At 41.8% G+C, this 72,089-nt stretch overlaps 1 non-coding gene across 1 annotated transcript; it reads left to right on the top strand.

Moving 5' to 3' along the window:
• The first annotated feature begins 58,775 nt into the window (after positions 1–58,775).
• On the top strand, positions 58,776–58,882 carry LOC131217702 (small nucleolar RNA R71). Its single transcript, XR_009157294.1, has one exon. It is a non-coding gene; the product is annotated as a small nucleolar RNA R71 (small nucleolar RNA).
• The last annotated feature ends 13,207 nt before the right edge of the window (positions 58,883–72,089 follow it).

Here is a 72,089-nt window from a genome sequence, read left to right as displayed (position 1 = left end):
TATGCACGCCCGCAAGTGGTGTGGACAAAGCAAGGCGGTATGCTACCGCTCCCACTCGATCCAGAATTTGAAATGGACCAATAAATCTCGGCGTGAGCTTTCCCTTCTTACCGAACCGCAGAACTCCCTTCATAGGGAAAATCTTAAGAAATACATGGTCTCCAACCTCAAACTCAAGCGGTCGCCGCCTCGTATCAGCGTAACTCTTCTGCCTACTCTGGGCTGTCAGAAGCTGACGTCGAATAATGTCAACTTTCTTTAAAGTCGCCTGCACCAACTCCGGGCCAATCAAACTACGCTCGCCAACTTCTGCCCAGCAATGCGGTGCTCTGCACGGGTGACCATACAATACCTCGTAGGGAGCCATGCCAATACTCGCCTGGAAACTATTATTATACGCGAACTCTGCATAAGGGAGACAATCGTCCCAACTGTCCTTGAAATCCAAAACACAAGCTCGCAACATGTCTTCCAGAATCTGACTCACACGTTCCGTCTGCCCATCTGTCTGCGAATGAAATTCGGTGCTGAACTTCAATTTCACACCCATCGCTTCCTGGATACGAGTCCAAAAGATAGATGTGAAACGCGTGTCTCTGTCAGACACAATCTCCAAGGGAACTCCGTGCAGACGTACAATCTCCTTGATGTACAACCTAGCCAACTTGTCTGCAGAGTTTACAACTCTGATCGGTAAGAAGTGAGCCGACTTCGTCAATCAGTCGACGATCACCTAAATAGAGTCATGTCCCTTCCTCGTTCTCGGTAACCCTGAAATAAAATCCATAGAGATGAAGTCCCACTTCCATTCTGCTATGGGCATGGGCTGAAGCAGCCCAGGAGGTCGGCGATGCTCTGCCTTGACCTGCTGGCACGTGAGACAACGGTCTGGTTATCTTCGAGAAGTCTCGTATGAAGCGACGATAATAGCCTGCTAGACCTAGAAAGCTTCTTACCTCAGTAACTGAACTAGGATGCTTCCAGTCCTGAACTGCAGCTACCTTAGCAAGATCGATAGCTATCCCTTCCTTGGACACCACATGTCCCAGGAACTTGACTTCCTCTTTCCAGAAATCGCATTTCTTGAACTGCGCAAAAAGCTGATTCTTCCTAAGAGTATCCAAGACCGCTCTTAAGTGCATTAGTGATGTTTTGAAACTCGGGAGCTGAGTTATGCTCGACCCCCGAATTTCAAGACGTTACAATCCTCTTGAGATTTTTTCTGATTTAATGGATTAAAATTTGATGGAAAAGCTTCTAGAGGATCTCTTTGTATTAACGGTTTGCCCATTCCTCCAGCTGAAGTTGGGATGGTTCTCCCTGTTTATACTCATTTCGGCTGTAACATGCCTCGACCAAGCAGGGTCAATTACGTGTGATCTGTACGAATACATATGGTGTACCAAAGGATTTCCAGTCGATATGTACGGTGAATCCTCGAAAAGTGAAATTATAATGTATCAATTGTCACCTAACGTTATTAGAGCGATCAAGAAGAGAAACAGCCGAGCTTAGATTATTGCATGATATAAGAGAAATCGAGTTCGTACGGTTGCATAACAGGTGGCTAAAGGAGAAATAATGGAAGTAGAACGTGGGAAGCATCCAAAAGCCAAGTAGTGGAAAATGGTTATGAGAACCATCAGAATGTGGGAATGATCTAGAATAACTTGATTAAAGCTGTAAATAAAGGAAGATTGCAGTGAGGAATATTGTCTCATCCCAAACCAAACAAACCCAACATTATCTTTCTATTGTCCCGTCAATTTATGTTTCTTAGTGTAATCCTTTACTTGCTTTATTAAGCAAATTACATTCCTTAGCGTAATCATTTACTTTTCAATCTTTTGATTTACATTTTGTAGTGTAATGCATAGTGATAATCAAGTAGTTGATAATCTTAAGTATAACTGGAGTCTATGCTTATATGCTGGATTTAATTCTACATCGGAGAGGCATCCTTCAGTAGTTTATTGCGATTGACTATAAGGATTTCTTTCTCATTTCAATTAATTTGTATTGAAAAGTCATTTTGTGTGGAAGGTAAAGGAGTAAACCATCATTAGAGGATGAACCCCACCCTTTCAATATTATCTTATTCAATTTACACATTGAACGGGTGGCCGAATAGGCGACCGATCTCTGTCGTACACTACGTGTCTGCCTATCTTGTTGCGCGAGGTCATTGTTGTTCAGTTTGAATTGAAGTTGCAAATACAATTCTGGCATGCTATCACACTGTGTGAGAAAACAATGACAAACAATTTTCTGGTACGCTCGGTGAGACCTTATTTATTAACTACCGGTTTGAACTTTGTTGAAAATGCAAAGAAGAAGTGCCTGAATTGCTGGGGCCAAACCCTCAATGCTAACCATGCCATCTCTAGGGGAGGACATGCCAGTCCATATGCCTCCCGAGGCTTCGAATCCAAATACTAACCCAACCGGGAATCATGTTGGACCATCTACGTCTCGAGCCATACTCCCAGATGAGGTATCAGTGGTGCTTCGAGATGTTTAGATGAGCATCCATATGGTATAGAAGAGCCCATGCTGAATAATTCTAGATCCATGATGAAACTACCAATCTTTATATGGCCAATCAGACTGAGGCCATGTAATATTTGTTAGCTAATGGAACGAACACCGTTGTCACCACAACACACTATCAATGGAACCTTGATTGGCAATGTGGCTCCATTGCCACATATGCCACCTTCGCAATGCAATCCATTGCCGATTCCTCCTCCGAATGTTAGGAATAGGTCACCTCCTATGGAAGTCAGGAAGCCTAAATGGGAGGTTAGGAATTTCACACCTGATAATAGGAATCATGGACTGCCAACTTGATTTAAGCCACAACAGGGCCTCAGATTTCCTAACAATCTTAACCGACTTGGTCCGGATCATCCACCAGCTGTGGAACCTCAGCGGGTTGATCGGGACCAGTTAGTACAACTTGTTTAAGAGGTTACTGACCAAGTACTTGGCCATAACACCATTCCTGTGTATCACAAGCCCTACCTTGAATGGGTAGATAGGAAATATCCCTTGCAAAGAAATTATCAACTTAAGTTTGCCCTGTTCTTGGGAGAACCTGGTCAATCGACCATTGAGCATGTCGGTCGTTTCACGATACAATGTGGTGAATTAGCTAACAATGATTACCGTAAATTACAACTGTTCAGTCACTCATCGACTGCTGCGGCCTTCACCTGGTATTCAAACCTACAACCAGATTCAGTACACACATGGCAGGAAATGGAAGAGAAATTCTATGCTCAATTTTTCTCCAGAAATTGGGAGATAACTATGACTAATCTTGCATGATTCTGACAATTGCCAGAGGAATCATGCGAGAATTATATTATACGATTCAAAAGGGCAAAGAATCATTGTAAAGTGGTCATGATCGAGACCAAATTTGTGCAACTTGTACAAGACGGACAGGAATATAAGCTTCATAAAAATTTCATAGGCACGGAGTTTATCGATTTATATGACTTGAAATTGCGGTTTGCACCGCACTAGTAGAAGTATGGAACTGTCCTTATAGCCCTAGAGGGGGGTGAATAGGACTTTTTCAAATGATTGTACTAAATAAAAACTTTTATTGCCTAACTTAAATGATTTACAAATAAACTTAACAAGGCAATATAACTTTAATGGCTTCCAAGCTAGTTAGAGGGTCCAATCACATAGGCAGCTTAAGATATACTAATGGAGCAACTAGCATATATCATAGTGAGCTTGTGCATGGGAAGTGCTTCTTATTAATCAAATAACATTTATTCAATCATGTATACAAATTTAAACATTCAAGCATATATAAGCATGATTAATTAGATGTACAAATGACAATCCCAAACACAAGCATATATAGTGGTTCAGCCACGTGCCTACTCTACTCTCAGCATCCACACTCAATCCCAGAGTGCACCAGATTTCACTATTGATGGTTTCAAATTAGGTTCACAAATAACCTTTACAGTCCTACACTAAGGACACCAATTTATGCTCTTCGCAAGAGTAAAGGTCCTACACCTAGAACCTATGTTTAGGTCCACCGGCCAAGGTCCCACACAAGGCACCCACTATTTAGGTCCACCAGCCAAGGTCCCACACAAGGCACTCACTGTTTAGGCCCACTGGCTAAGGTCCCACACAAGGCACCTAAGTTTAGGCTCACCGACCAAGGTCCCACATATGGAACCAAAACGAGGCTGTTGATAACAAACTCTTAGCTTCAATCCTACATGAAGAAAGAGACTAAACTTTTTAACTCTTAAAATGACATTTACTTATTGGATTGGGGTATCTTTTGTAGCTCGTCTTGGGATACTTGATCTTTCTGCTTTCGTGCTTGAATCAACTTCCCGATGCTCCCCCTATCGTGTCACTTAGATTTACCTGTTGGCTTAGCTTCACGATCTAGAAAAACCTTGCATATGATATACCTATAAAGGTGACCAAGGTTATGGGAGTTGGTTAAATCTCTAATGAAGGTGATGAGTGGATTTCTTAAGAGATTCAATTGATGGATACACCAGAGTATGATTGAGATTAAGGATATACCTATAAGTTTGGTCTCAATACTCTAGCGAATGCTTGAGATCATGTTCTTCATAAGTTCGAGCTTTGAATGCTCTTAAGATGATGAATCACAATGAAGAGAACATGAATCTTATATGGATAGAGTCTAGGTAAGCTTGGATAATCATGAGTTGCACTAGGGACTCTTAATAGCCTTAATCCATACTTTTTACAAGTTCCTAAAGCCATTTTTATAGATAAAAGCTTGCAATGGATAGAAAACGGCTATAAAACTGCTAGTTTCTGGTGCTACTGAAGTGACCTTCGGTACCACCAAACTTGCTCGGTAGTACCGAATTATCTGTCGGTAGTACCAAATTAAATTCCCAAGTTGCTGATTGAAAACAGTATCTTTTAGTGGCATCGAACTTTGTTCGTCAGTGGCAGTCGGTGTCACCAAAATATCTAGTCGGTGACACCGAATTATCATTGTAAACTTGCTAGACTATTTTGAGCCCCTTCGGTAACACTGAAGGTATCTTCAGTGGTACTGAAGGTGCTTTTCAGTGGCACCTTCGTCTTACCGACAATGGATAAATTTTCCTATTTTTCCTGTTTTTCCTATTTTGTCCAATAAATCTTTCACCAACTTAGGACTTGCTTAAAGCAAGACTATAGGATATAAAATATGGACTAGAGATTGGCTTAGAATAGATTACCTAGGTGAGTTTTCTTATTTGGGTTGGGATCATCTATTTGCAAGGTTTAAGATCATAAAAGCAATCATTTGTCTTCAATGTGGCTTTGATGCTTCTGATCTAGTTGCATTGCTGGTATTTATTTGTTTAGAACTCATTCAACTTCAAGACACAATGAGTCATCTAATTGACAAACATGAGTGCAAATAAGTGCACTAACAATCTCCCCCTTTGTCAATTACGTGACAAAAACAACCTAACCTACAACCATGTCATGGTCCATACTAATGACATACCAAAACAATAAAGATTACATATCAAAAATAAAATTTACAACTTCAGACTTAACATGTAATACAGAATCTGATGCTCCCCCTTAGTGTTTACCAAAACTAACCTGCAATAAGGGAAATAAACAATTTCTGTAAGAGACAAACATTGTTTTGGTGGGTAGGTTTCTTCTCCCCCATTTTGTTAGTTATTGGCAAAAAGTTAATCAAGAAATATTCCAATAACATGTGAGAATGGATAAAATAGAGGGTAAGAGAACATATAATGATATAAGCATAAAGATCATCATCCAGGCAAGGAATATATCATCATAAGCAGGCAACTCATATGTTAGATAGAAAAGATAACAATATAGAGAGTATCTAATATGAGCAGAAAAGATAATACAAAAACTTCATCAAAATTACTACCCCAAGATTGGGTAGATTAAGCCATTATCCAAAAACCAACAAAGAGCCCTTAAGGGCATAAATATCCAAAAACAAATGTACTATGATTGAGCAATAACGTAGTAAAGATCATCAGGACGATTCACCCTCATATAGAGGGATATAAGAATGGCGAGTCAGAGGCAATTCAATGATGTGCTCCGCAGTATGTTGAAGAGCGTTAAGATGTAGTTCAATCCCAGGATCGGAATCTGGTGTATATATACGCACTAGGAGTTGAAAATGGGGTACTGTGGAGGCTGTCGGCACCGGATTCAGCGATCAAAAATTTTGTGAGCTCGGTTTCTAGGTTTAGGGCATAATAAATGGCTTCCAAGCTAGTTAGAGGTTCCAATTGCATAGGCAACTTAAGATATACGAATGGAGCAACTAACCTATATCATAGTGAGCTTGTGTGTGGGAAGTGCTTCTTATTAAGCAAATAGCATTCATTTAATCATGTATATGAATTTAAACATTCAAGCATATATAAGCATAATTAATTAGATGCGCAAATGATAATCCTAAATACAAGCATATATAGTGGTTTAGCTACGTGCCTACTCCACTGCCGGCATCTACACTCAATCCCATAGTGCATCAGATTTCACTATTAATGGTTTTAAATAAGATTCACCAATAACCTTTACAGTCTTACACTAAGGACACCAATTTATGCTCTCTGTAAGAGCAAAGGTCCTACACCTAGAACCCACGTTTAGGTCTACCAACTAAGGTCCCACACAAGGCACCCACTGTTTAGGCCCACTGGCCAAGGTCCCACACAAGGCACTCACTGTTTAGGTCCACCGACCAAGGTCCCACACAAGGCACCTAATTATAGGCTCACCGGCCAAGGTCCTACATAAGGAACCTAAACGAGTTTATTGATAGCAAACTCTTAACTTCAATCTTATATGAGGAAAGAAACTAAACTTTTGAACTTTTAAAATAACACTTACTTGTTAGATTGAGGTATCTTTTGTAGCTCATCTTGGGATGCTTGATCTTTCCGCTTTCGTGCTTGAATCAGCTTACCGGTGCTCCCCCGATCATGTCGCTTAGATTTACCTGTTGGCTCAGCTTTATGATATAAAAAAACCTTGCATATGATATACTTATAAGGTGACCAAGGTTATGAGAGTTGGTTGAATCTCTAACGAAGGTGATGAGTGGGTTTCTTAAGAGATTGAATTGATGGATACACTAAAGTATGATTGAGATCAAGGATATACTTATAGGTTTGGTCTCAATACTCTAGTGAATGCTTGAGATCATGTTCTTCATAAGTTCGAGCTTTGAATGCTCTTAAGATGATGAATCACAATGAAGAGAACATGAATCTCATACGAATAGAGTCTAGGTAGGTTAGGATAAGAATGAGTTACACTAGGGACTCTTAATAGCCTTAATCCATACTTTTTGCAAGTTTCTAAAGCCAATTTTGTAGATAAAAGCTTGCAATGGATAGAAAACGACTATAAAACCGCTAGTTTACGGTGCTACGAAAGTGACCTTCGGTACCACCGAACTTACTTTGGTAGTATCAAATTATCTATCGGTAGTACCTAATTAAATTCCCAAGTTGCTGATTGAAAACAGTCTCTTTTGGTGGCACCGAACTTGTTTGTTGGTGGCAGTTGGTGTCACCGAAATATCCAGTCGGTGACACCGAATTATTGATGTAAGCTTACTAGACTGTTTTGAGCCCTTTCAGTAACACCAAAGGTATCTTCAGTGGTACTGAAGGTGCTTTTCGGTGGCACCTTTGTCCTACCAACAATGGACAAATTTTCCAGTTTTTCTTGTTTTGTCCAATAAATCTTTCACTAACTTGGGACTTGCTTAAGCCAAGACTATATGATATAAAATATGGACTAGGGATTGGCTTAGAATAGATGACTTAGGTGGGTTTTCCTATTTGGGTTGGGATCATCTATTTGCAAGGTTTAAGATCATATAAGTAATCATTTGTCTTCAATGTGGCTATGATGCTTCTGATGCAGTTGCATCGCCAGTCTTCATTTGTTTAGAAGTACTCATCCGACTTCAAGACACAACAAGTCACGAAATTAACAAACATGAGTGCAATTAAGTGCACTAACAGACCTAACTAAGAAGGTTTCTCGTTATAAAGAACTCCTACAAGAAGGGGCTAGGCGAACGAATTCAACATTGGGGACGTATTACAATGATGTTAATTACGAAATTGTGATTACCAAAGTAGTTGCTAAGAAGCCATTGGTATGTGCAGCATTGGTAAAAGCAGAATCGACTACTTCCACCACGTAAAAGGCTCAGAAGGTGTATACCTTTGATATTACCTGAGCCAAGGAAATATTTAATATCATGTTGGCTAAAAAATTTATTAAAGTCCCTATCAACCACAAAGTGCCTCTGGCTGATGAATTACAGAGGATCGAGTACTGCAAATGGCATGGATCTCGATCCCACTCAACTAACAAATATGTTATTTTTAGGAACGTCATTTAGGACCATATTGACCGTGGGCTGTTAAAGTTCCTAGAAAAGGATAAGGAAGCAATACTAATTGACACTGATCCATTTTCAGCTAATATGGAGGTGAACATGGTCACTGCCAATCTGAGGGACCATTTGAACCCGAAGATTGATCTCAGCTCCAATTATCCACGGAGAATGTTTGGTTGACTTGTACAAGGACGTTGCTAGATTCCTTGTCTTCAAGATGATTGGTCAGTCACAGTCTGAAGAAGACACCAAGGTCCTTGAATCTGTGACTGATGTGCTAAGAAAATTGTATCACAACAAAGGGATTATAATGACGGTTTCGACTGTTATCGGCTGACACATTCATCCCTCGGTCATTGTTCGCGATGAGGACCTCCTTTGTCATGGATGGTTAAACCTCCTAGTATAAATATGGAAATGGATCATTCACCTAAAGTTCTCGATGATATCGAAAGCTTTGACTAAGACCCAAAAATGTCGGTGGCAAAGACAAAGGGCTACTGCGAGGAGAGAAGTGAAAGGGAAAGAAACACTCCTTTGATTGGAGGATAAATTGCCCCATCTATTTTGGAAGGTTCCTACTCTCGATGAGCAACTGGCAGTAAATACGGTCGAGGCTGTGCTACTAGTTGTAACACAAGAAGACCCAAATACCCTTGATAGCATGACTCGGTTAAAGGACTTCAAAGAGGAAGTTAGTTACAATAATTTATCAGATCATCTCAGCAAAGATTGTTTTCTGACAAAGGAATGGCTAGCCAACGAACTCTCGTTGACCACATACATCCTGGAAGGTTCCTCACATGTGTACCATTTGGCCGAACCCGTGGCTAATGAATACCCTAGTCAGATCGAAGAAATTGGATCTAAAACACTAGGGGGGAAACTTCGAGTGGTAAAATTGTGTTTGGTTCATTGCCGTCAGTAATGTTTCATTATAATATGGTGTTCACGTTGCCTTTTAGCTTTCAGGGAAGGCCCACTCAACCAAACACAATGCCTGGAGATGTGGTGGAATATGCTCCTCCACTAATCATACAACACGCTTCTTTTCTGTTGGAAGAAGGTAAGAAAGATGAAATCGGGATGAATAAGGCATCACATGCCGACATGGTCACCTTCACGATTGGGAGTGCATCCAAAAGGGTGATTATTGACAAACCCACTAGTGACATGACACAACACGTTAAACCATTATACATATTGGCCCACCTGGATGGGTGCCCTGTTACTAGAATTTTGGTTGATAATGGGGCTGTAGTGAATTTGTTACCAAAGATAATGATGGGCAAGTTGGAAAAGACCACGACTAATCTGATTCTGTTTGGAGTGACCACCAACAATTTCCCTGGCCATGTCACAAATACACACGGTGTCTTAATGGTTGATTTGACCATGGCTACCAAGACAGTTCTGGCACCATTTTTTTTTTGTGGTAGACACTTCATCGAGCTATAATGCATTATTAGGAAGGGATTGGATCCATTCTTTTGCATGCATCCCATCATCTCTCCATCAGTTCGTGATTTTTTGGAATCAGAACAAGGTTGAGCTAGTCTTAGCCATCAATAAACCTTTCTTGTCTACATCGAATACTAATGAAGCTTATTACTATGACAAGGAGGTAGGGCCTACTAGATTTACCGCGAGAAATATTACAAGGATCACATTAAAAAAAAAAAAAAAGAAGATAGCATTGTGCAAGCTATCCTAGAAGTCACCCGAGCCAATGATGCTCGGTCGAAGGATATTATCCTCTATCGACCGGCCTCTCACTGTGTTATCAAAGAGGTCCCATAATCAAGACACTAAAGATCAAGGTATGTGGGGCCAACTTCAAGGCCAAAATAAAAGGGCTTGAAGAAAGCCTGAAGGAAGCCTATGAGAGTTGTTTTGTGAATTTGGTCGAATTACAAGAATTGGTCGAGGAAGACAGTTTTGGGTTTGAAGAACTCTCAGAAGAAAAAGAAGATGTTCGACCATAGATCCAGGATTCGCTAGTCAAAATCAACTTGGGGATGGATCATGATCCGAAACCAACGTTCATAAGCAACTTGTTACGACCACTCGAAAAGGAGAAGTTGACGAATTTACTTTTAGAGTTCGCCAACTACTTCACATGGGATTACCATGAAATGTGAGGACTTGATAGATCCCTAGTCGAGCATAGATTTCCTACGAAAGAAGGTTATTGACTGTATAAGCAGCCGCTTAGGCGGATGATGGCTGAAGTCACTCTCAAGATCAAAGAGGAGATTGAGCGACTCCTAAAGGCCAGTTTCATCTGACCAATAAAATATGTTGAATGGATGTCAAATGTGGTCCTAGTGATGAAAAAGAATGATAAGTAAAGGGTCTGCATCGATTTCAGAAACTTAATGTTAGCTATGCCAAAAGACGAATATTCCATGTCGATGGCCGATAAACTTATCGATCAAGCTGCTGGACACAGGATTGTATCCTTCTTAGATGGGCATTCTGGGTATAATCAAATCTATATATCCTTAGATGATATGTCAAAAACAACAATTAGATGTCCAGGGCGTTTAAGAACATATTGCTGGGTAGTAATGCCCTTCGGGTTGAAGAATTCAGGGGCCACATACCAAAGGGCAATGAATGCCATTTTCCAAGATATGATCGGCAACTTTATTGAGGTTTATGTGGATGATGTGGTAGTGAAGTCAACCAATACAGATGTGCATCTGGTCCACTTGTACAAGTCCTTTGAATGGATGAGGCACCATAAATTAAAGATGAACCCTTTGAAATGCACCTTTGAGGTTTTGATCAGTAATTTCTTATGATTCTTGGTATATCAAAGAGGGATTGAAATCAATCAGAACAAGGCTCAGGCAGTGATTAATGCATGACTGCCAAGAAACAAGATTGAATTACAAAAGTTCTTGGGATTTGTCAATTTCTTGAGGCGGTTTATATCCAACTGTGCAGTTTAAAGTAACATCTTTTCTCCATTATTGAAATTGAAATAGGGAACCGAATTTGTGTGGGAAGTGGAACACCAGATGACTTTTAATAGAATCAAGGAATATTTAATGAAGCCACCTGTGTTGATGCCCCATATCCAAAATTGACTGCTTAGGCTATACGTCACAGCCTCAACAGAGTCGATCAGAGCTCTCTTTGCACAAGATGATGACATGAGGAAGGAGCGGGTGGTTTACTTTTTGAATCGGATGTTACTCGATGCCGAAAGATGATATTCGACCATGAAAAAATTATGCTTGTCATTGTACTCTGCGACTACTAAATTGAGACATTATTTGTTGGTTAAAAGAGTAAATGTAATAGCAGTTACTGATTTAGTGAAATATATGTTAAACCGGCCGATTTTAAGCAGATGAATCAGTAAATGGGTGTTGGCTTTATCTGAGTTTGATTTGCATTATGTGCCGCAGAAGGTAGTGAAAGGACGAGCCATAGCTAATTTTTTGGCCTACCATCCTTTAGATATAGAGGAACAAAATCCCCAGAGTATCCTGGATGTGCATTGTGTACAACTCACGCCATGAAAATTGATCTTTGATGGATAAAAGACGCATGATATGTTGGGGGCTGGAGTCATTTTGGTCGCCTCGAATGGGAATCAATAGGAAATTTCTTTCCAATTAGAATTCGATTGTACTAACAATCAGGTCGAGTGTGAAGCTATGATAATTGGCTTAGAATTGTTATTGGAATTACGAGTAATTTTTTTTTAATCATTATTAGAGATTCACAATTGGTACTAAATCAGATGACATGATTGTTTAAATGCATCAGTCCATCCTGATTGCCATATTATGCCTTAGCAGTCCATTTACTCGACCAATTTGAAGATATCGAATTGATGCATGTTACCAGGGAACATAACATTATTTTTTAACACACGCACACACCACCACACACTCACACCATAGTGGGATTTCACCACCTATGGGTACTCGAACCTTTGACCGGGGAACATAACATGGATGCCAACAAGATGGCATAGTTGGCCACGAGACTTGAGGTCTTGAGGGGATTAGTTGGTTGGTCAATTACTGTCTAGAGAAATCCTTGCCCTTTATTTTTTATAGGGAGGATGCAATGGAAATTTGCCAAATAGAAGTTGAGGAGGATGACTGAAGGGCTTCTCTTATGGGCTATTTACAAAGCCTACATACCAAAACCGATAGGAATGTATGGAGGTCAACCACAAATTACGTGATGGTTGATAATGAACTGTATTGGAAAAGAATCAATTGAGTTTTACTTCGGTGTTTATCAAAGAAAGAAGCTATGTTAGTCATGGAGGGGATCCACAAGGGGATTTTTGGGCCCATTTGGTTGGGAGAAAGATGAAGCTGACACTCAGATGCTACAGCTATTTTGGCCGAAGATGATGGATGATTGCATTCAATATGCGAAAGGCTATGAGGCATGCTAAAGAAATGGACCAGTCCAGCATGTACCTGCAACTGAAATTCATCCCATAATAAAGCCATGGCCATTCTGAGGTTAGGCGATCGATTTGATCGACCAGATCCACCCACCCTAAACTCGTATGGATTCATTCATCATCATAGCGACTGATTACTTCACCAAATGGGTATATGCAAGGCCCATGAGGAAAGTCGGTCATGTAGAAATTATCGAGTTCATAGAAACAAACATTATCCATCATTTTGGAATACCGGAGTCCATTACCATGGACCAGGTTGCGGCTATTTCTGCCAAGGAAGTGTGAGAAATGGCCGATAAATATGACGTCAAAATTCTACATTTGACCCCTTGCTATGCTTAGGCTAACGGTCAAGCCGAGGCTAGTAACAAGATGATCAAGAATATCCTGAGGAAAATGATTTGAGAGAATTTTCAAGAATGGCACGCCAAACTGTCTGAGGCTTTGCAGGCTTACAAAATATCGCCTCGTACTAGCACTGGGGTCAGTTCATTTGTATTGACCTATGGACACGATGCAGTCCTACCTATGGAAATTATTGTTCCCTCATTGTGAACTACATATCAAGCTCAGCTGACCCCTACAGAGTTCACAGAGGTAATGTTGCCCGAACTCGAGGAGTTGGACAAGGTTCGTATTAGAGCCTTGGACTCGATCGTGGCCAACAAAGCAGCTGTAGCATGAACATACAATAAAAGGGTTAAAGAGAAGTCTTTCGAAGTAGGTGATATGGTATGGAAGATGGTGCTGCCTATCGGTTATAAGGATTAAGCATTAGGCAAGTGTTGAGGCATAAAAATGATCAGAAGAAAATAAAAGAATCATAAGAAAAGAAGGTGAACTCTTCCCTGATTGAGTTGTGCGGCGCACAAAGGAAGAATGCTAGGAGGAAAGTACTATTTTACGCACAATAAAGATCACAATGAGAGTGGAATTGTGCGGTGCACAATGAAGATTGCTCAGAAAGGAGAGTTATACGGCGCACAAAGACAAGGACCGCACAACAAGTGTGGCCACACAAATAGTGGGACTGCATAAAGGATCAGCGCACAACAAAGCCAGAGGAGTGTTGACACGTGCGAGAGGCTATAAATACCCTACTATCCCTATGAAGGATTCATTGGAGTAATACCAAGACAGCAGTGAGAGATCCAGACCTTGAAGAAATTAAGGTACTGGAGGGAGTCCTTATGCAGCGGACAACCCCTTGGGCGCACAAACCCCATGGGCACACAACCCCTTGGTCGCACAAACCCTTGAGCGCACAAACCCCTTGGGCGCACAACAATTCAGTTCTCCATCAGATTAAATCATCATTCCTTTACTTTAAATCATGTAATTACTTTACTTTGGAATCAAAGGAGACAAATGATGTAAACGAATTCAGATTAAATCAATATAGTGATTATTCTCTCTATTCTCCTTTTGTTAGCCATTGAGTAACCGAATTCGCCCAAATTGAAAGCATTTGTTTCTTATCGAAACAATAAGAAATGGTCGCCCACTTGGGAAGGACCATATGTCATCGAGCAAGTCCTTATGGGAGGGGCCTATCTCCTGAGAGATATAAACAAAAATATTGCAAGAGCTCCTATAAAAGACCATTTCTTAAAGCAACACTTCCCTTCATTATGGGAAGTCATTAGGAATCAGGCCAAGCCAAGTCAGTCAAATTGATATTTTATTTTGAATAAAGCCCTAAGAAGGGCCTATTAGTTACAAGATATGAGATAAAAGGTCCATTAGTTACAAAACAGTCACAAAAGATAAAGATGAAGAAGAAGAAGGGCATGATGAGAGCTATAGGTAGGTTGACTTGATATCTTCAAATCTTTTAGTAGCCTCAGCTTTTGCCTCCCTCTTTAGCCCTTGCCTCTGAGTCCACGAGGCATGTTAACTCACGAGCTCTGTGGAGGTGCACTCGACATAAGCGAGATGCTGGTTGATAACCACCTGCTCCAACTCGGTTGATCTCTTTTCAGCTTCGTTGGATTTAACAAGGTCCTGATAAAGAGCGATCTAGGACTCGATGAATGCGACCAACTTGGTATTCTCCAACCGATCATGGTTCGGATAAAGCCGATTGGTCTCGACCAAGTCGGCAGAGAGATTGTTGTGTGCACACTACAACGTCCGCAATATCTTCTTGTTGAAATCATGGTCGTGAGTCTAATGTAGTCTGTTCTTCCTGGCGGGCCGGCAAGGTCAAACACTCAGCACTAAGGCCTGACAGATGCAACAGAGCGGTAGAGCACTGCTCAATCTCACTGTTCACCTTGGAGAAATCATCTCCAAGTTGTTGGAATTATGAGATAATTTTCAGAATTTCTTAGGAAGGTCCTTCATCTTCAAGAAGATCACCAATATCCTTGAGGAAAGGGAAAGGATTTCCCAGAAAGGAGGGGCGCGATAATGATTCAATTCCTTCTTCAAATATCTACTCCATGATCTTGATTGACAAAGCGAAGTAATCCATGAGGGCTAGAGTTGTGGTGATAGAGACTCTAGTTCGAATGATGTGTGGTGCATTCTAAAATTTAAGGGCTGCTTTTATAAATTAAGAGTTCAATATTCAATGCACGTGGGGTGTGATGTGACTATTAGTTACTCGAGGTTGGGTGAACCATTTTTCGAGATCATGGGGAACTCAGCAAAATGAATGTGATTTCTTAAAAAAGAATGTGACGTTATTACTGTGGCCAAGGTATGGCATGCACATATGAGAAAAGGCTTACTGCATGTCCGTACGATAATACTTAGGCCAAGCCAACAACTAAAGTACTAAAACACCATCATAGTCAAGGAACAGGGCCAAAAGGGAGATACGTCCTATCCCTTAAGTGTTTATTTAATATTAGGATTTATTTATCGCCTTGTTGGTCATCTACCCCATTACATAGGGGAAAAATATAAACGAAAAGCATAAAAGTGATCAGATGACCTAGATTTTCATCCCTTCAAACTCTTTAAGGATGGCCTGCATCTTTGCTGCATCTTTCTTCTTGAGTTCGGCCTAGGTCACTCCTTTGATGACAAGTGGGTAGAGATGGAGTAGTTGGTCAAAACGAAGCCCGGTTGAAGAGACATCGCCCTCGGTCACTTTCTTAGCACTAAGACTTGCCTTCAATCACTTTTAATACAGAGCGATATGTTCGTCCACAAATGACAAATCTGCTAGAATGACCATCTCCTTAGCATGGAAAGAGTTATCTCGCTCGTCTAACTCTCTTTTATCAGTTTAGCTTGGTAGGATTGCAATTTTCGTAGCATGGTTCGATTGACTTGGTACATTGCAATCGCTCATACCAAGCCAATTTGTTCTTGCCACTCATCTTAGTAGAATCTTCCTTGGCCGCATCTTGTTGACATAGGTAGGCCGAATTCACTTGGTGAGAAAAGGTCAGATTGTAGTAGCTTGTTCCCATGGCATACAGATGTTTTAATTTTTGAATAAGCCCACGGATGAAGCACCTAAAGCGAAGCTATTGGCATCAAATAATAAGCTGGAAAGGGAATAATCCTTCAGGCCAGATTCAAGAATTTCCTTCAAATAGGACTCAGCACCTGCGATAAGGGAAGATGAGTTAGAAGCCATTGAGACAAAATAAGATCACAAGTGATGATGCGGGAATGATAATTTGGGGCTAACACCCACGATTTGGCATATTGTGCCGATCATGATGTCACGCGTTCCTATTTATTAGAGATATGAGGCAGTTGGAGCATCGAATTAAAAAAAAAACCCACGGTCCATCGAATTTTCAGGGATAAGTCAGTAACCGGTCATACACAGTAACACACAACAATAGTAAAGGAAAGCGGATGGGTGACAAGTAGGGAAAATGTCTCAATGGCTACATATATATTCAAAAGAAGTACCTGACTATAATTCAAAAATTGGAAGATAAACAGTGTTGTAACACTTCTTTTGTCGCCCTCAATTGATTCTTTGATGTCTATAATGCAGACGCCTTCTTGGCGGCCGACCAAGAAAGTCGACTAACAATTAGTGTTTAGGAATGAACAGTATACGCCAGTTGGATAACTTTCTCCTTGGGTTGAAGATGCTCTATATGTTCACTTGCAAAATCCTGCTTCAACATAGTCAATTCTGCTTCCAGAGTCATTATTCGAATTTTAAGGCTATCCAGTTTTGCTCGAGAGGCCGTTAGTTGGGTATGTCGGTCTTAAGTACCCGAGCAATGACGTCTGCAGAGTTTCTCTTGGACTCGGACACAGTTTGTTCTGTTCCAAGATGGTTTACAATAACATTGATTTGAAAACAAGATTTGAGAGTCCCTGGAGCTCCTATATAATAGGTACATTACAGACAAGGGTCGGGTCTGACCTGGAAAAAAAGCAATAAGCCTCAACCAAGCGGTTGAGTCTTTCGATCGATTCAGCGTCTAGAGAACCTTTTATACCCTTCTACAGCAAAATTTGAAGTTTAGCTCTTACATCTTGCAAGCTACCGCAAGAAGAAGGAGATTCGGCCACTGGGGTCTTTCCAGTTAGAGCCCTCTAAAAGGAAGAGAAGATATCCATCACTGGAGGAAGGCTTTTGATGATGGAGGCAGGAGTAGTCTCGGTCGTAGGAAGCTCAGTCGGAACTACCTCAGTAGTCTTCGTTGTGACAATCTTAGCTGAAACCGTCTCAACAATCTCAACCACAGCATATCATGTAGCTTCAGCCGAAACTGTCTCATCGACTTCGACCAAGGTGGCAGCAGTATATTTAGCCTTGATTGTGTTTGGTTTGTTGATCTCAGTCGGAGCTAGCTCAATGGCCTCTACTGAAGCACGTGCAATCATATCTTACTTAATTATAGTCTTCTCAGTCTTGCCTGTTTCCTTGACCACCTTTGTTGCGACTATAACCTCAGGTTCGGTCAAAGCCGTAGCCTTCTCGATCGGTGCGGATGGTGGAAGGACTAACAATGTGGGAGAAAATTCCACAACGACAGGCTGAGAGAGAGGCATTGCGGTCATGCTAGGAGCAACCGGTGTAGGGATTGGAGGAGTTTGTGGCATGCATTCTGAGTCGGCAGGAAGGTTGCTGACTTCAGAAGTGCTATTGGAATGGATACCCTCTGCACTGATCGTTGTTTCTAAATCAATGGTCATGAGCTCGATAATCATAGGGTTAGGAGCTTCTGGAGCTGCTGAAGTTGCTTAAGCTTTCGAGCTTGTTGTTATTATTGCTACTGATATTACCGAAGTTCATGCTAAGGGGATTACCGATATCGGGATTGTTGCAATGGCTATTGTTGGCTGTTGTTGTTGTTGTGGTTGGACCACAACCATCTGTCTCTCGGCCGATGTCAAGTAACTACAAGAAAATAGAGAAGGGTTAATAGATGTATAAGCAAAAGAGTCAATAAGGATAAATATACGAGCGAGAGATCTCCACCCAAGTCAGACCGAATGATGTAAACAATGGGCCCATCTCTAATGGCCTGAGGGTTTTTTATTATGGTTGCTAACGGTCGAGTGGAAGTGGGGAATGGTGGCGGATTAGGATGATAAGATGGATAATACTTCTCATCAAAAGGAAGATCAGGGTTGTTCAATTTCTCTCTATTCCGCCGCCATTTATTCCAGCATTTATTGAAATATTCTTCTTTATGCTGATTCAAGCCTTCTTCGATCTCTTTTAAATGGTCAACAATGGTAAGACCAGGCCAATACTTTGTTTTGAAATATGTTTCGAAGGCAGATATGGCCTCAGCCAAAGATGTACTTAACGGCTGATGGGGCCTAACAAATGCCAGCAACGGTTGAGCCTTTGTTTGTCGAGATGGTTTGAGAGGGCTGACATGCTGAAATGAAAGAACAAGGGCTTTGGGGGGCTGGCTCGAAATGTCTCCTAGGTCCGAGATTTTCTTCGGAGCCATTGTTTGCTACGGAGTAGGCGTTGAAGCAACCAGATCTTCCTCTACAACTTCTTGGCTAGCTGAGATAGCAACCTCAATTGGGGGGTTGGAACGGGAGAAGTAGAGGCCAAACTTGTCTTAAGCCATGTTGTTGTCCTCTTGGTAGTAGGAACAGGAGGAGGAGCAACGCTTCTTTTTCCTCTTCACCTCTAATTGGGAGGTGAATTGCTTGATAAGTTCAAGCTCACTCTTGGAACCCAGCAGCTTGTCATAGTGAAATTCCCACCATGAAAGAAAGCTTTCCATTACCATTGAGGAGTTGGGATATTTGGGTATGACTAGGGCGAGTGCCTATTTGTGATATGAGTTGCGAAGAGACATATAAAGCCCTAAATTGGTCACTATAATGCGGTCGTAAGGAGGTTGGTTGCAAGATTGTGGGTGAGAGGACATGTAATGCATTGGACAAGGCCAAATTACGGAGCGAATAGTGATGGGTAGTATTACTCGACTCCAGCTTTAGCGTTGTTACCTAATTCAATCGTCCCTCTATAGGCAATGTGCATATAACTGGCCCAGGCTTGGTGTGATCGACTAGCCGAATGTGCGTCCTCTGACTCGAATTGTCCATTGAGCCATGCTGGTCCATATGTCTCTCCCTTAGATAAAGGCACGAAGGACTAGTCTTCTTTTTGTTTGCTGAGAAGGAAGAAGCCTTGGAGACATTGCTCGGTGGTAAGATTTTCTGATTGGGTATGGAGGAGTCGGTTGGCAAAGGAAGAGTATGGTTTCCCTTGGTGCATGATATGATGGAAGAGGTTAGGACAAAAATATGCATAGAACCACATCTGCAAAACCCACAGCGGCCCTCTTGCAGAATGTAGTCCCTTGCAGGTAGTCTTATAGAGACCCTAATAAAAGAGGCTAAGAACATAGGGTGTGAATGCTATCTTGTGGCCTTGAGCAAGTTACTCGACCAGAGCAACATATTCTGTGGTGACATGCTGGGCATTCACACACAGAAGATGATGATAGATCCAGAGAAGTAGGAATGCCACATGTTTATCATCACTGATCGGACACTCCAACTTGCGGTAAATCTTTATGAAGGTGGTATAGGCTTTATGTGCCTTGATCAGGAAGTCCTTGCACTGTTTGGAAACAACACCTGCATAGTATGTTATACCAAAAGGTAGTATTTCGGTCAGGTGGCATGTCCTTGATGGTGGGGCTCATTGGACCAAAGCTACAAAGGAAGGTCTTGGTTGAAGTGCTCCATAATGATGAGAAAGTAAGAAGAATAGCTAGTTCAGCCGCATACTCTCGAACAGAAAGGCTTATACAGGCCACCTGGATAAACCATTTGTCACAATCTTGGAGAGGCTTCGGCCATGTTTGAGGAGTCTTCAGGGCATTTGCAACATCAGGTATAGATCCATATCGGATTAAAATCTCTTCTTCGGGAAAGATCATAAAAAAAGGGATTCAAAGTTTGAACCTCATCAGCCACAACTTCTGTGGAAAATGTTGGACCTAGCAGAGGATCTCATTGCCTAGAGGCAATTTGAAGATCGTATCTTCAGTATATTTCTTCATTAAAAGTTCCATGACGCCCATGATATCGCGTTGATCAAATGTAGGAGCAGAGGAAGAAGGCGCAGCCATTGCAGAAAGGTAAGTAAGGAGCGAAGATTTTGGGTAGAAAATCGCAAGTAGGAAGGAAAATTGAAAAGCTTAAAAGGAAAATGTTTGAAATAGCGTTTATATTGGCCGAAGAGAGAAAGCATTTATTGAAGCATCATTGTTGTTTTAGCACGATAACTAGAGTGGACACGTGTAAGCATCGGGTTCACTCGATATCTTGATTCGACAAGACCGATGCCGAGGAAAACAGTCGAAGATGGTTCGCATTCGAGTGGCATGTGTGTGCATTTATTATGGCATTAATGAAGACTCAAACATCGTTGTCACTTTTACCAAAAGGATAACGATGAGGGGGGCAATGTTCATACTTGTCTTGTTCGTAACCTGCCTTGGCCAGTCAAGGTCAATTACATGTGATATGTATGGATACACGTGGTGTACTAGAGGATTTCCTACGAATATATACGGTGAATCCTCTAAAAGTGGAATTATAACATATTAATTCTCGCCGAACATTATTAGAGCATTTAAGACGAGAAACGGTCGAGCTTAGATTATTGCATGACTAAGAGCGATCGAGTTCAAACGGTTGTATAACAGATGGCTAAAGGAGAAACAATAGAAGCAGAATATGGGAAGCATCCATAAGTCAAGTAGTGGGAAATAGTTATGATAACCGTCGAAATATGGGGAGGATCCATAATAGCTTGATTAAAGCTTTAAATAAAGGAAGATTACAGCAAGGAAAATCATCTCATACCAAACCAAACAAACCCAACATTATCTTTCAATTATCCTATCGATTTATGTTTCGTAGTGTAATCCTTTACTTGATTTGTTAAGAAAATTACATTCCTTAGCGTAATCATTTACTTTTCAATCTGTTGATTTAAATTCCATAGTGTAATCCATAGTGATAATCAAGTAGTTGATAATCTTAGCTGTAATCGGAGTCTATACTTATACGTTGGATTCAGTTTTACATCGGAGAGGCATCCTTCAATAGTTTATAGCGACCAACTGTAAGGATTTCTTTCTCATTTCATTCAATTCATATCGAAAAGTCATGTTCTACAGAGGCAAATGAGTAACCCATCATCATATGATAAACCTCACTCTCTGAATATCGCCTGATTCAATTTACACATTGAACAAGTGGCCAAATAAGCGACCGATCTCGGTCATATAATATGTGTCTACCTATCTTGGCGCTCAGGGTCATTGTTGTTCGGTTAGAATTGAAGCCACAAATCTAATTCTGGTACACTTGCACACTATGTGAGAAAACAATGACGAACACCTCCGACCTTGAAATCCACGTTTCCTGCATTGTGTGGAAACACCATGCAGGAAGGTGTACTCACCCTCACTGGTTGTAAGTAGTTACATAGAGTTTTAGGAGGAGGAACATTATGTAAATCGTGCTCATCTTGTTGCTCTTCAGAGGGACGATGAGGTTGATTCGTACGCATATTTTCTGTTAACTCGGAAAATCTCAAGGTGTGTCTAATCTGGTGATGGATAGGCAAACCTTTGACCAATCCTCCTTCACTCAAGAGACAGAGTGTTGTCATGTACCCATTTCGGTATGAAACACTTTAATAATTAACAAGTTGGATGGAAAATAAACATTACAGTGGGCTCTAGGAAGTTTTTAGTAGTCGGCATTCCATCACCATGGTTTTCTTGTTGTGTGGCCCACTTGAGATATGGATCTACCTCATTTTTGGGATCAAGCTCTTAAATGATCTCGAAGAATAGATGGATGGCACGAATGAAATACATATTTCATGGTGGGACCCATGTAGCACTGTCCGTTAGCGAGGTGGCTATCAGTAGTTTCCGTCGGCATACCGGGGGAAGCCGATTTCGCGCAAAAGCCTTTTGCAGGAATTCCTGGTCTGAGAAGTTAGGTTGATCCGACCATGATATCTGTAAGTAATCCTCCCCATCCATCTATTTTCCAAGATAATTTTAGAACATGTGACAAAAAAAGAGCTAGATCGAAGATTCAAGTCGAACACACGAGTGGGAAAACTAAGAAAAGAACTTGTACCGTTGAAACCTTCTTGGGCTCCATCTTGATGTTTATATGCCATCCAAACCGTTTATTAGGTCAATCCTACTGGGATGAACTGAAAACACAAAAAACTTATTCTGATATAAAACTTTTGTGGTTAGATAAATATTTCAATGGTGGTCATTCAATCCCCATTCTTTCCTCTTGTGTGGCCCACTTAAGTCTTGGATGAACTTGCAAAACGGATGAACGGGATGGATTTCTCACAAAGATCACGATGGACCCCACCTAGCTTTCCTGCACAAGAAAGCCTTTCCTAGGAAATCCGCACTGGCTGTTCTGCTCTCACGACCAAATGGCGCTCCTCCAGCACCACATTCCCATCTGGGGTTTCAAAAGTTGTGGCCCGATCATGATGTATATGGTGCATTTACATTGTCCGTCCATTTTGCAAGGTAATATCAGGGCATGGGCCTAAACATGAGCAAATCCAAATCTTAAGTGGATGCCCCTTAATTTAGGTCCCGCATCACCTCATGATTGGGTTGGATGGCAAAATAAAAGAATTAAAGGGGGCCTTAACTTTAAAAAAATTAAAATAAAATAAAATTTAACGATAAGATGTAATTGTCATTGTTAACTATTGTGGATGCACCTGAAATTTGAACCTTTTCATTTTTCGGCTCATGCCCTCAAATCATGATTTACGAAGGATGGATGGCATGGATTAAATAAACACATTATTGTGAAGCCCACGGCATAGTCCATTGTAAGATTGGATTCGGCTACTTTTGGGCTGAAAAAAAAATGGTAAAAAAGGACAATCATTTTTTTAAGATAAAATAGATGGAATAACGTAATAACCATTAGTCAAAGTCAAAATAAGTGATTTTTAATTATCATGTTTTAAGAAAGAGTTCAAAAAGCATGTTTTCTCAAAATATAGATATCTATGCAGCATTGTCTCAATGCGCGCGCGCGCGTCTATATATATATATAACATTTGGATAACCTGTTGAGAGAGAGAAGGATGGTCCACCCAGGGGTAAGTAAAATCTGAGATGTTTCCAACAGCTGAAAGGCAATAACTCACTTGCAGCTTGTAACTCAGCGGTAAAACCTCACTGGCTAAACAGTACTACCTGTAATTGAGTTATTTTAAAACCCTTTACAACTCATAATAGTCATAGCCATTCAAAAGGGCCCTTAAACAACGTTGTTTACTCACTGGCTAATTGGTGGACGGCTAAATGAGTAGTCAAAGGTCAAGATTCAACAAACAAATCTAATAAATCTGATTTCTATTATGACCAACTAAAGTGGGTCACACGATCCAGACGGTTTGGTTTGCCTTAATTTGACTTTATGACGTGTACAATTCAACTGATTGCATGCGTTTGACGTACACTCTCCGAAGTTATCTAAATGAGTCCCCTTCGTAGCGTTGAATAGGGTAGAATCTGTACAGGGAGGGGCTATGTGGGGCCCATCGTGACGTATACGTTTTATCCACGCTGTTCATCCATTTTTCTAGATTATTTTATACTATGAAAACAAAAATAATAGAGTTCGAAGGCTTAGCTGAACCACAAAGCGTGGATTGAATTTCCACCATTAAAACTTTTTGGAGGCCATGTAAGTTTTGGATTGAGATCAAATATCTGTTTTCCCTTCATCCAGGTATACGTGACTTTATGAATTGTTTGGATGGAAAATAAATATCACGGTGGGAGTTGGGAATTTCAACGTTGGGCGTTATTATCACCACTGCTTCCTGTGGTGTGGTCCACTTGAGAGTGGATTCTACCTTATTTTTGGGCTCATAAGCTAAAACGAACTATAAAAATGGATGAATGGCGTGGATAAAATCAGTACATCACAGTGGGGCCCACAGATGCCCTGCCTGGACCAATTTCTATCCAGCGGGGCAGGACGCAATCCACTTCCGAATAGGAGAGCGGCTTTCGTGTTAAAGGGAATGCATGACGTGAAAGTAACATAAATATACTCCTTCCATCCACCTCTCTCTCTCTCTCTCTCTCTCTCTCTCTCAAACTAAAGTAAGCAAGCTAAAGCTTGTCTTCAAAGAGATGAGAAGGCACTTTTACTTTTCTTTTCTTTTTTTTTTTTTTCTTTTTTCCTTCTCCGAAGACTACGGCTGTGAAATGGAAACCGAAGGTGGTTTTACAAGCACTTGAATGTGGCTAAAGATGGGTCTGTTTTTTTGTTTTTTTCCTTTTCTATTGCTTCTTAGTTGGGCTAATCATCATTCTCCTAGACCAACTGGTAGGGATCCGCACCTGCCATTTTCGCACATATGTGTGAAGTGGAATGTTCATTTGATGGGACACATGTGGATATGTCATTGTCCCGAAATCAAGCCCGGTCATCATGTTGGTCCTCCTGGTCATCAGCTGTGGATGAATTTTGTTGGAATATTTAGTTGAATTAAATAGACTATTAAAAATCGAGAACCAAAAAAGGAAAATAATTTTGAGAAAGAAGAACTTATTGAATGAGTCGAGGCGTGACTGAGTCACTCGGCTTGAAATCGAATTTGCTCCCCTTGGACAGCGTCCCAAGTGCAACAGGTTTCCAGAGCAATCGACCTCCATGATACAACGACTATGACCCGGTCCCAGCGGTGCACTCACTGTACACGGGCTCGAACCACTTGCAGTTTAATCCGAAAGTGCTGAGTTGACTCAGCGATGAACTCAGCAGAAAATGCTTAAAACCGAATATCAGAGAGTGTTTTATAAGAGAAGGATTTTTCATATATTTGAAACTGGAATCGGATGTCTTTTTATAGACTCCGAAGTGGTGCATAAGCACCCTTTTCAAAAGGTTAGGTCCGTTGGGTTTAAACCCAACCGAGGCGACCAACCGGAAGGGACGCATCTCTCTGGTTTAAAACGAAAAGGCGCAAGTGCGAGTACACTCCCGCATATACAGTCCTGCGAGTACCCATACACACACCCACGCGAGTACACACACACCGCACCCACACCCGCACCCGCGCCCGCCCCCAGCCCAGCCCAGCCCGTCCCGTCGCGTCCCGTCGCGTCGCGTCGCGTCGCGCACGCGCACACGGACACGGACACGGACACGGACTCGGCTCGGCTCGGCTCGGCACGGCACGGCTCGGCTCGGCTCGGCTCGGCGCGCGCGCGCGTGTGTGGTCAATGGCATAGATTAGAGCTATTGGCATAGCCCCCCCACAGGACCAAATTCACATGCCCCCTGAAAGGGGCTCAAGCCCTAGGCAAAAAGACTATCTTATAAACAAGATAGTTTACCTTTTCAAATCCGATGTGGGACAAAACCCACAACACAAAAGTACTTCAACTTTTCAAAATTGGAGGGAAATTACCGAAAATTTGAAAATTCAAATTTTAATGCTATTTTAAAACAAAATACAACAATCCCCCACATGTTTTAAAATAAAACCCTTTCGGATTAAAGCGTAATAGTTGTGCAATGGTGCCGGTGTCACCATAGACTTGAACCGACATTAGAGTAAGCAAGACAGGTCTACAGGAATCAGGTGACACCATAGTCTTGAACCTGAATCCTTTTAATGTAGATCGCAAGTACATGCCACTCACACAACTCTTCCTCTGCAAGTGATTCTGCGGTTCGGTGCGTTTCGGCCATACACCATTACCTGGATTTCATGAGTGCTCTAGAGAATTCGCCTAGATTCTCATAGGAAGCGGCCTCCACCTCCACACCCATATAGGTGAATTCCATCAAGTGTATGCAGCAACTATATACACCACCAAATATATGGCTATGGATTCATTAAGAGTTCTAACAACTCATCCTTCTCCATTGCTGCTCGCACTGTACACCATAGAAGGGGCTCATACAACTCAGTGCAATCGTCTACCTCGTGTCTTGTTGTTTACCCATTGAACCTATCTCATGGGATTTCCACTTGTATAGGTTGGGTTGACGACAGCTCATATATTAGGCTCAGCCCCATTCCTTTCGATGTATCATTGACTAACCTTTTAGATAGTCCTTTGGTCAGAGGATCTGCTAGATTCTTTTCTGACCTCACAAAGTCAATAGATATGACTCCATCACACAACATATGTTTCACTATGTTGTGTCTGAGTCTAATATGCCTGCTCTTTCCATTATATATTTTACTCTTTGCTTTCGCTATAGCTGCTTGACAGTCACAATGAATAGATACGGCCGATACAGGCTTTGGCCACAATGGTATATCAGCTAAGAGATTTCTAAGCCACTCGGCTTCTGATCCAGCCTTTTCTAAGGCAATAAACTCGGATTCCATAGTAGACCGAGCGATACATGTCTGCTTGGTAGACTTCCAAGAGACTGCTCCTCCACCTAAAGTGAAGACATATCCACTCGTGGATTTTGTCTCATCTGAATCACTAATCCAATTAGCATCACTGTATCCTTCTAATACAGCAGGAAAACCATTATAATGTAAACCATAGGCTATACTGCCTTTTAGGTATCTCAAAATCCTAGACAAAGCATTCCAATGCTCTTTTCCAGGGTTATGTGTATATCTACTTAGCCTACCTACTGCAAAAGCAATGTCTGGTCTAGTGCAGTTTGTTAGATACATAAGGCTACCAATTATTCTGGAATACTCCAATTGAGACACACTATTTTCTGTATTCTTCATGAGAGTCACACTATAATCATAAGGAGTACTGACAGGTAAACAGTCAAAATGGTTAAACTTTCTCAATATCTTCTCAATATAATGAGATTGAGATAATATAATAACATCATTTTTCCTGGTTACTTCAATACCCAAGATTACACTAGCCTCTCCTAAGTCTTTCATATCAAACTTAGATGACAAGAATTTCTTAGTTGTATTAACTAATTTAATATTAGTTCCAAAAATAAGCATGTCATCAACATAAAGGCATATAATAACATAATCATTTCCAGAAATTTTACTATATACACATCTATCTACATCATTTATATGATAACCATTTGATTTTAAAACACCATCAAATTTTTCATGCCATTGTTTAGGAGCCTGTTTTAAACCATATAATGATTTAATTAGTCTACATACTTTATTTTCTTTTCCTGATATCTTATAACCCTCAGGTTGTTTCATATATATTTCTTCTTCTAAGTTTCCATTTAGAAAAGCTGTCTTAACGTCCATCTGGTGTACGACCAGTTTATATATGGAAGCTATCGCTATTAAGACCCCGATAGTTGTAATTCTAGTTTATATATGGAAGCTATCGCTATTAAGACCCTGATAGTTGTAATTCTAGTTACAGGAGAGTATGTATCAAAGTAATCTATTCCTTCTTTTTGTTTAAAGCCTTTTGCTACCAACCTAGCCTTAAACTTATCAATAGTCCCATCTGGTTTTAGTTTCTTTCTAAACACCCATTTACAACCTATTGGTTTATTTCCAGGAGGTAGGTCTACAATTTTCCAAGTGTTATTAGATATAATAGATTCTAATTCATCATTTATTGCTTCCTTCCAAAAGGTTGCATCTGGAGAGTTAATTGCTTCTATATAGGTTGTAGGATCATCTTCTACTAAGAAAGTGAAAAAACCATCTCCTAGGTTAGTTTCTCTTCTAACCCTAGTACTTTTTCTTGGTTGTATCTCTTCTACTACTTTCTTGTATGCATTTTTACTAGTAGATGCATTATCTGATTCACTGACTTCCTCTATTCCTATAGATTTAGATTTCATAGGGAATATGTTCTCAAAGAACTCTGCATCCCTAGCTTCTATAATTGTATTAGGATCTAGAATATTATCCTTAGTTTTTAAAACTAAAAACCTATAGGCTGCACTATTTTGTGCGTAACCTATAAATACACAGTCGGTCGTTTTAGGACCTAACTTTCTTTTCTTAATTTCAGGTAATCCTACTTTAGCAAGACACCCCCACACTTTAATATATTTGTAACTAGGAACATGATTCTTCCATAGTTCATATGGTGTTTGTTCAGAAGATTTAGAAGGAATCCTATTTAGAATATAACAAGCAGATAGAATTGCTTCTCCCCACATATTTGAGGGTAAGCCTGAACTATTTAACATAGCATTCATCATCTCTTTTAGAGTTCTATTTTTACGTTCTGCTATTCCATTCTGTTCTGGTGTATAAGAAGTTGTAGTTTCGTGAACTATTCCATTCTTTTCACATAATTCTTTAAATTGAGAAGATTCATATTCACCTCCTCTATCTGTTCTAAGTCTTTTAATTTTTATATTTAACTCTGATTTTCAACTTCAATTTTGTATTTAGAAAAAGCATCTAAAGCTTCGTCTTTGTTCCTTAACAGATAGACTCTAGTGAACCTAGAGTAATCATCTACAAAAGTTATGTAATATCTTTTTCCACCTCTAGACATGTGATTTCTAAAATCACCTAAGTCACTGTGTATTAACTCTAATAGAACAGATGATCTTTCTATTTGTTTAAAGGGTTTTCTAATGAATTTTGATTCGACACATGTTTCACATTTGTCAAATTCTTCATTAAATATATTAGGTAATAAACCTAATCTTTTCATTTTCTTCAAAGATGCTATATTCACATGACCTAATCTACTATGCCATAGATAAAAAGGTTCAACGATATAAACAGAACTGAATGTCTTTTTATTATTATCATTGGATACATTTATAATGAATAAACCATCGCTACAGTACCCCTTACCAACAAAAGTTCCATTCTTAGTCATTACAAGCTTATCTGAATCAAAAACTAACTTAACACCAGCCTTATTGAGGAGTGAACCAGAGACCAAGTTTCTTCTAATGTCGGGCACATGTAGGACATCATTCAACATCAGAGTCTTTCCAGAAGTGAGTTTCAGAAGTACTTTCCCTTTCCCTACAACTGGAGACGTTCTAGCATTACCCATGAACACCTGTTCATCATCTCCTGATACTTGGTAGGAGGTAAACATGCTACGATCCTTGCACACGTGCCTAGTTGCACCAGTGTCTAGTACCCACTCCAAGTTGTTTACAAGGAAGACTTCTGACACCACAGCTACTATCATGTCAGACTCATTGCCTGTTTCTGTAAGGTTAGCTTGCGGCTTATCTTTGTTTTTCTTGAGCCTACAGGTTTTGATATGATGCCCAGGCTTTCCACAGTTGTAGCAGTTTCCTTTTTTCTTGAATTGACTGTTTGCATTCTTCTTTTTGAGCCTGCATTCATTTGCATAATGTCCAGGTTTGCCACAGTTATGACAGTTGCCCTTTTTCTTATTATTTGCCCGACTTGATTCCACAAGATTCGCCTTTGAATCTATCTCATTTTTATTTTCTTTTTGGTCTCTGATTCTATTGGCCTCCTCTATTCGTATGTGTACGATAGTGGTTTCCAAAGAAACACCGTTCTTTTTATGTTTCATTCTATTCTTATATTCTTTCCAGAAGGGCGGTAACTTTTCTATTAATGCTCCTGACAGAAACACTTCATCCAACTTAATTCCTTCTGTTGATAGTTCATGAACTAGACTTTGAAAATCATGAATCTGATTTGTGACAGGTATATCGTCTGTCATTTCATAATGAAGGAAATTGGCAATTGCATGTTTCTTAGCGCCTGCATCTTCTAATATGTATTTCTTTTCCAAAGCAGTCCATATGTCTTTAGCAGACACGTAAGAAGCATACACGTCATATAGTTCGTTGGATAAAGAGTTTAGAATATAATTTTTACAATTCTTTTCATCTCATTACTTGATTTGATTTTTGGATCTATAGTAAATGATTCGGATAAAATGTATGAAACTTTCGGGGTGGTCAGAGCGAACATCAGTTTCTGTTTCCACCGTTTAAATGATTGTCCAGCGAACGGTTCGATTTTGGCTAACTCAGTAGAAGCATTTACTGTTACTGTAGCCATAGTCTATGTAATTCAACAATTTCGATTTCAAGATTGTTGGAATATTTAGTTGAATTAAATAGACTATTAAAAATCGAGAACCAAAAAAGGAAAATAATTTTGAGAAAGAAGAACTTATTGAATGAGTCGAGGCGTGACTGAGTCACTCGGCTTGAAATCGAATTTGCTCCCCTTGGACTGCGTCCCAAGAGTTTCCAGAGCAATCGACCTCCAGGATACAACGACTATGACCCGGTCCCAGCGGTGCACTCACTGTACACGGGCTCGAACCACTTGCAGTTTAATCCGAAAGTGCTGAGTTGACTCAGCGATGAACTCAGCAGTAAATGCTTAAAACCGAATATCAGAGAGTGTTTTATAAGAGAAGGATTTTTCATATATTTGAAAATGGAATCGGATGTCTTTTTATAGACTCCGAAGTGGTGCATAAGCACCCTTTTCAAAAGGTTAGGTCCGTTGGGTTTAAACCCAACCGAGGCGACCAACCGGAAGGGACGCATCTCTCTGGTTTAAAACGAAAAGGCGCAAGTGCGAGTACACTCCCGCATATACAGTCCTGCGAGTACCCATACACACACCCACGCGAGTACACACACACCGCACCCACACCCGCACCCGCACCCGCGCCCAGCCCAGCCCGTCCCGTCGCGTCGCGTCGCGCACGCGCACACGGACTCGGACACGGACTCGGCTCGGCTCGGCTCGGCGCGCGCGTGTGTGGTCAATGGCATAGATTAGAGCTATTGGCATAGCCCCCCCACAGGACCAAATTCACATGCCCCCTGAAAGGGGCTCAAGCCCTAGGCAAAAAGACTATCTTATAAACAAGATAGTTTACCTTTTCAAATCCGATGTGGGACAAAACCCACAACACAAAAGTACTTCAACTTTTCAAAATTGGAGGGAAATTACCGAAAATTTGAAAATTCAAATTTTAATGCTATTTTAAAACAAAATACAACATATTTTTGGCCATGTAACATGCATGTAGTGCCCACGTGGTGATGAATAATTCGCATCTAAAAACATCCCATGTTGGCACGTGTGAAGAATTGGATCTCAAGTCCCTGTGCTGGGATAACTCGTACATAACGACCCCAATATGCGTGTGTATAAGGTAGTTATTCTATGCACCACACATGGGCCAGCAAGGCAGATAGGTACAAGATCCAAGCCGTCCTTTTTTGGTATTACTTTGTAGGAGACATGGCCCAAGAAATAAGTTCACCATTGTTGTGTTGAGAAAATTACATAAATAATGATTTTCTTTAAAATATGAAAACCAAATGACCAAATCAATTTGACAATAAGGACAGGTTGAAGCACGTTTGGAATGCTGTCCTTAAAGCGTTATTTGCCCCTACTCAAGTAAATTGATTATGTTGAAAAGGTTATAGGCAAATTGTTTCTAGGATACGACGAGCCTGGTGTGGGTCTGCGTTCAGCAAACACGAAGGCTCACCATTGGAACTCTGTTACACAGTATCTGACAGAAATGAAAGAAAAAATCCCAGTAAAGAAAGAAAAAGAAGAAACATGATTTATACCACTGCATTGGTCTGTTCTTCAGCTAGTGGTTCAGATGAACCGTTCTAGACCACACTGCTGGTCTAATCTTAAGGCAATGGTTCTATTGAACCTTGCTGGTATGAAGGAGTGATTGGATATGGTTCGTATGGGTTCTATTGGAGTATGTTGAGATGGATTGAAAACCGATCCAGACCCTCTTTATATAAGTTATGGTGGCTGGGGGTTATGGTTTAGGGAAGTAAATCCTATTGATTATTTTTCTAGCTGTTGAAGAAACTAGCCGTTGTTGGCAGTTTTTAACTATTGTGCATGACCCATAACAGCTTGCTGCATGCTAACTGTTGTGAGACAGTACAGCCACACTGCCTCACGTGCCCATGCCATTGCACTGAGCCCGTGCCCGAGCCCGAGCGCGAGTATGCGCACGCAAGTTCCATACTCTTTGGACCATGTGGGTAAATATTATAATACTCCACTCTCCATATTTAAACAAAAAATTCTTCTCCTGCTTTTCCAATGTGGAACTATTCCCAAAACCCATGAAAAAGGTATTTTGCAAACCCTTTTTGTATATATTATATAATATTTTTATTATTAAAATATATTTAAAATCAATATATTACAACATGTTGTGGGCCCACTCTTAACTTAGCAGCATTCCTGTGGTCAATCCAATGGTTGGGAGTACACCAAGGGCCAAATAGCCAAATTTTCACACAAACACAAGTCTTTAGAAAGTAAACACAGGGGCCTATTTGTTAAATCTGAAGTCCGTTTGAATATGAGGTCGGAAAATTAATAGTGAATCTAGAACAACCAGTTTGTTAACTAACTTTTGAAATATTTAAAATATGCTAATTTAACATGTTTATCCATATAAAATAATCATAATTGAATCCCTATCATTAAAAACTTCATAGATTCCACTGTAATGTTTATTTGCTATCTAACCTGTTGATAATGTAAAAAGATCAGGATGAAATGACCACATAAATTAATATCATCTTAATCCAAAGCCTTTATTGCCCACAATAAATTTTTAATGTATGTGTTTTATCCATGGTGTTTATTTATTTTTTCCAAATCATTTTAAGGAATGATTCCAAAAATGAGGATGATCCAAATCTCATGTGGCCCAGAACTTTTATGGCCCATTAATGGTCAATCACCACCGTTTCCTATGGTATGGTCCAGTTAATGATTGGATTTGCTTCATTTTTTGAATCATGCTCTAAAATGAGCTTTCAATACAGATGGACGGTGTGGATGTAGTCACATAAATCACAGTGGCCTCCACAGTCAGGGTCTCACGCACTCACCTCGATGGAGCCAGGGTCTCACCTAATCTGCTCCCCTAAATCAGAGAGGGAATTGCGTTCTACCCCCAACAACTGGAAGCGGATTGGCTGGTGTACCACACGCCACCTATTTGGCTGATGTGTTAACGTCAGCAAGTTATGTGGGTCCCATCAAGAGGTATGTGTTATATCCCAACCGTCCTTTCATTTGGAGAGCTTGTCTTAAGGCTTACACCGAAAAATAAGACAGATCCAAAGATTCCAAAGATTAAGTGGACCACACTGCAAAAAGCTGTGGGGGATTGAACATGTACCATTGAAAACCTTTTGGTGGTCACAGAAGTTTTGAATCAATATGATATTTGTTTTTCCTCTTCATCCAGTTCCGTGTGACCTTATGGATAGATTGGATGAGAAATAAAAGCTATGGTGGGGCTTACCAATGTTTTAATGGTGAGAATCATTGTCCCACTGCTATTTATGGTGTGGTCCACTTAAGATTTGGATATGAATAATTTTTGTTATCATGCTCTAAAATGATCTCAAAAAATAGATGAACGGAGTGGATGGAATAAGTATATCATTTTGGAGCACATGTAACTTTGACATCCTTTGAACCGTTCGTACAACTCGGAGCGGCAGCCCTCGTCTTCCCACGACACGTACCCCAGCCAATCTGCTTCAACGAATGGAGCTAGAGATGGACAGCTGGGCTTTGTGGGGCTTATCCTAATGTATATGTTTCATCCACACCATCCATCTAATGTTTTTTCATATCATTTTAGAAAATAACATAAAAAATAAGGCAAATCTAAAGCTCAAGTGGGCCACAATACAAGAAACAATGGAAATTGGGTGCATACCATTGAAAACTTATTGTGGCCATGGAAGACTCTAATCAAGCTGATTTTTGTATTATCCATTCATTCATGTCTGTGTGACCTTACAAAGAAGTTAGATGGCAAATAAGCTTCATGTTGGAACTCAGGATGGTTTTAACAGTTGGTTCCATTCCCACTACATTCTTGATTGTGGTCAACTTAAGCTTTGGATGTGACTATTTTTTGGGATCATGCTATAGAATGATATAAAAAAAGCTGATGGACGGTGTGGATCTAACACATAAATCATGGTTGGCCTAGAGAAGTGCGACAAGTTAAAAGTTGGGTTGTGTATCATGTAAAAGAGAAAATCTCAAGCCGATGGCAATTTTAGATTTTTTTTTTTATATAAATTTCGCGGAGTGCATTCTTGATTCACCATTAAGCTAGAACTCAGTCACCTAGAAAATTCGGCACAAAATTATGGAGCACTTTCCACATTCAATGTTAATAAACACCACTAAACACCAAGCACTTTCCAAATTCTGCATTAAGTAAAAATTTTAAGTGTTAACAAAGAGGCCCTTAGGCAGCTATGTCATATCGGTGGCATTAAATTCATAAATGAAAGGTCATAATCTTCTTCTCATAAATGAAAGGTCATAATCTTCTTCTAAGTATCATATATAATTTTATTATTATTATTGTTGTTGTTGTTGTTGTTGTTGTTGTTGTCTCTCGTTTCCAAATTTGGTCACACGGTTTGAGCGCGTGCTAGAATCAAACATGCAACTGAATTCAAACTTAACAAGTAAGACCTCGAGCCAGAAGATAGGTAGATATGTTTGGATCACTTCTATATGACCAAGATCGAATAAGATGGATATCCTATTCAGCCACTTGCCACTTGCAAGGCATTATTTAAGTTGATTTGGTGATATCATCGAAAGGTAGGATTTGTCCTCATATGATGGGTTGCACATTTGACTTTTGTATGAAAGGACTTTGTTGATAGATGTCTTAAATCTGTAATTCATCTATTTGTCAATGATAGGTTTGATGTCATTGAGTAGGTTTCGATGTCATTGAAGTTAGCTTGATGCCAACGAGATTTTTTGGAATGAATCAATTTTGTTGATGGACAGTTTGGTGCCCTTTACGATGCCATCGAAGACTGTTCGATGTCATCGAATGTTGTTTGATACTATCGAAGGCCCAGTCAATGTCATTAGTAATATCTGGATTTTCATGTTTGGTCGCCAGAACATTTCGGTATTATTTCAATGCCATCGAAGGTTAAGTTTTGAGCTCATCGAACGATTTCATGCAGATTTCCGTACATTTACGAATTTGCGAGTTTTTTTTTTTCTTTTCAATTTTGATTGGGATTCTCCTAGAGGTTATATATTTGGGTGTAATTGGGATTCGGATGAATCTAAGGCTTTCTAATTTATTCCTAAGGTTTTAAGGGCTTGTAAAGGAAGTTCGAGGCTTGTTCGAATCGAGTATTCTCTCATTCTCTTGTAATTTCTGCTTTCATAGTGCTTTCTATTGCTTTATTCCGTGGTTTTTTTCTCATAAGGATTTTTCCACGTTAAATTTGGAGTTTTTGCATTGTTCTTACTTGGTGTGATTGGATTCCTTCACTTGATTCATCTCTATGTGCTTCCGCGATACCCTAACAAGTTGTATCAGAGCAAAACATTGGAGCGAAGGCTTGAATCTGAAAGTAAGTGACAATGACTACCAATCCTAAGTTCGATGTTGAGAAATACTCCGGAAAAAATAATTTTGAATTATGGAAGGTCAAGATGATTGGCCTATTGATTCAACAAGGATTGGATGAGGTCCTTGAGAAGCGACCAGAATCTGTGGAAGAAGATGAATGGAAGAAACTGGATAAGAAAGCGAAATCTTCAATCCAATTATACTTAACGGATGAGGTTCTTTATAATGTCTTGAGGGAGAAAATCAGAATAAATTTGTGAGTGAAGTTAGAGGACATCTACATGAAAAAGTCCCTTAAAAATTGCCTACACTTAAAGCCGCAGCTGTTCAACTTCAAGATGATGGAGGGAGGAGATGTTGAGGCTCACATTATAAATTTTAATAAGATGATATGCAAATTACTGGATGTGGAGTAGTGGTCGACGATGAAGATCAAGCATGTATCTTGTTGAATTCATTCTCTACTTCGTAGAAGTCTTTTAAAGACACCTTGTGCACCGGTAACATGACCCTTAATGTAGATATTGTCATCCTAACCCTTCAAGAAAATACGATGAGAAAGAAAAACGACAACATAGGAGTCTCCACTGATGCATTGTTTATGAGGGGTCAGAATTTCGAGCCAGACATAGGATCTTCTCGATCGAGATCCAAATCCAAAGGCAAGGGCAAGGGCAAGTTAAAGTGATAAAATTATGGGATGACAGAACACATGAAGAAAGATTGTACAAATCCTAAAACAAAGAAATAGAACTCAGAGGCTTCTTCCAAGGAGGCCAACACTGCCACATCTTATATATGAAGAAACAAATGAAAGTAATGTGTTGTTAGTGTTTATGATCGAACACTTATACAATGATCGTAGGGATGAATGGATCTTGGACACGGGCTTTATATCACATGACTCTTCATTGGAGTTGGTTCGCCAGCTACAGGGAATGCGATGATGGATAGGTATTTACAGGCAATGATAATGCCTGTAATGTTGTGGCTATTGGTACTATCCGTATCAAGATGTTTAATGGGATGGAGCGTACCTTGATGTTCACAACCTCAAGTGTAGGGTCACGATGTAATAATAATCTTAGTGAGACTGAGGTCGAATCCACATGGACTAATCTCGTGTGTATTCTGAAAGTAACTAGAACTAGAAGTAGAAGTAGATGTGAATCTAAATCTGAATTAATTGAGAGAGTAATTATGATTAAAGTGATTAAAACTAACAAATTCAAAGGTGGTAACTAGGGTTTCCAAGGATCCACTTGTAGAGATCAGGGAGATCTATGCTGGATTCAAGGACAACTGGAATCAGAGTCCCATCTTATCCAATTGGAAGATATTTCATTAAAACCAAATCTGAACTTCCTTTGACATAATTCTCAATGGATGAGAGGTGTGAGAACTGGAAGTGATTCTATCACAAAACCATGCCCAGGAGACAAGGCAAACAATAGGATTTACTAATCTCACAACCAATCATAAGAGAATTGGAAAGATTAGGTGGGATTCCATTACCCAACCATGCCCATGGGACGATGGTGAACAACAGGATTGCCTAATTTCACAATCTCAATACATGAAAAGAACATACTCAAAGTTATCGTAAATCTATTGTAATTTGAGTCACAACAAACCATTAAAAACTGAAAGTATTTCTTAAATATCAAACTGGAATCAAAGATAGTTCAACCTAAATATGAATCAAAGCAATAGAAAACATTCCATCACACTACAAGCTTCACCTCTTAGCCTTAGCTAAGGGGTTTAGTCAACCATAGACATGATTAAACTAAAATCTCTTAAGAAAAACATAAAAACAACGAAGGAAAGGGAAGAAAAACTCTTGGCGACGGCTTCTCTACGCTTTTATTCTACTCTTCAAACCCTAGAAGATGACTAGGGATGCCCCGGGCACTCCTATTTATAGTTGTGCATCACTTCCTTTTGCACCGACTTGGAAAATTTCAGAAACTGCCTCAAATTTACGTAATCCGCACAACATCTGCATAACCCTTGACTAGTCGAGGACAACATTTGACTGGTCGAGGGTCTCCTTTGAATGGTCGAGGATGACGGGATTTTAAAGGATTTTGTCACTGGAGTTCGAGTTGAAGAATCTTCGATTAGTCAAGAAGGGGCCTTGGACTGGTCGAAGATAGGTGTAAACTAGTAGAAGGTTGCAGATTTTTTAGGGTTCTTTTTCTTCACTTCAAGTCTTCAATGTTCTTCATTCCTCACTTGGTTTTCTTGGATATTTGGTAAGTGAATTCTTCATTCTTGATCTCATAAGATCCATTCTTGGCTTTGGTGATTTGTAAACGTTAAATCCATGCTTTTAGCATCCTTTTCAATTCAAGCTCTTAAATTCACCTTGCAACACAAACATGACTAAAATAGAACATTAAGCATTATCATGTTCATAAAACCAAGTAATAAATGGGGGATAATATGTAATATTTGACCCTCAATACAATCTCCAACCAGCATTTTGCTTGTTCTGAGCAAAGTATGCGAAAAATGAAATTTAATGCGCAATGTTCAAACCTTTTTAAGAAAATAATCTTTTGTGTAATCAAGTATGAATGAGTAGACTTAAGATGAGAAAGTGTGATTTTGAAAACCTAGAACCGAATCACATAAGTTAATCAATCAAATAAGTTCTTTATCCATTAAGTCAGAGCATAGTTCGCGTATCAAGTTTTTCAGTGTTCAGTGGAAATCAACTTACTTCTCATAAAAATACTATCTTTTCATAATATTACCCATGTTCATCACTTCAAGATTAGTTGAAAATTCAAGTACTAATTCCGAACTTATCTCATTTTCCTTCTTTCTCCAGTTTTTTATTTTATATCGACGGTCAGTTTTTATTCATTCTTTTTATTTTTGCATTCTTTTCCAGACGTTTCATTCTTTTTCATGACTTTTCTATCAATCTCCTATTTTTTAACTGGTTCTTTTCTTCTTTTAAGGTGGATAAAATTCTCCAGACTTGATTCTCGTCATCTATCAATGATTCACATACTAACAATCAGACCTTCTAGTATAACTTACAGAAGACAAATTTAATTTGTTTTGTGATTTAACATGATATTCAAACTTCCTCTTAATCAATTAAGCGCAAGTACTTAGGTAATAAATTACTTAGATGACTAGACTTCAGTAATTCAAAATTCAATCTTTATCTTATCATACTCAAAGCATTCTTAAATACACAATTCATCACTTCTCAAATAGATTTCAACTTAAAACATTAAAAAATTTCAAAATTTTTGCTCAAAACTGAGAAAACGCTGATTAGTTTACCTAATCCCCCATCCCCAACCTAAATTCTACATTATCCTCAATGTAAAAGAAATAAATATGATTTGCAAAAGAGACAACGTAATTGAAGGTGACATGATGGAAAGATAGTACCTAATGAATGAATTTTGAAGCTTTTTCCAAAGGATCTCAACGTGAAGGTGGGTTAGCACAAGAATTAAACAGCCAAAAAGCAAACTATCTTAAACAAACAGAAAGCAAACTATCCTAAAACAGCAGAAGCAAACTATCCTCGTCCTAAATTCTATGAAAGCAATAAACTTAACCATACCTCCATCAGACTAGGAGGTCAATCCTAGTAAACAGGATCAATCAGAGGTATGGACATGTCCTCTGAATCAAATTTCTCAACAAATGGCTTCAACTGATATCCATTTACTTTAAAAGCATTACCATTGTTTGGATTCTTTATCTCGACGGCCCCATGATGATAGACATTGGTAATAGTGAAAGGACCGGTCCAATAAGATTGGAGTTTATCCGAAAAAAGATATAACCGAGAATTGTACAAAAGAATTTTTTGACCAACTAAGAATGATTTTTAAAGGATGTTCCTTTCATGGAAAACCTTCATCGTGTCCTTATAAATTCTCGAGTTCTTGTATGCATCATTCTGAATCTCCTCAAGTTCATTCAATTGTAGTTTGTGCAGTGAGCCATCGTTGTCTAGATTGAAATTCAAATTTTTGATCGCCAAGTATGTGAGGCCCGCATCTAGTATCCATTCTATTCTATTAGGTCCCGTGATCCTCCCGATCGAATTCCGGTGACCCACGACTTGTAGATTATATTTGCGATCATCCTTAAGTTTTGTCTTGTAAACTCGATCTGATCTGACCCGAAACTTTCGCCATAGAGACCGCATCGCCGCCGCGGTTCCAACGCCACGTCTTGTGATGCAATCCGACGTGTGGATCAAAAGATGTACCATTTGCAATATTTGGCCTTTGATTGATGTGGGACCCACTTTAGTGGGGTATGCATGAATCTTGAGGTGGCATGACCCACCCTAGAATCCCATCATTACCTAGCCTAACTTACAAGCTACCACCCTACTACCTTACACCTTTTTATAGCTAGTTATGATGGATTTGCCTAACCTAGGCAATGATTTCTCTCTTTCTTAGAAAAGCTATGATGCATTTTTCTATCCTAAGCCCCTCTTTTTTAGCAAATTTCAGATTTTCTTCCCTTCTCTAGGAGAAACTCATGATTCCCTCTCTTGTTTCCAGTAAATCATCATACCACTCTTACTTCTCCCTTTCCCTTCCCATTTTCCCTCATTTTCTCTCCATCCCCTCTCCCCTTGCAAGAGCCCTTGGACGTTCCACCATTCTCCCTATTTTCCAGCAACTTTCCACCTAATTTCCTCACCATCTAACCCTTAAGATCAGATCTTCTCCATTAATCCACCTCCCTTGGATCATAGTGAGCTCGGAGAAGGAGTTTTGTCAAGATCTTCTAGGTGGGTGATTATTTAGGATAGTTTTTCATTATTTTTCCTTTTTTTTTTCCTTCTTTGCTTCATATGGAGAGAGTGTAGGACCCACCAATCAATGGTGGAGGTCTTACACCACTCTTTGGATGTGGCCTTTAGCCACCATTTACATGCATATGATCTTGATGGGGATATTCTCCATGGACCCCATCTTGATGAGTTTTCCTTTCATCTATGTATGATGGGTCATCTAGACCTTAGGATCATGGTGGGGATGGCATCCCCACCTTAGATTTCTATTTGTAAGGCCCATGCATGCATGAGACCCTTTCTGATCTTGCATGTACATAAGTTTTTTAGTTGTGGAGGGCTCATAGTGGCGGAGCCCTCCCTATGATCGGCATGTCTCCTTTCTCCTTCTCTTCTTCCCTTTCTATGGTTTGGATTTGATGTTTTGTGTGGCCCACCTGATGTGCCATGCAACCAGGCCCCTTCAGATTTTTGGAATGTCTAGGCCCAAGTGGCTGGACGTCCAGGCCCAAACATGCTGCCTAGTTTTGTGGGTGGATTTGCAAGGCCTTTGGACCTGATTTTTGGGCTGAACTTGGAAGAGGCTTGGGCCCTAGAGTTGTGTGACCATCAGGGTGGACCCCACCTTATGGGATCTTTGATTTATTTTCCATCTATTTATCTTATGGGTTGATCTGGACAACAACATGTTGTTGTCCAGATTGCTGAAATTTTTATAGTGCTATAATGTATAGATTATAGACCCTGTTTGTGGACCCTCTTTCTCTGATTTCCTAGACTTTTCTTTGAGGTATGGACCCCCACTTGATATATGACAATCCCACCTCATTTGGCCCTTGATTTGAGCCTATGGGGTAGGCCCAAGAGGACTGGACTGTCTAAAAATTTCTAGATTGTCCAGCAGGCCCATATGTTGTGAAACATAAATTTCTGCATGTATTTTTAAGGCGTGACACAGTAGGCTCTATGTTCCAACTCCACAGGCAAGTGACAAGCCTTCCCATAGACAAGTCTAAAGGGAGACATTCCAATAGGGGTCTTAAATGCGGTATAGTAAGCCCATAAAACATCAGTCAATCGGATTGACCAATCCTTTCGGTTAGTGTTAACCGTCTTTTTCAAAATGTGTTCAATTTTCCTGTTGGAAATCTCAGCTTGCTCATGGGTGATATGGAGTGTTTACTTTGTGGGAGATGCCATATTTCTTCATTAAGTTCGTGAATGGCCTATTATAAAAATGTGAGCCCCCATCACTAATGATGGCTTGAGGCATTCCAAACTAGGAAAGGATGTTCCCTTTTAAAAACTTAATGACTGTTTGATGGTCATTGTTCTGGCACGAAATTGCTTCGACCCATTTATTGATATAGTTTACTACTAGCAGATTGTATAAATTTCCAAAGGATTGGGGGAATGGTCCCATGAAATCGATGCCCCAACAATCAAATGCTTTAATGATCAGAATGAGGTTCAGAGACATCATATTTCGATGAGATAATGCTCTCAACTTCTGACAACGCTCACAAGCTTTGTAAAACTCATGAATGTCCTTGAACATAGTGGACTAGTAAAAGTCATATTGCAGATCTTGGCCGTGGTCTTTTTAGCAGAAAAGTGACCACCACATGCCTGAGAGTGACAGAAAGAGATGACACTTCGTTGTTCATTGTCTGGCACACATCTCCTTAAGATTTGATCCAATGTATCGGCGTGAAACCTTGTAATGACCCGAAAAATTTTGTGCCAAGACCCGAGTACTACCTCTATTTTCCTTAGAAGCTAATTATAGGTTACTTAGTGCTAAACTCGATTGCTTGTGAAATTTGCATCAATCACTTTAAATTGGATCTGCATGACTCAAAACCTGTAGAATCATTAGCGCTATGTTACTCTGAAATCTGGGATTCATCGCTAAATCCAGTTGCTCTTGGGAATTTTTGGAAGTTTTGGATCGGACCTGGACCGCGCGTCGAAAGTCCGATAGCGATGATCTTAGGCGGTTATGGTCGCTATGTTGGACTTGACTATCACCTCAAAAATCAAGTCCAGATGATGTTCTGGGTCGATTTGATTGAGTCCGGAGTGAAGAGTGTGAGAACGGTGAGAAATTAATATGATTTTATGAAATCTGAGTCGTGTCGCTTGCGCGACGATTTTAAGCAATCTGACCGTTGGATTCTGAGCCAATTTCACCCTCGGATCAGGGAAGATGGCCCAGGCAGGTCATAGTGCTTGTGGTCCTGATCGAGTTTCGGTGACCGTTAAATTGAGTGTGGTCCGCCACGGATGATCTGTAGATCCGATCGGTACGAAAACTCAGTTTGACCTAGATCCATGGTCAGTGAGCTTAAGTCCGACCTTTCGTGGAAAAAGGCCCACCAGAAGTGTTCCGTTGATCGAGAGAGGCCTGTTTTGGTTATAACCTAAGTATACCTTGGCCCTGGGGTTATTTTCATCAATGTTAGGCCTATATATAGACCTTAAAACCCTAACTCTCTTTTCCATACGAATTTCCTAACCCTAGCTAAGAAAGAGAGAGGAAAAGAGAGAGAAAGTGAGAGAGAAGTTGGTGAATCATCTTAGATTCTTTCCTGTTCTTCTTCATCCTTAAACCTCCACTTTTGAATCGTTATTCCGGCGATTCTAAGTTCATCTTTGGGTAAGTTAACCTAACCCTAATCTGTTTTAGAGCTCAGAATAATCTATGTGTTGTTGTAGCTCATTTCTATTCTTGCTTTAGGTTATCTTCTCGCCGTTGACGAAGACATATCGTCTGAATCAGTTCGGTGTTCTATTTCTGGTTTAAGGTGCGGACTTTAATCGTATAGGTTATGGTTTTCAAGGCTTTCAATGCCAGTTAATGGTTTATTTTTGTTATGGATGAGATTTCACATGCTAAATGTTATGTTTATTTTGCGTTCCTGATATGAATGTGATATATTGAGATTTGTGTATTCTATGTGTATGTAGGACGTACCGTATACGTATAAAATATGAACATGTGATTGCCATGATTATTTGTCGTGTACTTGTGCTGATTGTATGTGTGACTATTCCTTGGCAAAAGGAATTGTCCAAATGCGTGTATTTCAACATGCGTCATGTATGTTGAACTATGTATTCTAAGTGTTTGTAGAAATGTCTGAATGATCTAAAGTGTAATATATTTACCTAATTGCGGGCGTTAAGAAGTGCTTCTCAACACTCCTATTGATGTGTATGATTTACCACATGCAAGTCATATTCCTTGTTGTTTAATTTCAAGTATTACTTATGTGAAAATCCATGTTGAGTTGATATTCTTCAAATGCTTACATACCACATGATTTGAGTTGTTGTTCCATTACTATTCTAAATTGTTGATATGAATATCTGCTGTAGTGGAATGTGTTTGGGACTAGGAAATAGTCCAGGAAATCGGTAATCGGCCTTGAGTTCGTGGCTGAGGTTGCTTTCGCCATGAAGTACGCGATTTGACGAACCTGAGTCGTATTAGAGTTATCGGCAGTGGTTTGGCCACATGGAGTGTTTGTGCACTCTATGTCGTTCAACTCAACGTGCGCTCGTGCTAGTCGAGTTCGTCAAGTAACCCGATTGTCTGATGTATGTTCACCATGTATGGACGCTATTGTTTGAATCTAGGGTACCAAACTTACCGATGAAAATCCTGTTAACCATTGTACCTTGATCCGCTAAGACTCATGAGCCGGACATGGTGTTATGGGACACCATGGTCGAGCTGTCGGCCTACACTGGGGTGACGAGCCTCCCCGTAGTGACCAGTGAGCAACCAAACTCATGAGCCGATTATGGTGGTATGGGACACTATATTCGTGCTATCGGCCTACATTGATTGGTGATGAGCCCTTTGTAGTGACCTCGAGCATACCTGGATACCGCATTGAGGTGACGATCCTTATTGTAGTAATGAAGGTATGATAGGCGTGCATTGATTGGTGACGAGCCCTTTGCAATGACCTAAAACCATATGATCGTATGAGATTGTCTAGGACTGACGACCCTAGAATGGATCACTATTTGGACGTTGATATGAGGAAGGTACCTTAGCTTCCCAATCCTGCTGTATGAAAAGGACTAATAATAACTTGATAATCATATTCATGCACCGCATTTGCATGTGCCTGGAAGAGGTGGCGCACTTTGAGGCGATGTCATGCGTAACGTAAGATGAAGACGCTGAGGGTGTACGCGCGAGGGCACACATCATTCTGCATTCATCCTTGCACTACTAAGAGTACTTAGGACATGTTTGATTGTTCTGCTTTATCATTACTGCTTGATTGAATTGATAACATGTTAACCTTTGCTTTATTGTTCCACTGAGTTGATCACTCATCCCCTCGTTCTGGAGCGGTGTTTAAACACCCACCAGACTCTGTCTTAGTTGCAGATGTTGATGCGACCTCTGAGGCAGAGCAGGAGTTCGAGGATGATGAGGCTGCATTTTCTTTCATGCAGTTTTCAGGCGGGTTCTAGTGAGCCTTGTTCTGATGTGTGGGACTCTGGGATTTCTTTTGAGATTAGATGATGTTATTTAATGTCTTGTAATTTTGATAATAACACTTGTAGTATGAGCTGGTATGTATATGTATTTCAGGGAATTGCACATGTACACATATATTTCTTTAAGTCTTTCGCTTGCGTTTCTCACTTATCCCTGAATTATATTTGCAGTTTGGCTTAATCTATTCCATGTTTTATGTACTCATACAGACAACATACATCCATCATTAAATATGTTGCATAAGTGATGTTTTGAAACTCGGGAGCTGAGTTATGCTCGACCCCCGAATTTCAGGGCGTTACAAACCTGTGGCAAGATAATTAGCAATGTCAGCAAACCAAGGTGAATGGGAGATTTTGAACAATTTTCATTAGGGAACATGTCATTTATATGTGTCTTCTCCTAGGAATTAGAGAGATCAAGGCAAGAAAGATGGTCAGCCACTACGTTCTCTACTCCCTTTTTATCTTTTATTTCCAAATCAAATTCTTGGAATAAAAAGATCCATCTTATTAGGTGAGGCTTAACATCATTCTTAGAAAGAAGATACTTAAGTGCCGCATGATCTGTGTAAATGACGATCTTGGATCTGATCAAGTAGGACTTAAATTTGCCTGAAGCGAACACTATGGCTAAGAGTTCCTTTTCCATAGTAGAGTAATTCACTTGGATAAGATTTAGAGTTCTCCTTGCGTAATGAATAATGTAGGGCTTCTTTTCTTTTCTCTGGCCTAAAATTGCCCTAAGAGCATAGTCAGACGCATCACACATAAGTTCAAAAGGAAGGCTCCCGTCAGGTGGCTGCAAGATAAGTGCAATGGTTAACATGCCCTTGAGCTTAGTAAAAGCTTCTTAGCATTGCTCAGTCCACTCGTATGGTGCATCCTTTTAAAGTAGATTACATAGAGGACGAGAGAGGTGACTGAAGTCCTTTATGAATCTTCTGTAAAACCCGACGTTTCCTAGGAAGGATCGCACATCTCGTATGTTCTTGGTGGAGGTATGTTAGAGATAAGATCAATTTTAGTTTTATCTACCTCAATTCCCTTGGACGAGATGATGTGTCCAAGGAAAATTCCCTTACGAACCATGAAGTGACACTTTCTCAATTTAGTACCAAGTTCTTTTCTCGCATTGCTTCAGCACATTTTTCAAAATTTCCAAACATTCTTTAAAGGATGGACCAAAGACCGAGAAGTCGTCCATGAAGACCTCTAAATCTTACCCCACTATGTCAGAAAAAATACTCAACGTGCATTACTGAAAAGTGGCGGGGGCATTACATAGCCCAAATGACATCCTTCAGTAAGTAAAGGTGCCATAAGGACATGTAAATGTGGTCTTTTTCTAATCTTCAAGGGCTATATCGATCTGATTATAGCCCGAATAATCATCGAGGAAGCAATAATAAGAGTGACCAGCTAGCCTTTTCAAAATTTAATCGAAAAAGGGCAAAAGAAAGTGGTCCTTCCTCGTGACGGTATTTAACTTCCTATAGTCAATGCACATTCTCCAATCAGTAGTGATCCTAGTTGGCACAAGTTCATTATTGGCATTGGCTACGATGGTGATTCCAAACTTCTTGGGAACCACCTGAGTTGGACTCACCCATTGGCTATCGGATATAGGGTATATGATACCCACATCCAATAGCTTAAGAACCTCAGCTTTAACCACTTCTTTCATGTTTAGATTTAATCTATATTGTGGTTGCTGGGAGGTCTTTACATTATCCTCAAGATGAATGCAGTGAGTACAAATCAAAGGGTCAATTCCCTTGAGGTCCACAATTGACTATTCAAGGGCTCCCTTGTGCTCAATGAGAGTAGAGATGAGCATACTCTCCTATTCTTGCTCGAGGTGGGAAGAAATCACCACTGGGTATGTCTCATCTTGACCTAAATAGACATATTTCAAATCAGAAGGCAAAGATTTTAAGTCAAGTTTCGGTTGTAAGCCCCGTATCCTAGACCGTACCGTTCCGTAGACTCCGCGATCTTCCAGTCGAATTTCGGCAACCTTCAACCCTTAACCGGTATTTGCGCACGACCCTGCGTTACACGTCATCAACCTAAATTAACTTAAAACGAGACTTGTACCCTTGCGACCGCGCCGTCGCCGTGGTTCTGATGCCATGTCTCGCGCGCCGATCCGATACTCTGGCCAGGAGATGCGGGCCAGCGTTCGGTGCGAGAAAAATGCCGCGTGTGCGAATTCCAAGAGAATCTCTACGAGATGTTACCTCAATCAATCAATCAATCAATCCCATCATGTCAAGTACATGTCAAGTACACATCACCTCTCACCCTTCCCCAAGCAACCCCCAAAGTCAAAAAGGTTCTTACACACCCATACTTCTCTTACACCATTTACCACAAAAGTCAAAAAGTCTCTTACATATCCATCACTCACCACATCAATACATCCATCACCCATCTCTCTCTCTTTACAACCCTCACTCTCTCACTTTTTCAAACTCATTTCCAAGTAACCAAAATACCATACGTCCAAGCCTTCCAAGCCCTCCAAGAGAGCCACAAGTGTGGCCCACTCCAAGGGATGGTCGGTGTAGATGGTCCCATAGACCCCACCGTTAATACACACCTCATAGTCAATACACCTCCATTGACAGTACACTGCTACCGTCAGTGTTGAAACATGGTGTCTTCCACTCAGTCTACCACAAGAGCTATGGATCTAGGTGTGTCAGGGAGGGCTTCACACAGATGTGGCCCCACAGTCTAGGGCCGTGGATGGTTTGGATAAAACACATACATCATGGTGTGGCCCACCAAAGTGGATGGATGACGTGGGTGGTCCCAAGGACCCACCATACTAGGGAATCAATCCCAAGACCCCAGTGTTGAAAGGAGGTATCTTTCAATGGGTCTGCCACTTGATTCGGCGATCGAGAATTTTGTGAGCCTGGTTTCCGAGTTTGGGGCGTGACAGAAGTTGTTATTAGAGCATAACTTGGGAATAACTAAGAACAACATTATATGTCCACTTAAATGCTAAGTTCCAAAGTTCGGATAGCTTAGCGATCTTTGATTACAGACCCTTAACGTGTGTGCCTTCGAGAGTTTTCAAAGTTGATAGGTGCCTTCGCTCTTTCCTATAGGACAAGATGTCCAGGAGAGTGACCCGATCGACTCCCGCACCACCACCTGAGACTCCTACACCACCACCTAAGACCCCTGCACTACCACCTACGATTCCCGCTCCACCACCAGAGATTTCTATTGCTCAGCGTATGGATGCGGACCCGACTGTATTTGTAGTGCCTCTTAGTTACAGCAGATGTTATAGGCTGTGACGGCCGCACTTCAGGGGTAGGGCAGACACCCCGTTGTTTCACCTGCCCAGGCCGAGTAGAAGCGTGTGAGTGCCCTCCTTCGAGAGTTCCGACGGATCGATCCCCCACGTTTCCAGGGTGAGCCAGACCTGACTGTAGCTGAGAGATGGCGCGCTGATGTGGAGAAGATATTCGATACGATGGGATGTATGATCGAGTGGCGAGTTCGATTAGCTGTATTTCTCCTCCATGGTAAGGCTGAGCACTGGTGGACGTCAGTCTCCCAAGCAGCGGGCGCTGATTTTGTATGGACTTGGGAGGATTTTGTAGATCGATTTGACCGTTAGTATTTTCCTGATCACATCCGACGATAGCGGGCGTTGGAGTTCGAGGCCTTGGTGCAGGGTGATATGACGATGGCTTAGTATGCCGCTCATTTTGTAGTACTATCCAGATTTACACCGTACTTGGTAGATGATGAGGAGCGGAGAGCCCGCCGACTTGAGGACGGCTTGCGTTACAGTCTTCGAGGCCGTGTTATTGGGCATGAGCTCCCAACTTTCGAGGGAGTGGTACGGAAGGCCCAGTTTTTTCAAGCTGAGTGGGCCGGTTCTCAGTCTGATCGTGGTCAAAGGAGAGACCAGAAGAGGCAGGCTCCTTCCAGTGATTCCCAGCAGGGTCGACCACAGCAGAAGCATATAGGTCGCCCAGCCTTCCGAGCACCAGCAGCACCTCCAGCACCACCTCCGAGGCAGTTCACCGTCTCTTGTTTTAGGTGAGGTGCGATGGGGCACCGTATGTTGGAGTGCCCCTGCCCCCAGCAGCAGCAGCAGCAGCTGAGAGGTCCACAACAGCCTCCACCGCAGAGCAGCAGAGACCCCCACAGCAGCAGCGACAGTAGCCCCCACCACCGAGGCTACCTCAGCAACAGCATCAGCACCAGCCTCCGAGACCGCAGCAGCAGAGGCAACAGTTTCAACCGCCTCAGTGACAATAGCAGAAGCACTCTCAGAGGGGACAGGCACCTCCCCAGCCGGCTCAGGCTAGGTTTTGTGTGGCTCAGCAGGTTCCACAGTCATCCGGAGGAGTTGTTGAGGGTATACTTTTAGTATCTGCATGCATTGCACATGTGTTGTTTGATTCTGGTGCATCGTCTTCTTTCGTGGTAGAGAGTTTTTGCCGATCAACTGGTTTGTCGTTGGAGTCTGCTCGTGAGGGTTTGTCAGTATCGACTCCCTTGGAAAAGACTGCAGTCTTGGGCCGATTTTGCTCGTCTTGCCCAGTTCTGGTTGGGGATATCTTTTTGCGTGCCGATCTGTTTACATTGCCGATGTCCGAGTTCGACGTCATCCTGGGCATGGATTGGCTTGCCGAGTACCACGCCATATTAGATTGCTCCACGAGGACAGTCACATTTTGTATACCTGGCTTGCCGTAGTTTCAGTTCATTGTTGAGCCCAGAAGAGAGCCATTGTCTTGCTTGATGTCATGTGTCGTTGAGGAGCCTGTTGCCGCTTGTGTTGATCAGTTGCCTGTGGTTTGCGATTTTCCTAATGCGTTCCAAAAGATTCCGGGATTATCGCCTCTCCTACACACCGAGTTTCAGATTGATCTCGTGCCCGATACCACGCCTATTTCGAAGGCCCCGTACCGTATGACACCATTGAAGTTGTGGGAACTGTAGAAGCAGTTAGATGAGTTACGCGAGTTAGGCTTTATCCGTCCGAGCAGTTCACCGTAGGGATCGCTGGTACTCTTTGTGAAGAAGGATGGCTCGTTGAGGCTCTGCGTAGACTACCACGAGTTCAACAAGGTCACGATCAAGAACAAGTACCCGCTCCCGAGGATTGATGGTTTGTTTGATCAGCTGCGAGGTGCACAGTTCTTTTCGAAGATTGACCTGCGTTCCGGTTATCATCAGATTCGGGTCCGAGAGGAGGACATTCCGAAGACGGCATTCAGGACGCGGTATGGTCATTTTGAGTTCCAGGTCATGTCCTTCGGACTAACCAATGCACCCGCGGTCTTCATGCAGTTGATGAACGAGGTCTTCCATCCATATCTTGATCAGTTTGTTGTAGTCTTCATCAATGACATTCTGATCTATTCGAGGACCCGTGAGGAGCACGAGCAGCATCTGAAGGTTACGTTGCAGACCCTCCGCGTCACCAGCTATATGCGAAGCTGGAGAAGTGCAAGTTTTGGCAGGAGGAGTGTTCACACCCCAAGTGCGGGGTTGTGATGTAGTAATAAACTCTAAGACCGAGGTCGAATCCACAGGACTGATACCCGTACGTTATCCGAAACCAAGTATAACTAGAACTAGACAAAGATGCGATCTAAATCAAATAGAATTTAAGAAATAATTGTGGAAGAATTATCTAAGACTTTAAGAAATTCAGAGAAAGCAAGCTAGGGATTCAGAGGATCCACTTGTAGAGGTCAGGGAGATTCTTATGCCTGAATCAATGAGTATGGAATTCAAACCGAACTTACTTGATCTGATTTTCAAGAGATGAAAGGTATATGAATTAGAATGGATTCCATCATCTAACCATGCCCAAGAGACAAAGCAAACAATAGAATTAAACTAATTACCTACCAATCAACAATGTATGAAGATCAGGAAGGGTACTGTCATCCGACCATGCCCATGAGACAATGGTGAACAATAGGGCTTCCTGACTTCATAAACATGAAAAGGAAAAAAGGAACATGCTCAAAGCTACCACAGACCCATTGTAATTTCATTCACAATAGACCATTAAAACTACAAACATTCCCTTAATAATTAAACCATAATCAAGTTCAGTTCACGATTAAATAGTTAACCCAGCAATTAGAGTCTCCCATCTCACTATAAGCTTCACCTCTTAGCCCTAGCTAAGAGGTTTAGCCTATAAACATAATTAGGCTAATCTCTTAAATAAAACAAAAGAAAAGAAGAAGGAAAAACAAAACAAGGAAATAAAGTAAAGGAAGAAAAAAAAACTTCTCTCTCTTCTCCTTGTCTTCCCGTATCCCATCAAAGAATTCCTCCCATGCACAGCAGCCACATTCTCCGTTTTCTCCCTGACCGTGCAGCCGTGCACCTTCCTTCCTTTCTCTCCTCACGTTGCCAACAGCCCCCACGTACAGCAACTTGATCCGATTCCCTGGCCTCCAAGCTTTTTTTTTCCCCTTTCTCCTCAAAACTCCCTCCCTTTATATCCTGGTCCGTCCAATACCGAAGACTCCATGCTGAAGTTTAATTTGTTGCGGAGGGGGGAGAAGGACAGCCGTTACGCAGCCGCGTCCGCATGCACAGTGAAAACGCACACCATCTTGCGTTTGGATCATATTTACGGCGCGATGTCAAGCTATCCGTCGTTTCTGAGATCTTGGCTAGAGTATTTGCTTCCCTGTGGACACATTGGACGGTCTGGATCACACAAAATGTCGATGATCGCTGCCTACTACCCCCCGCAAATCTCGGCTTCTACCGGACGCGGAAACAGGGCCTGCACACGCTGGGCTCGCTGTCGAAGTTGGTGGGGTCCACGATCGATTTCGGTTTCGAAATCCAGTCCGTCCGTTCGATTCCCCTCGAAAAACCAGTCGGACGTGGTCCGTTTTGGATCGGAGCCGATGTGCCCCACAGAGTTCTTCACACTACCGTCCGTCCTGCGTTTAACGGCTGGAAAACCGCTCTCCGGTGTCTTTTGACATTCATCCACCTAGGCTTGAGTGATAGGGGGCATGTGCATCTTATAAACGGTCCGGATCTGACCGTTGATGCGTGGTGGGGCCCACAAGGATTCGTCCGCACGTCCGTGTGCGGACGCTGGAAGAAGAAGTTCGAATTGGAGAGGGAGAGCTTTCAATCGTGTTGCCGTGCACAGCTAGTGCACCTATGCTGTACATGTGCAATGCACATGTGGGTCCCACGCTGATGTATATGAGAGATCAGCTCCGACCAACCTAGTTGCCACATAATTTAAACGGTTGACACCAAACTTGAAGTATTTCAAGATAGCAGGCGGGCCCCAGATTGATAATTTGTGGGCTGATCCGTCTGTTGAGACATTTCCACAAAGATCCAATGGCTGATTTTTGACGTGTACGGTTAATTTATGGTCCTAAGACCGCATATGAAGCTTCGAGCAGAACGGATGGTGGAAACTCTGTGATATCACATTCTGAGCCAATTTCGAGCCTCTTTAGTGCGACACATGTGATTTTCTTGAATCTCGGCTGCATAAAATCATCGATCTCGGTCCCCTAGAGTCTGTCCCTTGGATTAATGATTCCTGAGCGTAAATCCATGGTTTTATCATCCTTTTCCAGTTCAAGCTCATTCGTACACTCTGCATCACAAACACGATTTAAACCAGGCCGTTAAACAGTATCATGTTTGTAAATCCAGGTAAAAACTGGGGTCTGATATGCAATATTTGACCCTCAACACAACCCCCAACCAGCATTTTGCTAGTCCCGAGCAAAGTATGCGAAAAATAAGTCGAGAATTATAGGACAATCTCTATGAACTGAAGTGATTTTTGAAAAGCAATCTAGATATTCGAATTCTAAGATTTATGAATGTTGGCATTACTTTCTCCTAGAATCAAACTCACTGTACTTCATAATCAAGCTCAAATATTAATCCATTAATTAGAACAATGCTAAATATTGAATTCCATGGATGTATAGTCTAATCTCGACTTGTCAACATTAAGTTTTACCTCGATATTTAAGGATATCATTGGTAACAACTAAGAGAATTCACGATAACCCAACTTGGCTTACACATTATCTTTTTATTCTTTTATTTTTGATTTTTTTTTTCATTAGAAGTAACGCCAAGAAGAGGGATCAGATCCTCACTTATAGGGAGCAAACCTAAGGTAAAGACTGTACACCCAACTTTTTCACATATCATTCATGGGGAATCGAATCCTCACTTATAGGGAGCAAACCTATGGTAAAGACTGTTCGCCCAATCTATTCAATTTCTCAAGTTGGTTCCTTTCATGTTTAGTGATTACCAAGTTAATCCTTTAATATCAAACTGAAACCTTAATATGCAAGTGAGATGTGTCCTGCGAATTCATGACTCAATCAATGTTTACAAATTCTAATAATGGATTAACAATTCAAACTTAGCTGTGAAATTTAATAGATAACTGAATCCAAGAGTCATGAAGTACCAACATCACGCATCTTGAAATTCTAAATGCCCTAGATGGCCGTCAAAATCACTTCGAATTCATCAGAAAGCCTGAAAAATTAAAAATTTTCACAACTTTTGCTCAAGACCAAGAAATACTGATTAGGAAACCTAATCTCCCACCCCCAACCAAAAATCTACATTGTCCTCAATGTAAAAGAAATAAACATGCAATGCACATGGGACAAAATAAGTAAATGAGAAGTGATAGGAAGATAATACCTGAAAAAATCAAGAGGCTTTCCATAGCTATTTACGTAAAAGGGGGTCAGTACAAGAGAGAAACCAACAACAGTAAAGACAAAATCCTACCTATACCACTTTCGCAGGTGCTCTCGATTGCATTTAGCATATGCAACAAGCCTTTAAACCCCTAGGTTGCCTCTAGTGGACGAGTTGTAGTCTCGTGAGGGTTTGCAGTAATGTTACCCACAAACATTGAACTAACTAATGATAAAAACGAAATGAAATGAAGAGCTGGGTTGCCTCCCAGGAGCGCTAAGTTTAACGTCTTCAGCCAGACCAAAGCAACTACCATAATCCTATGAAAGCGATAAACCTACCTATACCTCCATCAGACTAGGAGATCAGTCCTGGTAAACAGGCATGGACATGTCCTCTGAATCAAATTTCTCGACAAATGGCTTTAAACGATGTCCATTTACTTTAAACTCCTTGCCATTGTCGGGATCTCTTATCTCAACGGCCCCATGAGGAAAAACAGTAACAACAGTGTAAGGGCCGGTCCAACGAGATCGAAGCTTACCCGGGAAGAGATGTAATCGAGAATTGTACAAAAGGACCTTCTGACCAGGCGTGAATGATTTTCGCAAAATGTGTTGGTCATGAAATGCTTTCATCTTGTCCTTGTAAATTCTCGAATTATCGTACGCATCATTCCGGATTTCTTCAAGTTCATTCAATTGAAGTTTGCGTAGCGAGCCAGCGTTGTCTTCAGATTTTTGATTGCCCAGTATGCTTTATGTTCCAACTCCACAGCAAGTGACAAGCTTTCCCATAGACAAGTCTAAAGGGAGACATTCCAATAGGAGTTTTAAAGGCAATACGGTATGCCCATAAGACATCGGTCAATCGGATTGACTAATCCTTACGATCGGGTTAACCGTTTTCTCCAAAATGTGTTTAATCTCCCTATTGAAAATCTCAACTTGTCCACTTGTCTGTGGATGGTATGGGGTGCTCACCTTATGAGAGATACCGTATTTCTTCATTAAGCTCTCGAATGGTCTATTACAAAAGTGTGAGCCCCCATCACTAATGATGGCTCGAGGCGTTCCGAATCGAGAAAGGATGTTCTCTTTCAGGAATTTAATGACCGTGCGATGGTCATTCTTTCGACATGGAATCGCTTCAACCCATTTAGTGACATAATCCACGGCGAGCAAAATATACAGATTCCCAAACGATTGGGGAATGGTCCCATGAAATCGATGCCCCAGCAAGCAATCAAATGCTTCAATGATAAGAATGGGATTCAGAGGCATCATATTTCGACGGGACAATGCTCCCAATTTTTGACAACGCTCACAAGCTTTGCAAAACTCATGAGTATCCCTAAACATAGTGGGCCAGTAAAAGCCACACTGCAGAATCTTGGCCGTGGTCTTTTTAGCGGAAAAGTGACCACCACAGGCCTCTGAGTGACAGAAGGAGATGATGCTCTGATGCTCATCGTCTGGTACACATCTCCTTAGAATTTGGTCTGGGCAATATTTAAATAAATAAGGATCATCCTGAAAAAGTTGCGCACCTCGGTGAAAAATTTCTTCTTATCTTGAGCAATCCATTGTCGGTATAGCACCCGTAGCAAGATAATTAGCAATATCAGCGAACCAAGGTGAATGGGAGACTCGAAACAGTTATTCGTCCGGGAACATATCATTGATATGGGTCGCCTCAAGGGAATCGAGGTATTAAGGCGAGAAAGGTGATCGGCCACTACATTCTCTACTCCTTTTTATCTTTAATTTTCAAATCAAATTCTTGGAGTAGAAGGATCCATCGTATCAAGCGGGCTTAGAATCATTCTTAGAAAGAAGATACTTAAGTGCCGCATGATCTGTGTAGATAATGATCTTGGATCCGATCAAGTAGGACCTAAATTTGTCCAAGGCGAACACTACGACTAAGAGTTCCTTTTCCGTAGTCGAGTAGTTCACCCGGGCGGGATTTAGAGTCCTACTGCGTAATGAATGACGTAGGGCTTCTTATCTTTCCTCTGGCCTAAGACCGCCCCAAGAGCATAATCAAGCGCCGCACATAAGCTCAAAAGGAAGGCTCCAGGGTGGTCGCATGATAGGTGCAGGGTTAACGTGCCTTTAAGCTTGGTGAAAGCTTCCTGCATTGCTCAGTCCCTTAAATGGAACATCCTTTTCAAGAAGATTACATAAAGGACGAGAAAGGAGACTAAAGTCCTTTATGAATCGCTTGTAAAACCTCGCGTGTCCTAAGAAGGATCGCACGTCTCGATGTTCTTGGGTGGAGGTAGGTTAGAGATAAGATCGATTTTTGCCTTATCTACCTCGATTCCTTTGGACGAGATGATATGCCCAAGGACAATTCCCTTCTGAACCATGAAATGGCACTTCTCCCAATTAAGTACCAAGTTCTTTTCTTCACATCTTTTCAGCACACATTTAAGACTTTCCAAGCACTTGCTGAAAGATGGACCGTAAACAGAGAAATCGTCCATGAAGACCTCTAAATATTGCCCCACCATATCAAAAAAAATACTAAGCATACATCGCTGAAAAGTGGCAGGGGCATTACATAGTCCGAATGGCATCCTTCGATAGGCAAAGGTGCCGTAGGGACATGTAAATGTGGTCTTTTCCTGGTCTTCAGGGGCTATCTCTATTTGGTTGTAGCCCGAATACCCGTCAAGAAAACTATAATAAGAATGACCAGCTAACCTTTCCAGGATCTGATCAATGAATGGTAAGGGAAAGTGGTCTTTCCTCGTGACGGTATTCAACTTCCTGTAGTCAATGCACATTCTCCAACCAGTAGTGACTCTAGTTGGCACGAGTTCATTATTAGCATTGGCTACGATGGTGATTCCAGACTTCTTAGGGACCACTTGAGTTGGACTCACCCATTGACTATCAGATATAGGGTATATAATACCCACGTCCAGTAGTTTAAGAACCTCGGCTTTAACCACTTCCTTCATGTTTGGATTTAGTCTACGTTGTGGTTGCCGAGCGGTTTTTGCATTATCCTCAAGATATATGCGGTGAGTACAAATCGAGGGATCGATTCCCTTGAGGTCCGCTATTGTCCATCCTAGGGCTCCTTTATGCTCAATGAGAGTAGATATAAGCATACTCTCCTGTTCTTTCTCCAGGTGGGCAGAGATCACCACCGGGTATGTCTCATCTTGACCCAAATATGCATATTTCAAATCAGAGGGTAAAGGTTTTAGGTCAAGCTTCGGCGGCTTGAGGTTAGACGGTAGAGGCACTACATCAGTTTGTGGTAATTCTTCAAATTGTGGCCTCCATCTGCTTAACTTCAAGTACCGGTGCAATATCAAGCAAGTCCGTATCTCCCTAATCACGTCATCATCAAAATCATGGGAGTGGGCCAGGCACGTCTCTAGATGGTCGGAGGATAAGGTCAGAGGTGTCGTATCTTCCACGAAAGAGTCAATCATGTTAATGTCGTAGAAATCGTCATCATCCTCTGAGTTGCTACCGTTATTGAAAAAATGTTTGACTCCAATGTCAAATTTCCAAAAGACATAGTCATGATACCATTCCTGCAATTGATAATTGCATTTGATGTGGCAAGGAATGGGCGACCAAGAATGACAGGAATCTGAGTGCTCATGTTATTGATGGGTTCAGTGTCCAGGATGATAAAGTCTACAGGGTAGTAAAATCTATCAACTTGGACCAACACATCCTCAATTATCCCTCTTGGTACACGAACAGAGCGATCAGCAAGTTGTAGTGTGGTTAAGGTGAGTTTTAATTCACCTAAACCTAACTGTTTGTATACCGAGTAGGGAATCAGATTGACGCCCGCTCCTAAGTCAAGAAGTGCGTGATCAATTCGATGGTTCCCGATTACACATGATATGGTTGGGCTACCGGATCCTTGAATTTCTGCGGCACATCTTGCTTCACGATGGCACTCACTTTCTCGCCAAGAAGATTTTCTTTTGAATAATTTTCCGTCGCTTGGTCGTGCATAAGTCTTTAGGAATTTGGCATATGAAGGTATCTCGTTTAACGACATCAAGTAGAGGAATGTTGACTTTCACTGTTTCAACACCTCTAAGATATCCCGAGAGTTAGAGAGAGGTTTTGGTGAAACCAACCGTTGGGGGAATGGAGCAACCGGCTTCTCTAGAAGTTCCGGTTCCACATTTTGTGGGACATCACTGATCCATCATTGTCGTCCTCTTTGGTTCTTGAGGCTTTTCGGGCCTAACCTAAGAGTTTTATCAATGATCTTCCCACTCCTAAGAGTGGTGATGGATTTAGCATGTCCCATCTGATTTGAAGAGCTGGAATCATTATTCTCGTATTGCGGTTTAGGATTGGGGAGAGGTTGTGCAGGAAGCATCCCCTTTTCTATAACCGTCATACGAGAATCTATCTTTGGCATAAAATCTGTAATTCCCCGCATTGCCCGAGCCAGCTCTTGTATGGGATTTTGAACCGGTTCCTCTTGAGGTTTCACTTGATTTGGATTTTGATTGAAGAAACCGGAGGAGTCGCCGTTTGTCCATTCCTCCAACTAAAGTTTGGATGATTTTTCCAACCAGGATTGTATGTGTTGGAGTTAGGTCCAGTAAAAGGTCTTTGATAGTTATTTACGGCATAGGCGTGTTCATTAAAAACTCCTCGAAAGGCGGGTATTGTAGGACAGTTTTCAGTTGTGTGAATGTTGCAATCACAGATGCCGAAAACAATTTCATTGACCTTATCCTTCTTTCCTTCCATGGCCTCAACTTTCCTTATGAGCGTAGTCACTTTACACTTGAGATCATCCTCTTCTTTCAAGAGATATAATCCACCTTTCTCCTTTAATTGAGTCGGCCTAGACGTGGTGTTCGACTTTGGGTAATAGTCCCAAGATTGTGTTTTTTCAGCCAAACTATCGAGGTAGTCCCATACCTCGTCGATATCTTTATTAATGAACTCTCCATTACACATTGTCTCGACCATTTGGCGCATGGAAGATGTCAGTCCATCATAGAAAAAATTTGAAATGCGCCACGTTTCAAATCCGTGTTGTGGGCATGAACTGACTAAATCTTTGAACCTTTCCCAACATTGAAAGAATGTTTCATCTTCCTTTTGGGCAAAGTTCATGATCGCTTTTCTGAGGGTAATCGTTTTATGATGTGGGAAGAATTTTTTTATGAATTCCCTCTGCATATCGTTCCATGTGCCAATGGATCTAGGACGCAGTGAATGTAACCACGTCTTAGCTTTCTCTTTTAAGGAAAAAGGAAAGAGTTTCAGCCTAATTGTATCCTCAGATACATTAGGAAAACATAATGTAGCTATAATTTCATCGAACTCTTTCAAATGCAAATATGGACTCTCTGATTCAAGTCCATGGAATTTGGGAAGGAGTTGGATAACTCCTGGCTTGATGTCCATTTGTCCTGTATTTTCAGGAAAAATCATGCATGAGGGCGTACTCACTCCCGCCGGTTGTAAAAAATCTCGTAAAGTACGAGGCGGGGGTGCCTGTTGCACCTCATTTTCATCCTGGGTATCCTCCACCCTGGGTGGAAGTAGAGGAGGTTGGTCTTCAGCCATAACCTCAGTTAACTCAGGGGATTTCGAGCGGTGTCTAATCCTGCGATGGATAGTCAACCCCTCAACTAATCCTCCTTCAGTCAAGAGACGTCGAGTGTTGTCACGGGCCCACTTGGGCATGAAAACACTCGCAGCCCTCGATTAAAAACCTAATCCTAAGAAAGGAAAAGAAAATCTAGAAAGAAAGAGAGAGTTGGAAAGAAATTACCAAATTGGAGTCCTAAGTTAAAAACCTGCAAAATAAAACAAAAATAAGTTAGATTCCTAAAAAGAGAAGAAAAATAACAGTAAATTAATTTCTAAAAAAAGGAATTCTTAAAAGAAAGTGAAAAATTTCTAAAGTAAATTAGGAAAGATCTAAACTAGAGAGTAGATTATTAAAAGAGAACTGAAAGATAAGGAGTAGGGAAAGAGCTTACCAAATTAGAAATTTCTATCTTAAAGGCCTACAAAATAAGAAGGTTAGTTTCTAAACAAGAATCCTAAAAATAGATGAGGAAACAAATTAGATTTTAAAAAGAGTTAAAAATAGAACTTTAAAAACAAAAGAGAAAAGTTTCTAAAATTAGATGATTTTTCTATAAAGGTAAATAACTACCCTAGTTTCTAAAAATAAACTGATTCCTAAAAATATAAAAAAAAAAGACTGGAATTAAAATTAAAATTTTCAAAATTTAAACCCTAATTCTAAAAGGTAGAAAGAGAGAGAGATTAGGAAGGAATTACCAATTTAGAACTTATGTCAGGATCCTACAAAACAGGAAACAAGTTAAGTTCTAAAAATAGAATAAAATAAAAACTTCTATCCTAAAGTAAGTAAAATCCTAATCCTAACCTAATTCTAAAACTAATTAATTTCAGAAAACGTAATCATCAACAGCAACGGCGCTAAAACTTGTTCACACCCCAAGTGCAGGGTTGTGATGTAGTAATAAACTCCGGGAAGACCGAGGTCGAATCCACAGGGACCGATACCTGTACGTTATCTGAAATCAAGTATAACTAGAACTAGACTAAGATGCGATCTAAATCAAATAGAATTTAAGAAATAATTGTGGAAGAATTATCTAAGACTTTAAGAAATTCAGAGAAAGCAAGCTAGGGATTCAGAGGATCCACTTGTAGAGGTCAGGGAGATTCTTATGCCTGAATCAATGAGTATGGAATTCAAACCGAACTTACTTGATCTGATTTTCAAGAGATGAAAGGTATATGAATTAGAATGGATTCCATCATCTAACCATGCCCAAGAGACAAAGCAAACAATAGAATTAAACTAATTACCTACCAATCAACAATGTATGAAGATCAGGAAGAGTACCGTCATCCGACCATGCCCATGAGACAATGGTGAACAATAGGGCTTCCTGACTTCATAAACATGAAAAGGAGAAAAGGAACATGCTCAAAGCTACCACAGACCCATTGTAATTTCAGTCACAATAGACCATTAAAACTACAAACATTCCCTTAATAATTAAACCATAATCAAGTTCAGTTCACGATTGAATAGTTAACCCAGCAGTTAGAGTCTCCCATCTCACTATAAGCTTCACCTCTTAGCCCTAGCTAAGAGGTTTAGCCCGTCATGATGCGGGCTAAATTCTAATTAAAAGAAAAAAAAAAGAAGAAGAAGGAAAAACAAAGCAAGGAAATAAAGTAAAGGAAGAAAAAAAACTTCTCTCTCTTCTCCTTGTCTTCCCGTATCCCATCAAAGAATTCCTCCCATGCACAGCAGCCACATTCTCCGTTTTCTCCCTGACCGTGCAGCCGTGCACCTTCCTTCCTTTCTCTCCTCACGTTGCCAACAGCCCCCACGTACAGCAACTTAATCCGATTCCCTGGCCTCCAAGCTTTTTTTTTTCCTCCCCTCAAAACTCCCCCTCTCCCCCTTTATATCCTGGTCCGTCCAATACCGAAGACTCCATGCTGAAGTTTAATTTGTTGCGGAGGGGGAGAAGGACAGCCGTTTACGCAGCCGCGTCCGCATGCACAGTGAAAATGCACACCATCTTGCGTTTGGATCATATTTACGGCGCGATGTCAAGCTATCCGTCATTTCTGAGATCTTGGCTAGAGTATTTGCTTCCCTGTGGACACATTGGACGGTCTGGATCACACAAAATGTCGATGATCGCTGCCTACTACCCCCCGCAAATCTCGGCTTCTACCGGACGCGGAAACAGGGCCTGCACACGCTGGGCTCGCTGTCGAAGTTGGTGGGGTCCACGATCGATTTCGGTTTCGAAATCCAGTCCGTCCGTTCGATTCCCCTCGAAAAACCAGTCGGACGTGGTCCGTTTTGGATCGGAGCCGATGTGCCCCACAGAGTTCTTCACACTACCGTCCGTCCTGCGTTTAACGGCTGGAAAACCGCTCTCCGGTGTCTTTTGACATTCATCCACCTAGGCTTGAGTGATAGGGGGCATGTGCATCTTATAAACGGTCCGGATCTGACCGTTGATGCGTGGTGGGGCCCACAAGGATTCGTCCGCACGTCCGTGTGCGGACGCTGGAAGAAGAAGTCGCGGCATTGGAAAGAGTCTCGGTCAGAGACGTATTTGAATTTTGCTTCTCGTGCCGTGCACAGCTAGTGCACCTATGCTGTACATGTGCAATGCACATGTGGGTCCCACGCTGATGTATATGAGAGATCAGCTCCGACCAACCTGGTTGTCACATAATTTAAACGGTTGACACCAAACTTGAAGTATTTCGAGATAGCAGGCGGGCCCCAGATTGATAATTTGTGGGCTGATCCATCTGTTGAGACATTTCCACAAAGATCCAATGGCTGATTTTTGACGTGTACGGTTAATTTATGGTCCTAAGACCGCATATGAAGCTTCGAGCAGAACGGATGGTGGAAACTCTGTGATCTCACATTCTGAGCCAATTTCGAGCCTCTTTAGTGCGACACATGTGATTTTCTTGAATCTCGGCTGCATAAAATCATCGATCTCGGTCCCCTAGAGTCTGTCCCTTGGATTAATGATTCCTGAGCGTAAATCCATGGTTTTATCATCCTTTTCCAGTTCAAGCTCATTCGTACACTCTGCATCACAAACACGATTTAAACCAGGCCGTTAAACAGTATCATGTTTGTAAATCCAGGTAAAAACTGGGGTTGGAGAAGTGCAAGTTTTGGCAGGAGGAGGTGAAGTTCCTCGGTCACGTGGTGACGAGGGAGGGCGTCGTAGTGGACCCCTCGAAAGTTGAGGCAGTGCGTCAGTGGGGTCAGCCCACGACTGTATCCGAGATCTACAGTTTCCTTGGTTTAGGGGGTTATTACCGGCATTTCATTGAAGGCTTCTCTCGTATTGCAGCCCCGCTGACCAGGTTAACTTAGAATGGCGCAGAGTTTATTTGGAGCGACGCCTGTGAGCGAACATTTATGGAGTTGAAGGACCGCCTCACGTCCGCTCCTTCCTCACTCTTCCCTTTGGGAGTGATGGATTTGTTGTATTTATCGATGCCTCGCATATTGGTTTGGGTGCTGTTCTGATGCAGCACGGGAGACCAGTGGCCTTCGCGTCTTGTTAACTCAAAGTTCATGAGTTGAACTACCCCACGCATGATTTAGAGCTGGCTGCAGTTGTCTTCACACTGAAGGTGTGGAGACACTATCTCTATGGGGTTAGGTTCGAGCTCTTCTCTGACCACAAGAGCTTGAAGTACCTCTTCTCGCAGTCTGAGCTGAACATGAGGCAGAGACGCTGGATGGAGCTCCTGAAGGACTATGACTTCGATCTCCAGTACCACCCGGGCAAGGCGAACATGGTGGCAGATGCCCTCAACCGTCAACCACGTGGCCTGATGGCACATATGATGATTTAGGAGTGACGGATGCTCAAGGATGTAGCAGAGTATGATTTTGAGTTCGGCTTGCAGTCTTCTATTGTGCAGTTATTGAGCCTGTCGATTCAACCCTCTCTTGTCGCAAGGGTGATCGAGGCTCACCAGGCAGACGAGTCGTTACAGGATTACCAAGTAGAGGCATCATCTGAGAGTCAGACAGATTGGCAGATTGGTTCAGCGGTGGACTTCACTTGAGAGGCCAATTGTGTGTCTCGAATATTCCTGAGTTACGCAGAGATCTTATGACCGAGACACATCGATCGCGGTTTTCTATCCACCCTGACTCGACGAAGATGTACCATGACATGAGACGACAGTATTTTTGGGTGGGGACGAAGCGCCAGATCGCCAGTTTTGTGGCTGAGTGTGACACGTGCCAGCGTGTTAAGGCCGATCATCAAAGACCCCTTAGTCTATTGCAGCCATTGAGTGTCCCGATGTGGAAGTGGGAGCACGTGTCGACAGATTATGGGTTTATCGAGGACTTAGCGCGGTCATGACGCCATCTGGGTTGTTGTGGATCGTCTGACGAAGTCAGCACATTTTATTACGATTCGTACGACTTGGCCTTTGGACCGGCTTGCGAGATTATTCATCGAAGATATTGTGAGACTGCATGGCATTCCAGTCTTGATCGTTTCTGACTGAGACCCGAGGTTCATGTTTAAGTTTTGGGGAAGCTTCCAGAGAGCGATGGGGACTAATTTGTAGCTCAGCACCATGTACCATCTGCAGACCGATGGTCAGACTGAGAGGGTCAACCAGATCCTTAAGGATATGCTTCGGGCCCGCGCGATCCATTTCAGGGGTAGCTGGGATGAGCATATGCGATTGGCTGAGTTTGCATACAATAACAGCTATTAGGCGACCATCGGCATGGCTCCTTTTAAGACACTATATGGTAGACCATGCAGATCACCGAGTTGTTGGACTGAGGTTGGAGAGCGTCGTCTCCTAGGTCCCGAGCTTGTGCAGGAGACATCAGAGGCTATTGATATCATCAGGCAGAGGATGCGCACAGCTCAGAGCCGGCAAAAGAGCTTTGCTGATCGTCGGCGTCGTCCCTTGGAGTTTGATGTAGGGGACATGTGTATCTCAAGGTCTCGCTCATGAAGGGCATAGTTCGATTTGGAGCGAAGGGCAAGCTTGCCCCGAGATTTATAGGACCTTTTAAGATCACTGGGCGCGTTGGCGCCGTGGCCTATCGGCTTGTCTTGCCATCTCAGTTGTCTGGCGTCCACAACGTTTTCCATGTCTCTATGTTGAGAAAGTGTAGGTCAGACATCATTCCTGTCATTGATTGGCAGTCGTTAGTGGTTCGGGATGATGCTTCCTATATTGAGCAACCAGTTCGTATCCTTGATCGGAAGGAGCAGGTCCTCCGGACCAAGATCATTCCGTTGGTGAAGGTTCAGTGGGGTAACCATTCTGTTGAGGAGGCTTCTTGGGAGCGTGAGGCTGAGATTCGAGAGTGTTATCCCCATCTTTTTTTATGATTGATTGTGTTGTATTTTGTATGTTATCTCTGATTTTATATAGTAATGCTATGTTTCTTCTTCCTCATGAATTATGCGTAGTTGCGATGATTATGTAAATTTCGAGGATAAAATTTTTATTAGGAGGGAAGAGCTGTAAGCCCCGTATCCTAGACCGTACCATTATGTAGACTTTCGCGGTCGAATTTCGGCAACCTTCAACCCTTAACTGATATTTGCGTGCAACCCTGCGTTACACGTCATCAACCTGAATCGACTCAAAATGAGACTTATACCCCTGCGACCGCGCCGTTGCCGCGGTTCCGATGCCGCGTCTCGCGCGCCGATCCGATACTCTGGCCAGGAGATGTGGGTCAGCATTCGGTGCGAGGAAAACGCTGCGCATGCGAATTCCAAGAGAATCTTTACGAGATGTCACCTCAATCAATCAATCAATCAATCCCATCATGTCAAGTACATGTCAAGTACACATCACCTCTCACCCTTCCCCAAGCAACCCCCAAAGTCAAAAAGGTTCTTACACACCCATACTTCTCTTACACCATTTACCACAAAAGTCAAAAAGTCTCTTACACATCCATCACTCACCACATCAATACATCCATCACCCATCTCTCTCTCTTTACAACCCTCACTCTCTCACCTTTTCAAACTCATTTCCAAGCAACCAAAATACCATACGTCCAAGCCTTCCAAGCCCTTCAAGAGAGGCATAAGTGTGACCCACTTTCCTACCCTCTCATCTCTCATCTCAACCATCCAAACCTCATCTCCTCCGTTGGAATCAAAACTAAGGAGCTAAGAAAGCCTAGGGTGCAAGAAGAAGCCGGTGGGTGATCGTGGATGTTTGTCTTTTATCTTTTTATTTATTTATTTATTTTAATGGTCCACATATGTGGGACCCACCTTGATGTATGCTTATGTTCAAGAGGGGCCCATAGTGGCGGGGCCCCTCCGATATTGCCGATGTCTCTCTCTCTCTCTCTATCTCTTTTTCTATGATTATGGCCCACTTATAACGAGTGTACATCATCCATGCCATCACCAGTGGACCCCATCCATGTGGGACATACCATGATATTTATATGCCATCCCAACTGTCCATAGGGGGGCCCACTTTGAGGTGGCTGATAGGGAAGTGTAAACTGGCAGTGGGGTGTACTCCCTAGCCCACGTGGTAGGTTGAGTGAAAGATACTATGTTTCAACGTGGGGCCCAAACCCTAGCTAAAGTGGCAGACCCAGTGAAAGATACCTCCTTTCAACACTGGGGTCTTGGGATTGATTCCCTGGTATGGTGGGTCCTTGGAACCACCCACGTCATCCATCCACTTTGGTGGGCCACACCATGATGTATGTGTTTTATCCAAACCGTCCACGGCCCTGGACGGTGGGGCCACGTCTGTGTGGGGCCCTCCCTGACACACCTAGATCCATAGCTCTTGTGGTAAACTAAGTGGAAGACACCACGTTTCAACACTGACGGTAGCAGTGTACTGTCAATGGAGGTGTACTGACCGTGAGGTGTGTACTAACGATGGGGTCCATGGGACCATCTACGCCGACCATCCCTTGGAGTGGGCCACACCGTGCCATGTGTGTGATCTCCACCGTCCCTGGATGGTGGGACCCACCCCCAAGTGTGGGGCAACACCTTGATGTATACACTGTTCAGGCCGTCCATGGCCTAAACGTTACTTTTTAAATATATATATATATATATATATATATATATATATATATATATATATATATATATATATATATATTATATATATGTACTGGTGGTCCCTACGTGGGACCCACCTCTCCCTTTTAAATGCATAAAGCTGCATTGGCAGCAGCGTACGTGATATATATATATTTTCATAGATCTTAAGATATTCATAAGGGTAGGTCCTACGTGGGACCCACCTCTACTCTTCCTTAAAGGAAGCAACAGCTGCATGTAGTATGCAATATAATAATATTATATTATGTAATAATATATGGTGTGGTGGGCCCTACGTGGAACCCACCTTTGATTTCCTTAAATAGGCAGCAATGCTAATTGCAGGTATGCGACTGCTATTTCTCATGAACGGTAGCATGTTCTGCGGGTTCCACGTGATGTAAGTACACCTCCACACTGTTCTAACAGTGGGACCCACTCCAGATGTATGTGATCCATCCCAGTGGTGTGGGCCCCAGTAATGTATGTGCTTTATCTACACCGTTCACTGTTTGGACGGTGGGGTCCACCATGATGCATATGTTGTATATAAACCGTTCAACCATGTGAGATATCATTTTATGGAATGAGTAAAAGAATGGGTCAGATCTAGAGTTCAAGTGGACCCCACTATTTAAATAGTGAACCGTGACATCCACCGTTCAAAATCCTAAAGGCCATGGTAGTTTCCAATTAGATTGATATTTGTTTTTATTTCATCTATCTCTATGTCAACTCATGAATAGGTCGGACCACAAAACACATAAGGGTGGGCTCGATTGTTATACCTGAGGCCCATTGGTGCGGCCCGAGTACAGATACATAAGGCCCATCGGTGCGGCCTATTGGATATACATGAAGCCCATTAGATCGGCCCATCTTGACTCGGCTCATGCGACCCGACCCATTTGATTCGGCCCATTCGACTTGGTCCATACGACTCGGCCCAAATTGATTCGGCACATCTGATTAAGATTCCACCATGATGATGTTTTTGGCAGCCGTGCCTTGGGAGCAATGTTGGTTTGACGTCCACATTGTAAGAATAATGTTAGTTAAATGTCCGCATTATAATTCTCTCTGGGGCCCATTGTTAAGCCATACTTGTAGGCTGTCTAGGCCCATCTTCGTTATGAATAAAATCCATCACCATATAACATGTTTAGTTCCATGATTCATGATCATATGCATCATATGTATGCTTAAAATGAGAAGTGACTGATCATAACAGATGCCTTCGGGCAGATTGTTTAGGGGCTCCCGAATGGGCGGTGTTGCCCTACATGAGCGCACAATACGCGCAGGATTGTTGCATGACTGGATAGTGTGATTCATGCATTCGCATTGTGTGATATGGTACTGTACGCCCTAGCGACATCAGGGTCATAGCCTTCACAGGCGTATCGTGGTTGGCAGGATTGGATACCGAAAATTTTGTTCTACATGGGGTGCTATAGATATCCCTAGGTGAAAGTCCCTAAACCCTTATGGTACTAAGAGGTTGCTCCAATGTCTAGACCGAGTGGGTGCATGAGCGCCGAGTGCCGATTACCAGACGGTTGCGCTTTCTACTATGTTGTGGTCGGTTGGAAAGGGGTGCGGCCTTACCCACCCAAGAGGAAGGGGCAAAGCTAGGCTGAGTCTGACCAGCTCGAGGAATGGGTCCGCTATTGACGAGCCGAGCCCGATATTGGCAGGCGGATAGTGAGGTCTTTTCCACTCACCTTATTGCACGCGATGGGGCGGCAATTTGGCTTGGAGTGTACTAGACCCCGGTGATGTTCTGGAGTTGAGCTATATTGATATGTGGACTTAGATGAGGATTCGCATGCTTGAGTTGCATTTCGCACCGCATAGCCTTGATACGGCCGACATCATTCATGTCTTGCACCGCATGGCCTTGGTACGGCTAATAGCATTCATGGATTCATCAGCATATTCTGCATTACTCTGATACTGCATAACTACCACCTTGCCCACACACTTACACCACCCTCTAAGCTTTTCATAAGCTTATGCACGACCGTTGCGTGCATGTGGTGTTGGCTCGCAGCAGCACTGAGGCAGGAGCTCTTAGCAAATCATTTTGGAGTTTTTGTTCATCATCATTGTATTTCCCTTTATACTCATTGTACTTGTAAAGTTTTTGATCATAGTGGAAATGTGATGGAGTTTTTGGTTGTTGTTGTGGGTTATGCCTTTAGTTATGCTTATTACGAATCAAACTGGTGTTGAAAATCCTCCTCGTGGCATCCCAGGATCGGAACCTGGTGAATGGGTGCTAGGAGTCGAGAGTGGGGTTCTACGAAGACTGTCGGCGCCGGATTCGGCAATCGGGAATCTTGTGAGCCCAGTTTCCGAGTTTGGGGCATGACATCGGTACCTTGAGCTTAGATGGTAGAGCCACTACATCAGTTTAGGGCAATTCTTCAAATTGTGGCCTCCACCGGTTAACTTCAAGTACCAACGCGGTATCCAACATGGTCCCCATCTCCTTAATCATGTCATCATCAAAATCATGGGAGTGGGCCAGGAACGTCTCTAGAGGGTCAGAGGATATGGTCAGAAGTGCTCTATCTTCTATGAAAGAATTAATCAGGTTAATATCGTGGGAATCGTTTTTATCCTCTAACTATTTTCCTATGTTAAAAAGATATTCAACTCCAATGTCATATTTCCGAAAGACATACTCATAACTTTATTCCTGTAATTAATTATTGCGTTTGAAGTGGCAAGGAATGGGCGACCAAGAATGATGGGCGTTTGAGTGCTCATGTCCATGATGGGTTGAGTATCTAAGACGATAAAATCTACCGGGTAATAGAATTTGTCAACCTGGACTAACACATCCTCGATTATCCCCCTCGGTACATGAACTGAGTGATCGGCAAGTTGTAACGTGGTGCGGGTGGGTTTCAATTCACCTAGACCCAATTTTTCATAGTCTGAGTATGTGATCAGATTTACGCTTACTCCTAAATCAAAAAGTGCGTGCTCAATGCAGTAATTCCCAATTACACAAGTGATGGTTAGGCTACCGGGATCTTTGTATTTCTGTGGCACATCATGCTTTAGGATGGAACTCACTTTTTTCAGTTAAAAAGGATTTCTTTTGCATATTTTACCATCTTTTGGTCGTACACAAGTCTATCAGAAATTTAGCATATGAAGGTATTTGTTTAACCGCATCCAGTAGAGGTGTCACGCCCCAAACTCGGAAACTATGTTCATAAAATTCCCAATCACCAAATCCGGTACCGACAACCTTCGTAGTATCCCATTCTCGGCTCCCAGCATCCATACGCCAGATTTCGATCTTGGGATCCTACAAGGAGGATTTTTTTTGTACATTTAACTTGTAATAAGCATAACCACAAGTTTCCCCAAGTCACAAAGGCAACATCATCATCACATATCCACTAATATAAACATTTGAATACAGTGCTGAAAGGGAAATACATCTGATAAAATCAAAGCTCTAGAGGTCTGCTGCATGCTCCAAGCTCGACGCTGCTGCAACCTAACGCCACTTGCACGCATCTATCGTGCATAAGCTTATAGAAAGCTTAGTGAGTGGTGAAAGTGTGTGCACAGGGTAAGTGCCAAGTAAGCAATATCAGAGTAATCAGAGTAAGCGGAAATACTGATAAGCCCATAAATCATACAATATTAGAAATACTGGCAAGATTATAAATCATATGATATCAGAGTAATGCGAAAACATGCTGATAGGCCCATAAATACCATCAGCCTTATCCAGGCTATGCGATGCAAAAATATAATAAAAATAATATCATATACTTATGAAGCAATGTAGATCAGTTATGCAATGCGGGGACAGTAAGCCAAATATCAGATGTTGATGATGCAATGCAATATGCGGTGCGAATGAAATGACTAAGCTGGAGTGAAGTCGGGATGCTAGTACATAGTATCACAAGTTATGGGGTCTATCACAAAGGACTTCTATCCAAACCAGTCCCATACCTAAATTTGGATAGTTAGACTCAATGTGGTAGACTCCTGATCTCTGCTTAGTCGCGCGCCCAACCGAAATCCTGGCCATGTGAAGGTACACAATAATTAGTTACGCACCACCAGCCCAAGTGGATAGTGAATAAATGAATAAATGAGTATGCAATTCCTACTCAATAAGTACACATATCAGTACGGTTCCTCTCTGGGGAATCACCGAGGTTTATTACACTCCAAACCAAATTGCCACCCCATCGCACGTGACAAAGTGAGTGGAAGAGACCTCACTATCCGCCTAACAATATCGGGCCCAGCTCATCGATAGTGGACCTGTTCCTCGAGCTGGTCAGAGTCAGCCTAGCATTGCCCCCTCCTCTCAGGCAGGTAATGTCGTACCCCCTTCCAACCGACCATGACACAGTGGGAGACATGGCCTAATGGTATTGTTGAGGGTCAAATATTGCATATTAGACCCCAGTTATTGCTTGAATTTACGAACATGATACCGTTTAATGGCCCGCTTTAATCATGTTTGTAATGCAGAGTGTATTTACGAGCATGAACTAAAAAGGAAGCTTAAAGCATGGATTTAATGCTCTGATGACATTAAAGGAAAGGGACAGACTCTAGGGGACTAAGATCGACGGAATTACATGCCAGAGATCCGCAAAAATCAAGTAACTGAAGCTCAAGCGGCCTGAAAGTCAGCCAGAATGCAAGATCACTGGGTTTCCATCATCTGTTCTGCTTGAAACTTTATACATGGCTCGAGGACCAAAAACTAACCGTACATGTCAAATTTCAGCCATTGGATCCCTCTGGAAGTGGCCCAACAGACAGATCATCCCATAAATCAGTGATTTGGGGCCCGCCTGGTATCTGAAAATGCTTCAATTTTGATTTCAACTCCTTAAATGAGGTAGAAAACAGATGGACGGAGCAGATTTCTCTCGAACATCACTATGGGCCCCATGTGTATATTGCATGTACACAGGGTACATGAGCACGAGAGGTACGCCGGACTGGGAGTCCGGTCAAAACTCGGTTTGACCGAGTCTCTTTCTCAAAATAGGAAACTGTGTTTCCTGTGGCGTGAAACAGAGTCGCGGTTGGATTCTTGTGGGCCACCACCGTGTGTCGAAGGACCGATCCGGACCGTCCATTGGAATCCCACCAATCCTCTTATCACCACCTAGGTGACACAATTCCAGAAAATAGCGATGATGGGTTCCTAACCTTTCAAACACAGATCAGATGGACGTAAGATCAAGTAGGTGGGCCATATTAAAATCACTCCAAAACCATTCATTCCCACCCAAAATCTCGCCAAGAAGCTAATGGATGGAGTGGATTTTCTCGCTGACGCTGAACAGGGGCCCACCAATCATCACAGCGCAACTTTTCTGCGCAGGCCGTGCGTCCGTGAAAACCGGACGTGATTTGATGTTATGGCCCACCAGAATGGCCCATTCGATCGATCTGGACCGTCTATATGAAAGCCAAGGAAGAGTCGACCAGTGCCACGATGCCAAATTCCAAGGACATACTGCTCATGTCCTGCAATTTTCGTCAAAACACAAGTCAGTTTGCGTTGTGTTTCTGCTGCGAAAGGTGTTGCGCACGCTGCCGTGCGTAAACATCACTTGTACATTCTCCACTGCCTCAAAACCAACTCCAGCCACCGTCTGCAGGACTGATAAAAGGAGAGAGAGAAGTGGGAGGAGGGGATC

Source organism: Magnolia sinica, chromosome 10 (assembly GCF_029962835.1).
Source record: "Magnolia sinica isolate HGM2019 chromosome 10, MsV1, whole genome shotgun sequence".
Lineage (NCBI taxonomy): Eukaryota > Viridiplantae > Streptophyta > Magnoliopsida > Magnoliales > Magnoliaceae > Magnolia > Magnolia sinica.
Note: the sequence above shows the minus strand (reverse complement) of the source record. Positions and strands in the feature narration are given on the sequence as shown.